The 69,233-nt window shown below is 42.2% G+C and overlaps 7 protein-coding genes across 8 annotated transcripts in view; 4 read left to right on the top strand and 3 right to left on the bottom strand.

The window, feature by feature from the left end:
* Positions 1 to 14,001: 14,001 nt before the first annotated feature.
* Positions 14,002 to 19,521, top strand: rbm22 (RNA binding motif protein 22). The gene is made up of 11 exons (XM_070913325.1): positions 14,002 to 14,055; positions 15,348 to 15,401; positions 15,508 to 15,537; positions 15,658 to 15,790; positions 15,910 to 16,010; positions 16,548 to 16,720; positions 16,958 to 17,158; positions 17,263 to 17,427; positions 18,260 to 18,348; positions 18,549 to 18,677; positions 18,849 to 19,521. Exons 1-11 carry the CDS (start codon positions 14,002 to 14,004, stop codon positions 19,001 to 19,003), a joined length of 1,284 nt encoding a protein of 427 aa, XP_070769426.1. The 3' UTR covers positions 19,004 to 19,521.
* On the bottom strand, positions 19,148 to 24,310 carry LOC139291324 (myozenin-2-like). Of its 2 annotated transcripts, none has more exons than XM_070913326.1 (6): positions 24,213 to 24,310; positions 23,620 to 23,714; positions 22,374 to 22,537; positions 21,700 to 21,853; positions 20,902 to 21,085; positions 19,148 to 20,090 (listed from the first exon to the last, which is right to left on the bottom strand). In XM_070913326.1, the coding sequence occupies exons 2-6, from the start codon at positions 23,705 to 23,707 to the stop codon at positions 19,907 to 19,909; spliced, it is 774 nt and encodes a 257-aa protein (XP_070769427.1). In that variant the 5' UTR covers positions 23,708 to 23,714; positions 24,213 to 24,310; the 3' UTR covers positions 19,148 to 19,906. The 2 variants fall into 2 exon arrangements, with proteins under 2 accessions (XP_070769427.1, XP_070769428.1); XM_070913327.1 differs by having other exon boundaries at positions 21,772 to 21,853.
* A 1,789-nt stretch (positions 24,311 to 26,099) lies between these two features.
* Positions 26,100 to 33,888, top strand: LOC139291697 (soluble guanylate cyclase 88E-like). The gene is made up of 18 exons (XM_070913802.1): positions 26,100 to 26,219; positions 26,433 to 26,573; positions 27,399 to 27,538; positions 27,634 to 27,768; positions 28,072 to 28,195; positions 28,287 to 28,406; positions 28,589 to 28,673; positions 29,057 to 29,143; positions 29,771 to 29,888; positions 30,428 to 30,557; positions 30,754 to 30,900; positions 31,730 to 31,876; positions 31,974 to 32,130; positions 32,217 to 32,326; positions 32,416 to 32,505; positions 33,140 to 33,298; positions 33,409 to 33,546; positions 33,736 to 33,888. The coding sequence occupies exons 1-18, from the start codon at positions 26,100 to 26,102 to the stop codon at positions 33,886 to 33,888; spliced, it is 2,301 nt and encodes a 766-aa protein (XP_070769903.1).
* Positions 33,889 to 37,842: 3,954 nt separating this feature from the next.
* Positions 37,843 to 41,325, bottom strand: arl3l1 (ADP ribosylation factor like GTPase 3, like 1). The gene is made up of 6 exons (XM_070913294.1): positions 41,308 to 41,325; positions 40,221 to 40,364; positions 38,917 to 39,033; positions 38,514 to 38,564; positions 38,170 to 38,355; positions 37,843 to 37,950 (listed from the first exon to the last, which is right to left on the bottom strand). The coding sequence occupies exons 1-6, from the start codon at positions 41,323 to 41,325 to the stop codon at positions 37,903 to 37,905; spliced, it is 564 nt and encodes a 187-aa protein (XP_070769395.1). The 3' UTR covers positions 37,843 to 37,902.
* Positions 41,326 to 42,312: 987 nt separating this feature from the next.
* Positions 42,313 to 48,000, bottom strand: LOC139291696 (uncharacterized). The gene is made up of 8 exons (XM_070913801.1): positions 47,934 to 48,000; positions 45,485 to 45,499; positions 44,996 to 45,064; positions 44,781 to 44,822; positions 44,400 to 44,423; positions 44,020 to 44,277; positions 43,659 to 43,757; positions 42,313 to 42,498 (listed from the first exon to the last, which is right to left on the bottom strand). Exons 1-8 carry the CDS (start codon positions 47,998 to 48,000, stop codon positions 42,398 to 42,400), a joined length of 675 nt encoding a protein of 224 aa, XP_070769902.1. The 3' UTR covers positions 42,313 to 42,397.
* A 169-nt stretch (positions 48,001 to 48,169) lies between these two features.
* On the top strand, positions 48,170 to 58,417 carry rgs14b (regulator of G protein signaling 14b). The gene is made up of 15 exons (XM_070913133.1): positions 48,170 to 48,258; positions 50,885 to 50,906; positions 51,069 to 51,220; positions 51,349 to 51,441; positions 52,388 to 52,531; positions 52,633 to 52,809; positions 52,927 to 53,002; positions 53,114 to 53,202; positions 53,410 to 53,622; positions 53,901 to 53,977; positions 54,373 to 54,499; positions 54,929 to 55,010; positions 55,825 to 55,871; positions 56,161 to 56,248; positions 57,324 to 58,417. The coding sequence occupies exons 1-15, from the start codon at positions 48,214 to 48,216 to the stop codon at positions 57,611 to 57,613; spliced, it is 1,722 nt and encodes a 573-aa protein (XP_070769234.1). The 5' UTR covers positions 48,170 to 48,213; the 3' UTR covers positions 57,614 to 58,417.
* Positions 58,418 to 68,386: 9,969 nt separating this feature from the next.
* Positions 68,387 to 69,233, top strand: part of slc34a1b (solute carrier family 34 member 1b) — a 9,972-nt gene continuing 9,125 nt past the window's right edge. Inside the window, exons 1-3 of the mRNA XM_070913024.1 lie at positions 68,387 to 68,447; positions 68,543 to 68,728; positions 69,168 to 69,233. The exon at positions 69,168 to 69,233 is cut by the window's right edge and continues 81 nt beyond it. Coding sequence (XP_070769125.1) covers positions 68,387 to 68,447; positions 68,543 to 68,728; positions 69,168 to 69,233 — 313 coding nt within the window. The remainder of the gene's footprint in view (positions 68,448 to 68,542; positions 68,729 to 69,167) is intronic.

Below are 69,233 nucleotides of genomic sequence, written 5' to 3'. Positions count from 1 at the left end.
GACTCCCAGGTCACATGAGGACAGCGCAGTGGAGTTGAGGTTAATATTACTGTCACCGGTAGCCAGAGGCAGAGAGACGGAGAAGCAGGGGAGTAAAAAAGGTGAGAAAATGAATAAGAAATCCAAAGCATTTCACTTGTGTTCCTTTAGAATTCAAATGACCTACTCTGCAAATTGCAAGGAAAAAAGCAGTCCTCCTCCTCCCGACATCCCCTCTAATGGTGTTGTCTTTAAAACCTTTATCACTAATTCATTACTTCGGATTTTTCCAGCAGCCAGGGTTGAAGCTTTGTCTTCTGTCTAATTGAGAGCCAGCGGCTTCAGGCGCTAATCAGTCAAACCTACTAACAGCTTTCCTCGGGGGGAGGGTGAAGTCAAAAACAGCATTATTGTACCAGTAGGTCATTCGCTCTGTGTGCAACTTCAAATTACTTTAATTTCAGACTCTCCAAGATGGTGATTTGTGAAGTGGGCAAAAAGTCAGGCTGTAATGAAGGTTGAAGTTTCCCCCAGTTGTCTCTCGTCAGAAAGTGGATGCTGTCATTAAGCACCACAACATTTAAAGAATATGCCACATATTCAAGACAGGTTTTTGAAGTAACTTTCAGTCCCTGTTCAATCAATTAAAAAAAACGTTCCAAAGGGGAAAAAAAGCCATTTTCTTTCTTGCACTCTCTCTCACTTCTCCCCCACCAAGCGTACACAGGTCTAATTAGCTGTGTCGTATCCCTTGATGACTCCGCCATTTCCCCTCACCGGGAAGATTAACCACCACAACACTAATATCTGCCTCCGCATCAACACAATTAGGTGAAGAGTGAAATGTGAGGCATGTCGTCACATCTCCCCGGCTTCATTAGGGCACACAAAAGACAACTTGACGACAGACAGGCCGCTGCGTCTGCAGGTTGGGGAGGCAACAGCAGGTGTATTTAGCAGCCCAGACTGTCGCCATGGGATGTGGTTAGAACTTGTCCTAGATAATACAATATGGCCAGGTTTATTGTTGGAAGTAGAGGTTATAAAGTTCAAAGGCCACTTCAAATTAAAGACAGACTCTAGTAGTTTTCACCCGGCTTATCTGTTTAAAGCAGAGCAGCGAGTGCCAGAACGACTGCCATTCAAAGAAAGGGATCATTTCTGTGCTCATCTGTGTTGTATTTAATTAATACATATTTTTCATTTACTTTTGCTAAGTTCTGAAGTCCTTTATAAGGGTATATGAATCTTTCAGATCAGGGTTTGGCCTTTATACTGTATGTATGGGATTAGATTAGATCAGTCAGTAAAAATCCAATATCATTAGGCCAATGTTACCCACAGCTGACATGACTGGAATGAGGATATGAGATTTTACTCTGTCAGGTTTCGGGCTGGGAGTCTACAAAATCATCAAAAAGCCTGCCTCAATGTTCTGCCAATATACCAAAAGTTTGAGTATGTACGAGGTTCAGTTATGAGTTTTAAGGTGAATACCAAATCAAAGAATGCCAAGTCAATCTTTCTGTCATCCAACTCCTACAAGTTGTCTCAGGAGGCTGAAATTCAAGAAACTCAGGAAAGAGAAGCATCTATAAAGTTTGACATGGTGCCTGCTGAAGACAATCCATTGTTTCAAATTGTTTCCAGATGCTCTGCACTTTAAACTGTTGCATTTTCTGGCCATGATTTGTCATTCTTTTCGTCAATCTTGGGGCTTCCTATTATTATTCCCGTCAGCCAAGCCACCACCCAAATTCATCCTCAGTGAGCAAATTCAACTCTGGGACCTTTGGGTGCGTTTGTCTTCTGTTCTGTTACGAGAAATCTTTTAACAACTAATTGTTTAACAACCAAATAATTGCTCAGATACACAACCTTAGAAAAACCCACAGTTCCCCACAGTCCACATGCTGTTAGATAAACAGCTTGTTTATGCCAAGAATACATTTCTAAAAGAACACAGAGTATTTGTCATTTCAAGGAATGTTTTTTTGGCAGGTTAACCATCAAAATTAGACGAGTCTTAGAGAGAAAAATCTAAAAAAGACAAAAAGGAACTTCAGTTGCATAATATTCCACCATAATCAACATGATATATTACAACATATAACCAGTTGTACTAATGATGTCATTCATTGAAGGCATCATTTGTCATCTAAATGTAAACCAAAGATCACAACACAGAAGTGGAAGCTATTAAGACTCATTAACTAACGAGACATACATGAACTACTCTTGACAGCAACCTATTAACCTATTTGCTGATGCCATTTTGTTTACATCATAAATTACATACTCCATATTGTGTTATACATAGCTGAAACGATCAGTTGATAACAGCAACTATTTTGATAATTGATTATTTGTTTGAGTCATTTCTCAAGCAAAACTGCCAAACATTAGCTAGTTCCAGTCCAGCTTCTTAAATGTGAAGATTTTCTGCTTTTCTTCACAGACGTCATTGAAGACATCAACTTGAGGTTTGGGAACATGTGATAGGCATTTTTATTCTTTGTCCATTACATTTTATAAACCAACAAATAATTCATTAATTGCAAAAATCATGATCAGATTAATCAATAATGAAAATAACTGTCAGTCGTTAATATTTTTCATCCAAATGTTAAAATTCAAATCAAATCCAAATGTTCCAATTGTGTACATTGTGAACATATCTGTATCTGTATATTTTCCAAAATAAAATACTCACTGGGTCTTTAGGAAAATTGCAGACTTAATATAAAGTTTGTTCCTAAAAGCACCAAATAGTTAAGTGTAAATATATGCAGCAAGGTGCTCCAAAATCAGATCAGATCATCTATGTATCTGTAGAGAGGATCTATGCTGTCTCTCATGTATTGTTTTTACGCAAAGTGACAGAAACAGAGGCCACCATGACAACATAAAGTCCTGCCATGTACTATGATGTCAACAAAAATATCTGGATCAGCCTTCAAAGTTGAGGTTACTAGATCCTTGCGTGATGTTTTCATTTAGGCCGTCAGACCACCTAAAGGTTTCCTGGCAGAGAAAACTTTTTTTCACTGGGTGAAGAATAGACACATCTCCGATCATAAGGATATCTCTGTCAGCTGACATTAGAGCACACAGCAGATATTTACAGCTTTCTGGAAACATCTGCAGGCTCACAGGAGACTGTCAGCCAGGCAGGGTAAACAACATGCTTACGAGCATCTCACACCCTCATGCTAACCAGGCCTGTCAATCAAATGAATCAAGCTAGTGGCTGCGAGTTAGATGTGGATGAAAGAAGGCTGCGTGAACGGATGGTACAACAGCCCGGCAAGTGGCTACACCACATGAGCAAAGATATGGCAATTAATTGCAAAAGTAGAGAGTTTAAGACTCAAAAAAACAAAAACACAACAACTGCTCAGCTAATTGAGATGTTTTTGCTCAAAGAACTGCAGCAGATTATTTAGTGATAGCTTGAGCAGCAAGTTCAAAAATATGTAACTGAAGAAAATAAAACAGATGAGAGATCTGCCACTGAACACAAGCACGCAGAGCAGAGAGGGAAACACGCAAAGGGGAAAACAAGAGAGCTGGAACAGAGGAAATCTAACAAAAGACAACAGAACATAGTCGGAACACAGTGGAGCTGAGCACAACACACCAGAACAGGCTGTAATTGTGTTGTGCGGGACTGACCCCAGCGCATCCCAGCAGGCATTGCATGATGAATGGGCCTGGCGATGACTACATCCCACATCCCTCCCCCTCCTCCTCCTCACATGCTCTTTTCTCTCCCTCTCTTCTCTGTCGCCACTATTAGCCCTCCTTCTGTCCCTCCCTTTGCTCCCCTCCGTTCCCCAAAACCACACTCTATTCAGCTGCTGCCATCCCACAAGATTAATTTGCATTCAGTGCACTTAGTCCTCGCATTGTGCTCTGACACAATGACATATTACAGTGCATAGCACACCTATTAACCATATAGTCTAGCTTGAGGGACGATGCTTTTTTTGCAAGATGGTTATGATAGAGTACAAATGTGCAGCGCAAGAAGCACGAGGGTACGGCTTGATCGGCTGCGAACGCAGAGAGGCTCTGACACACAAGTCACAGCGGAATCATTACAGGAACAGTTAGATAACCTCGATTAATGATTCACTAGACCCAAACTAATAAACTGGGTCAGATTGTGTTAGCAGTGGTAGCAAGAGCAGAGAGACCTTCAGGTTAGGCTGCGTGAGAAAGAACAGCAGCAGTGAGAGCAAGAAAAAGAAAATTAAAGAGAGGGGGGAAAAAACGATAGAGGTGTCGGTGTTACTCCGCTATAGACCCTGAGGAAAGAGACAGTACTGTATAGGAAATGGGCTTTTTCCTCCAGCTTTCTTTGCTCCTGTTCTCCTTCTACCGTTCCATCGCGCCCACGTCCACGGGGAGCAAATTTAATTTGAGACACCGTCTCTAGCCATCACCCCTTCTGCCTGGGGACGAAAGAAATGGAGTCTGGAATTTAAAAAGATGAGTGAAATAAAGGAATAAAGAAATAAAACAGGGCACTCAGGAGAAGGCATCAGAGACAATAGCACAGAGGGTGGCAGAAAGAAATGAGAGCAGAGTTTGAGGGGAGCGGATTGGGTTGGGGGGGGGCAGGAAGTGTTATGTGGGCCAGATATTAACTGTATGGTTATCATAAACCAGCTCAGAGGCCTGGCCATCTGGGGAGGCCACAGGGTTACTCAAACAATCAGGTCAGGGTGGTGATAGCAGCCACCGCTGACGGTATGACGTCCAGAAATGGAGGTGGCTGAGGGGTTAACAACCCATTACCTCACCCTTCTGCTCCCCCTGGGGAGACACAGTATGGGGTTGTGGTGGCGGTGTGTGTGTCTTTCTCAGCGCCCAAAGCGCACCTTTGGGCGGTTACTTGACAAAGGGGAACTCAGCAGAGAGTGACATCACCACAAAGACTAAGCCTGTGTGCGGGAGCCAAGTGGAAGACAAGGGCGTGAAGGATTGAGACTGGGACGGCTGTGGACTTTGTGGGAGTCACCTTACTCCCCTCCAGCTCTTCTCTACCTGTCACATAAGCACTTTGAGGACTCAACAGTAAAGCCAGAGTCTTGACAACTTCAAACGCCTGCTTTGCTGGGGTAGATCAGAGGCAACGGAGGGATAAATGGAAGAATAAAGGAAGAAAGAGGAATCTAAAAAGCACCAGGCCTGCTCAACGTCTAGCCTCAACATTGTGTTGTGGGATGTCTTGAATTTCATTATCAGATTCTTGACTCAAGTTCACCCACTGCTCAGTCCCACAGTAGAAGAAAAAAAAAAAAAAGAGGGGGCCTTCACCCTGGCCCATTGAGAGCCAATGAGCTCTGGTTGAGCTGCAGCAGAGAGTTGGGGGCCATTATGGAGAGAAAACAAACACAGACCTCTGGCCAGGCACACACAGCCCGGCCCCGACACCTGTGTCCCATTCACCAAACATATCCGGCCACTTAACACTTCACAGAAGGGGTAGGGTGGTGTTTGTGTTTGCAAGCTTGCACACCCCACTATGGTTCCTTTAGTTTAGCTTCTTTACCCAAACAACCTCTGAGCCTCTCTGTAAGGCCCAATGCTTGCGGCTGTAGCACGTCCCACTGAGAGCAGCCAGCCGTTACACCACCTGACCGTCACAACTGACCCCGTTCAAAGCTGCACTGTCTGAATAAAACTGTGCAAAACCTGGCAAAACAAAGCTCATTCATCGTGCTGTCATTTGCAGTCTCCAGCCGTCCCCCTGTCTAGGTGCCCGAGCTGCATCTGGACTGACCTCGGGCTTCCCAACACCTGTCTTGCACACACAGGGACAGGCACACACACACACACACACACACACACACACACACACACACACACACACACACACACACACACACACACACACACACACACACACACACACACCTCCCTACCACCCAGGATGGATGAGAGACAGCAGGCTGGGCAGACACGGCACCGCCTCGGATCAGTGGAGGGGTACACTCGGAGCTGCCAGCAGCTAAACCTCGGGTCGGCACCATTACAATTCTTTCCACCTCAGCAATTCAAAATGGAGAGGAGGTATGCCATCAGCTGTGGTCAGTTTGTTACGGTGGATTCTCAATGCCGCGATGCAATTTAATGAATTGAAATGGAGATGACCCATAACCCTGGCAATGCACTTATAGTTTCCACCCAAAGATTAAGCTAGATAGCTGGGCTGAGCTGTTTGGATGTAGCGGAGGCCGCTTGCATGCCGCAGTGCTTTGTTTGCAGCAAAGCCAAATGCACTCACAGATGGGAGCCGACTGGACACCAGATGACTTGCTGTGGTGTGGTGGCGTGGTCTGCTTTGGGGCTACGAGACGGGGAGAGAGGGAAAAGAGAGGAGAACAGGGGCGCTGGGCACCAGATGTCCTGCTAAGGTTTACTCAGGCCTGCTGTCCTGGTGGGATGCCATGATGCCCCACTCTGGTCTGATCTGATCTCAAGCATCAGGACAGTGGACAGAGAGGCCGTGTTTTTATGTTATACTGTAACAACAGTCTCTATCATCACAGGCTAAGTGAAACCTCTACGTGACCTTGTGTAGGTGTTCTCTCCTCACTTTCCTTACAATAACACTGTTTATCATGACAGCACTGTAAACACAAACTCAAGTTGGTAAATAAGCGAACATGGTCTTCCTGACAACATCGGGTCACAGCTGTGATCTTGTTTGAGCTTCAGGAAGAAAAGGTCAAAAGACATTTGTTAAGAAGAAAAGAACACTGGCTGTACACTTAGTTGGCAGTTCTTAAGAACACCTAACTAAAACGAATGCAATCTATTACAACAGCTCTGCAATGACTCCTATCTTCATGAAGGTTACAATGTTGTATACTATGTACAACAACATGACATACAACTTGAGGAGTGTGGACGTAAACACACAACAGTTCTTCAGTAGGTGAGAGTATGTGTGTGGTATCTGTGGTTCAGCCAGACCCAGCCGAGGCCACCAGACAACTGGGTAAACATGCATACCCCCCCCTCCCCTCCACCTGTCTGCCCTCCATGCTCACATTAGTGAGCTTTTAGCACAGAGTCATAGTTCCACTGATGTAAGGCTAAAGTCTAACATTTAAAAACAGACAAGTAACATGTACCAGAACATTATCACAGACTTCCTGTTCTCCTGTAATAGTACAAAACACAACATGCTCCAAGTTTCTCAATGTCAATGAACTGTACATCTCAAAGCAATGCCAAGGCAACACACACATATCCCGAACTCCGAGTCTGAAAAAGAGCCTTCAGAGTAAATGGCTAAATGGACAAAGGAGGAAAAAAATCTAATCATATCCGATGACTGATAGCACTTATGATGAGGACTGGGTTAGAATATCCCGCAGTGAAGTGGTACGTTCCCATTACTGCATCTCTCCATCTCTGAAAATGGCTTCATTAACAGGCCAGTGCCGAGAGCTCCCTTGCCGAGTGTATGAACGCGCTGTACCCCGAGGGTCCGCCGGAATGGCTGAGGTGAAGTCCATTAACACCCGACAGCTTGTTTTTTGACCACTAAATAAAACAGGGTATTTTTCTGTGTCTGCAGTATAAATAGCCTTTAGCTTAGGAGCTAGGAAGCACACGTCTGGGGTTGAAACTCCACTCCAAGAAGAAAATGAAGCCCATAGATTGGGTTGCCGATCTTGTATCATCACAGGTGTTGATCAGGACCCAGGTGAATTTCTAAAGTCCCATATGAAGAGTAATGTCACACAGCTCTCAGAAACCTGTGGACCTAGAATGGCTCCATGCCATAACTTGCCTAGAGTAGCCAAGCAGGATCTAATAACTTCTTGTTTACTTGTCAGAAGCCATTTAAGTGCCAATCCTTCAATCCTTTTTCAGTCTAACTGCCACTATGGGTCTAATCAGAATACAATGGAGTATAATGTACCAAAGACAATTGAGGGTCTTCCTTCCTTCCTCCTGCCGTTCATTGTAACCTGTTCTGGATCAGAGTGTCACCTAAACGCCTAAACTGATGTAAATGTCTGTATCTAAACGGCTGCGAGTGGGCAGGGGCGTGATAAGGAGCAGAGCTATAAAAACAACGGTGTCTTCTGCTGGGGATAAATCCATATCTCACATAACCCGTCCTGCTCTTCTGGCATACTTCCCGATCCCTCAGGCAACCAGAGCTTGCTACCTCTGAGCCCATGACACAGCTCTTACTTTCCCAGCACTTACGCTCCAATCATGTGTCGTCTGATGAAACGCTACACCCTAGTCACCATTATTCGTCTGGATACAGGAGCCTCTGGAATGTATCGGATTCCTGCCTCAGGGGGTAAGCACCTTGGAAACATGGTCCTACCTCCACCGGCTAACCTCTCCCACTTTTCCATTCCACTTTCCATTCAGCAAAATTCCACTAGAGGCCTGCTGGATTTACACTGCCTCATTGCCCATCTGACATGTGCTCACATTTTTGACGTCTCACAATAGAAAAACATGTGAGGGACAGTTTAGAGTTTCGGGACTGTTTTCCAGCTGTCTGCTGCCTCCTTTATGTTTCAGCCAAAGGGTAAACATCACAATGAACCCTTTGCCACAGTTGATGCTGGGTCATTCTTCCAAGCACCAGAGCTCAACTAGAAATTCAAATTAGAAAACTATTTTGTCCTCTAGTGTAACAATGGTACAACCACTCGCAACCTATCTCCCCTCTCCAGAGAGCAACAGTTCCGCCGTGCAGTACTCAGGCCTGTAGTATTGAGTATCTCTGAGTCACTGGCCTGCGTAATTCAGTCTAGGGAATTATGACAGTGGAAAATCATTTCCCTGGGCCGGGGATAGGAGGCCATGGCTAATCGTTCAGTAATCTGATCTGCCTGCATACTGTAGTCAGCCGCGCCGCTAGCCTAGCCAGCCAGTCACACATGTGGACACCCCCAGTGCCTGCCAACTATCTGATGGAGGCTAGCACTATTCAAAAACAACTCTCCAGGTTTTCCCGAGGATTACAGATGCTATCGGATCATTTGCTAATACGCGGTTGTGCTGTGCTGTTTGAAATGTATTTACTCTGCTCCTGCTCTCCAATACCCCTCACGATAGCACCGCCTAAGCCAAAAAATGCCGCAGCCACATTCCAGGCATAAAAGGGGGACTTTTCAATACAAACTACTTTACAGGCTACAATGGTACAATCTGCCTCTTGCATACTGGCATATTAATCCAAAAGCTTGACTTAATGAGGAAACATCTGAGTTTGTCTGTCAAACAGCAGGATATTTTGGGTACACTTCCAATTGTAGATTCCAGTATCTAGTGGAGCCAGTGGTGTTGTAGTAGTATATGAATAAGAACCATAGGGAGCAGTACTGTGGCACAAAGCAGTGCTTATACCCAGCAGAGAGGGTTGGGGGGACTTGAGTTTTGGAAAGACGCCTGGCTTCAGCCCCACTCTAAAGAGAGGTCTGCCTCCCACACACCAAGTGTGGATACAAGGGGCACTGACATGGAAAAATACACGTGCTAGCATGTAGTTGGGCACTGCAGTTCCCAACAGTTACCTTGTGTAGCATTATATGTGATGCAGTACAATTAAAATGTACAACCTCCTCTGTGTGGAGGTAAGTAGCAATAAAGCAGTCAAAGCTGTGATTGACAACAAGTAACATTCTTCTTACTATACCCCATTCAAGCCTAAAATCTACAATGACGAATCGTCTGTGATCATTCATCTCATCTCATTCTGTTAAACGGCCAAACGCCGCTTGATGACGTGATCTGTCACATACTGTCGTGCCCATACCTCCATGTGTAGGCATTGTAACCCAGTCGCAGCATTTCACAGGCATATCTAAGTGAAGAGATGCTGATATATGATCAAATGGCTGCGGCAGCAGTGGCAGCCTTCATCAAGTGAAAGCGCTAGATCACAGCATGTTTGGCAGCCAGTGGGAGCAGTCAGATGGAGGGTTAGAACAACCAGACAAACAGTTGGCACAGATAAATAGAACGCAACTGAAGATTCAGCTCTCCATAAATTTGACAAACAAATGACAGCAACAACACTTTTTTTAATCTAATCTGCAAATGGAATAAGCCCTACATTCTTCTTTTTTTATTTATTTATTTATTTTTTTTTACAAATGATGGGTAGAACGCCACCTGGCTTGAGAACAGCAAAAGTGTGAAGCATTGGTCAAATAAATCTCATGACACATAAGAGCAGAAGGACAGTACTTTTAAGGTGCAGGAATGTCTTCTGCAGCTGAGGCGAAATGCAGGGAAAGTCCTTATGACTTTGCCAAATGCATTCTGAGCGTGAGTCATTCTCCTTTAGTAATCTCTTACTCACATAGGTGTGCACGCTTGCACGCGCACACATCCCAAGGCAACAGATTTCAGGCAGGTCTGGACTACCCCTTTTGTTTTGCTACAGAGCGGAGTCAAGTGGTTATAGTATTTAATAGATGCAGCTATCTCGGTGGAGACAGACATTTGCTCCGTCTTACACAACAAAGAGTAGCCTAACAAAGCAGCCTCATACAGTAAAGACAGATCTTATTTAAGACACTGCATAACTGGTGCATTGTGCAACAGCCACTGTTACACATATAAACATCATGTTATAAAACACTTAAAACTGGATGTATACATTTGTTGACAGTGCAGTCCCCAAACGCCCTACTTTTTCATAAAACTCAAATGGAGAATGATATGGCACAGTCAGCATTATCCATTATGTTTCCCCCCAAAAACGAACAGAGATCAACATCAGGACAAAATAGTTTTTAAGTCTGTAAGTCTTACTAATCAACATTAGTAACAATCAGCCTGCAGATGATTCCTACAGGTAGCCACAAAACAGTCTGATGCATCATCTGTCACAACACAGAGCCTGCCATCGCTGCTGATAATTTCCCCAAGTTCCCCGAAATCATCTGGACACACTGAGTAATGTTAAAAGCGGTCGTTGCATTCCTCTGTCATGTGCAGTGCTATTCGATTAGGTGGCAGACAGTCGTATCGACCTTTAATCATTATTTGCGCTCAAAATCGGTTGGCCTTTTCATCGCAAGAGACACGTTAGAGTGTAACATTCGTGGGTAAATTGTTGCAACGTTGTTCAAGCTAACTTGAGGCGAGCATTTGATAAAAGTCTAAACATCGCAGCTGCTACAAAGTTACAAAAACAAGTTACTGGCTGGTCGCTGGTGCCGGGCTGCATCATGGTATCTGGCTGCATAAAGGAATTCCGATATTAAATCACGGAGTAGAGCAGCCGGACACAGCTCTATCCTGAGCACAAACTTCGCCCTGACCCGCTTATAATAACAACGTTAGCCTCCCTTCCCTGCTGCCGCACGGACGAGCTGAAAGCTACGCCGAGCCTCCACTATGTCGCCGGGGCTTTATGTTTCCAGCCGGGGGGGAAGAGTCAGGCCGAAAAACTGGCCTCATTCTCCGTCTGCGCCAGACAGCGTTCACTAGCCTGGCCTGGGAGACCGAGCGGCGGGGCTCTCGGTCATGTATACCAAACATGTGCGAAAACACCGCGACGAGACTTGTGTTGTGTCGATGTACTCACCTTGTCTGGGTCTAGATGGATTTGAGACAACACAGTCCGGCTGGGATGAATGCGGGACTGAAGCACGCTGGGCGCATGTCGTCGTCGTCGTCGTCTCGGTTTGCTGTCGGCCGTGATGTGGAAGCGGCACAGCGGACTCGGCTGGGAGAAATCGGGAAATCTGAGAATGCCCCTCTCTTTCTGCAGCTCTGTGCACCGGCAGTGACCCATAACTGTCGACAGGAGGCGCCAGCACGGCACATTTTTTGTGTCTGATATGCGCATACATGCATACTACACAACTCCTCAAAGAAATCACTGTACGATCATATTCCTGCAGGGGTTTATCTGCATCCGTGCTCTTCAGTAGGGAGATTATAGTGTCCTTGACGTAATTGCGCAGTGATACTGGGGTTACCCTGAAAGTTTTTAAGGTTCCTACTTCACAGGAACAGGAGCTCAGGGACAGTCGTGATGATTTTTTCATTAGTCACCGCACCATGCAGATTACACAACAAGCGCCCATGCAAAAAATAAAAAATTAAATTTGTATAATCAGTTTTGCATCAAAGGGCACTGGTTTTATAGATTAAATATCTGCTTTACTTATGAAAGAATCACTCCAGTATTCCTCTAATATTACTATAAGTACAATGTCATTGTACTCAGCCACAGTGACCTTATCATACTCAAACTGCTATGATTTCTAAGGAACTATATTTTCATTTTATATTTTCATTATTTTTTGAGTGGAATATCTCTACATGATATCAATATTTATGCCACTGATTATTGCAACAAACACCATTGATCCTGAATTACATAGAAAACTGATAAATGGCTTTTATCAAATATAGTTTCAGGACAACAAATAGACTATAAATTAATATGAAATATGATTCTAAATGAACAGGAATACAGAAACTGAGCATAAATGAGAACTAATGTCACATAGGAACATTTAACACCAACAGAACCTCCGAGACATGGAGCAGCTGGGAGGTTGTAGTACACCTACACGTCCTCTGACCTTGTGACTCATGATTACGGAGCAGCTAAATCCTAGACAAAGCCCCCCTTCAAAAAACGTAGCTTTGACTGTCTCATCCACATCACATGATAGAGGAGATAGGGTCACACGACTCATTAAGACAAAGAAGGCCATGCTCAGAGGGTTTTCTTTGGTGTCCCATTAAACACAGGGCAAGACACAGACTGTGCACCAGACTGTGCACCCAGCTATTCCAAACGCGACGAGAGAATAGAGATGATTTTCATTTGTAAGTAGCCGAAAAAGTACAGCAGACTTCCTTTTCTGACTTCCTGAACGGCAGCTGCACTATGAAAGAGTTGCCTGCTCTTTAGGCCCGTATCTAATCCCTGTCCCTTGACTCCACACCCTCACCCTGACCTTAAATAAACATTAGGGGCCTAATTCCCATCCGTAATCTCAAATATCCTTTGCCCACTAATTGGAGTTTCACACAACAAAGACACCCTGACCTGAACTGGAACAGGTGGATAGATAAACTGTAAGTGGACAACACAATTGGCTTATGCAAGCTCACACACAACATCCAATCAGTCTGTCAGTCTGTCTGTCTGTCTGTCTGTCTGTCTCACTCACACAAAGCAATGGAAAAAGTACTCACATCCTTTACTTAATTAAAAGTTGTACAACCCAAATGTAAAAATACTCTGTTCTCGAAATCTTACTGAAGTAAAAGTACAGAAGCATTATCAGCCAAATGTACTTGAGGTGTCAAAAGTACTAATTTTGCAGAATATCAGGGTGTTATGTTATTTATATTAATTAATCATATTATTAGGCCATTGGTTTTTATTACTGATGCATTACATAAACATTAACATTTTGACATTGTAGCTGGTAAGTGTGGAGCTGTGAGATTTAAGTACTTTATTACTCCTGGGTTGCATATTAAAGAACATTGCATCATAATTAAGCTGATCATATGTTTTGCATATAAAATCTTAATCTTCAAAGTAACTATAACTGTCAGATGAGTGTAATGGAATGAAAAGAAAATTATTTACTTCACAAATAGTGGAGTAGAAATATATTGTAGCATCAGATTCAAATGTTCAAACAAAGTACAAAAACAGTAATACTAGAATATATGTATTACATTCCTTACTTTCTGAAACACACACACACCTGTTCACCTAAACTGCAGATATTACAGTTACTTATGGTGCACAGCCAATATTGCTACTGTCCCTATATTTATAAATGACTCATATCCCTATATTTCGTATCCCTTGTTATATTTACTTCTTTTTCTTAACTATTATTATTATTATTATTATGTCTTAAAGTTTCTTGAAATAGGGCGACACCCTAAGGTGAAACGTGGCTCTCGGGCGCGGTGCATTGTGGTCTGACACCTCTTGTGTCGTTGGTTGTTTGGCCCGTTTGGCTCACACTCCGCAAAATGGCGACGTCCCTGGGATCCAACACCTATAATAGACAGAACTGGGAAGACGCGGTACGTTTTATAGGCATTGTAGTTTACAGGGCAGGGAGTATGACTAAAACACAATCATTTCCAGTTTAAATTCGAGGAATGAAATTGATCATAAAATCTGCCAGCTTGCTACTTGTTTGGCGGGTTTGCTTGATAGCTAGTTAGCCTAACGTTAGTAGTAGAAGCGTGGCTGCTACCTTCATAACACGCCATTGCATATCAAAGTCAGCTTCAATGTTAACGTTAATTCATAAAACATCAGTTTCATCTTGACCCAGCAATAGTGAGCTCCACGGGATGGACGATAATATCCGAGATTGGACTCAAAACTATCTCCGTTAGTTTAACCGTAACATGTTTTATGCTAAAGTTAGCTAACTAAGCTAACAATGCTAGCGCTAGCATGCTAACAACAATAAAATGAAGTTGCGTTTAGTAACGCTAACCAGCTCATAACTGGATTAGTTCCACTCATAACTGAGTTATACAGAACCGAGCCAGTCCGACACACCACGGTGCCTGTTGCTTTGGATTTGGTCCTCGGCAGTGTAAGGTCGAGTCATAAAGATGATCTGTAACGTTAGCTTAGCATGCGCTCATAGTAAAGGACCAAATCCGCTTGCCTGAGAGGCCAATCTTAACTTTATATTACGGCTCATGGAAATATCAGAAAAAACGGACTGTAACTGTGTTTTTAAACAGCTAGTATTCGAGCAATGCTTGTTTGTCCGTCATCATCTTACAGACAAGCCAGTCATTGTAGTGGAAAACTAACTGGTGTAACCTTGCATTTGAGGTAAATTGAACTTGTCATATGTCTACCAAATCTTAACTTTTCAATATAAGTTACTCTATTTGCGCGTTAAACAACTGTATTTTAATCCTACTATATACGGCAACAAATCAGTTTCCTCTCTTGAGCCATGACACAGCAGGGCCTTTGGCCAATGTTGGTTTTATCCAGACACCAGAATATAAACTTTGCAATCCTATACTATGTAGTTGATGTTTGAGCCACAAGAGCTGCTTATATTTAGGTGTTTGGCTGATGCTGTCAGTGGGATGGATTAAGGCGAGGTCATTTAAAGCAGCTTGCACTTGGATTGAAACAGCATCCTTCAACAGGTGGAAAAGTAGGAGTGAGCAAGTCCCATTGCACCTGCTGTATATTCCCATTTATAATCTTGTCATAGTGCCCACAGCAGAAAGTGAAACTGAGAATGTAGGGCAAGTTACTGCCTAAGATAACTGTTGGATGAATAACAGACAGGATGCCTGTTTTTTGCTAAATGAACATCTGTTTTGTCTTCTAGGATTTTCCAATTCTGTGTCAGACATGTTTAGGAGAAAACCCTTACATCCGTATGGTGAGTGAGCATTACTGTTTCATCGTAATGAATTGGAGGTTATTTTCTTGTAGTGTTGATACCAATAGGTCTGCGGATTCTAATTTGTTCATGCTTACTGTTACAGACCAAGGAGAAGTATGGGAAAGAATGCAAGGTATGATTTGCATGTTTTAAGGCTTGGTTATGCAGCACACAACACAGTTCAGCTTAAACTTGTAACACTATGGTCCATGTAAGAATACTTATTTATTATTTTTCATTCTTTGCCCATCAGATCTGTGCTCGACCATTTACCGTGTTCCGATGGTGTCCAGGGACACGGATGCGTTTCAAGAAGACGGAGGTCTGTCAGACCTGCAGTAAAATGAAGAATGTTTGTCAGACATGTCTGCTGGACTTGGAGTATGGTGAGTCTCTGTGGCTGACTACTTTTGTAATTTTAATTTGGCCTGTGTACAATGTCATGGCTCGATGAAGCGTACGGCTATGCAAGTTTAACCCTCTTATCGCACATTGTGTTTTACAGGTTTGCCTATTCAGGTCAGAGACACTGGGCTGTCAGTTAAAGATGAGGTTCCTAAGTCAGATGTGAACAAGGAATACTATACACAGAACATGGAGAGAGAGGTATAATTGCTTTCTGATGCAGACACAAAATGTTTGTTGTTTGTTTATTGTGATTCTCATACAGCTACAATAGGTGAAACTAGCTTGTAGGGATGTCCTAGGTACTTTTCTTTTTCCCCAATTTCAAGTCCTTGAATAATGAGTATCTGCTGAAACAGAGCCTGGTCCAAATTTTATTCAAAGTATTTATTTTTCCTACACAGTGTACTTGCATTAAAACTAGTAAAGGAATTTAGATATGTTTGATACCTGGATGTTTTTGCATTAAGTAAACATTACTTGCAATACAGCATTCCTTTACAAGTTTCCTACAATATTTTGTCCATGGAGAGTCATTGTGAAGTTGTTGTGGCAGCAAGGTTTGGACAGGCTTGTCTTTATTTACACAATGAATAAAATACTGAGAGTGAATTTAAGTGATATAGTTTTACAAAAATGGACACAAATGGGACATTCAAAGTAGTGCATGTTTCTTTCTAAGGTTGGGATTTTTCTGTCATTGATTGCTTGTGTCTGTTTGGACCTCTGTGTTCTTAGATAGCCAATTCTGATGGCACGCGGCCCGTGGGCCAGCTAGGTAAAGCGCCCAGCTCTAGTGATATGTTGCTGAAACTGGCCCGGACCACACCATATTACAAGAGGAACCGGCCGCACATCTGCTCCTTCTGGGTGAAGGGAGAGTGTAAGAGAGGGGAGGAGTGTCCCTACAGGTGAGTGACACTTCATAAAATAGGCTACAGTTGCAGTTCCTAAGGGGTCAAACTTGGTAGTGTGTGGTGGAGCTGATAGTGTCTTATCTTTATTTTTTTATGTATGCACTTTAATAATTGAGTGTTTATTACCAAAGGCAACATAGAAAATGTTTTTATGGTTCTTGACTGTAATTTCCTTATTTGTTACAGTTGTTGTGCTGTCAGCATTTTCTCATTTTGGTTCTTTTCACGCAGGCACGAGAAGCCCACAGATCCTGATGACCCTCTAGCCGACCAGAACATAAAGGACCGTTACTACGGCATCAATGACCCAGTTGCTGACAAGCTGCTGAAACGGGCCTCAACGATGCCCCGACTGGACCCACCAGAGGACAAGTCTATCAGCACCCTCTACATAGGGGGTTTGGGAGATACTGTCACTGATGGAGATCTCAAGTAAGGGTTTCCATTTCACAACAAGCTCTTGTACAACTACCTGTGGCCACTGAGAGCAGGTTTCACGTTTTAACGTTTTGGAAATCTCATCTGTTTTATTGCAGGAGTCACTTTTACCAGTTTGGCGAGATTCGCACCATTACCATAGTCCAGAGGCAGCAGTGTGCCTTCATCCAGTTTGCCACGCGGCAGGCAGCTGAAATGGCTGCTGAGAAGTCCTTCAACAAACTCATCATTAATGGACGGAGACTCACCGTCAAGTGGGGAAGGTAAGAAGCTAAGTTAAGCATTAGAGTGTGTAGGGTTTTCTTATATTGTGATTATAAAGAACACTGAACCCACTAGAGTCCAACCCATGATTTTATTGTCACGGCGGGAAGCAGATCAGTATGTAAAATATAGTCTCTTATAATATTCTGAAGCACACAATACACGTTTACACATTTATACTGCTACCCAAGTCTTATTATAGTCCTGTTCAGGCATACTCTGTAGGTTTTAATATACCCTCTTTCTTGTAGCCTTTTAGGTCATTCCAAGGGGCTTCTCAAGTAACATAAACCAAGAGGGGCCTCCTTTGTATGTGAGGGATTGCAAAGAGTCTGCTATAAGAACCACAAAGATACAGGACACTAATAAAAGTTTACATTTATCATATACAGTGTATCCATCAGGTGTCCATCACCAACCTGACCCCTGGACACTGAATCTATGCTCATGCAGTTGTGCATTGTGTGGATGCAACCCAAAAAACCTCTACCTGCCATCTGATAAAAATTCAGCCGCATTAAGCGGAGTCACTTGGGAGGAGATGTGAAGTTTTATAGTGATAATTTGCTCATTAAACGCTGTGTTCAAAGATTATGTGTGTTTGAAAGTAACAGCCTAGAGTGATGCTGCCATCACAGTCACAATTGAAAGTCAACTACTGCCTGCCATTCTTTTAAAATATTACTACAGACACAGTAAGAATTTACCACTGCAAAGAATCTGTGCAGGGCAGGACACTTGAAATGTTCCACCGCTGCACACAATTCAGTGGTGTTTAACAAAGTAAGTGATGTGATTTATATTCATAACTTATATGGTTTGTCTTTTTAGATCTCAGGCAGCTAGAGGGAAGGAGGGCATCAAAGATGGCGTCAATGAGATGGGTATCAGACTTGATCCTGTACCTGGACTGCCTGGAGGTGAGTCTGCAAACACAGGGAGAGTTGGGGGGGGGGGGGGGTGTGTTTGCATAGTGACATAGTCATGTGTAATTTTAAAGTTGTATTTTATGTCTACATTGTGTCATTGGATGTTGATTCCTTCTCTAGTTCGGAATTAGTGCTGAAATGAAATTGCTTGTCATGTTCTTTCTTTAATTCTGTTTCTCTTTGTGCTGTAGCTCTTCCTCCTCCACCAGCTTTAGACGAAGAGGCTCCTGCAAACTACTTCAACCTGGACCCTGGCACCTCTCCTGCTGTCATGAACATTGCTCTGCCTCCACCTCCGGGCATCAACCCACCTCCTCCAGGTAAAATCAAAACCTTAATCTCAAAAACAACATAAATTAAGAACAATCCTTTTAACTTTATACTACTTTTAACTTTGGTAACCAATTAATAAGCAATTGACTATTTAATAAACACAGAGAAAAGGCAGATGCTTAATGCTGCATTCTCTTTCTTTTCATCTGTCCAATCAGGTTTTGGCCCTCCAATGTTTCACCACATGGGTCCCATGGCTCCACCTATGCCCCCTCCAATGAGCATGAGACCTCCTGGTCAAATCCACTACCCCTCCCAGGATCCTCAGCGCATGGGTGCCCATGCTGCACATGGCTCACGTCATGGTGATTAGGTGCGAGAGTGAAATCATACTGCAATTGGGTGTCATTCTTTTCCTCACGTCAAACCTGCTCAGGTGCTTTTTTACTTCAGATGCTGTCAGTGGGCCTGAAACCAGCACGCTACTTCTGGGAGAAATACACTGCATAGAAAACAGTTGTTTCTTGCATCATAACATCTGATTTATTATGCCACCTGCAGTGCAGAGAATGAACTGAACGAAGCACCATCTGTGTCTGGAGAGACGACCACCAATGTGATCAGGACCATATGGTTTTTACTGGCTCCTGTGGTTGGAGCCACTGTACATATAAAAATGTATACAGTAGGTTAAACTTGTATTTGTAACATCGTGCTATGTATCACATGGTGGAGAAGCGTTTTTAAACCTTTTCATTTACATTGACTTTTCTTTTTTTATTTGACACAATCTTAATATTCCACAGCATAATGACTTAGTTTATTGTATGGCTTTCTTTGAATGTTGTTTTCACTTGTCATTAAAATGACGCAATTTTGTCATCGATCATCTCAGAGTGCGTATTATTTGTTAATACTCACGCTTTTCTAACTGAGTTATCTTCTACTCCTGTTCTTACACAATAGTAGGGGACAAAGATGTAAAGCCACAGTGTGAAGGTTAACAGATGGATCAGATACTGCTGAAGGTGCTAAAGGGAAGGGTGGGTAGAGTCGTTCAGCCTGTGGCGGTATTGTCCTAGTCTCTACTGTGGTAATGAACTGACTCCAGCATTCTGACTTTGCCTCAGCTGGTCAAACCACTCTGCAGTAGCAAACAAGGTTGTATGTCTCTCCCCTGCAGTGTTCACTGATTAGCGGGGGGGGGGGGGGTCAATGTAGGAGGAGAGGAGCAAGCGTAGGTCAGTGCGTCAGTCATGAGCTGATAAGCCCTTTTTCATAGTTCATTAGATTCAGGGGTGTTATCAATTCCCCATCCCCTGGGTGCTCTGTTGAAGTTGGGCCGTCGACACATGCGTTCCAGAGCGACGCTGGCCAGTTTCTGGGATTCCACTGCTTCGAAGCCAATCACTGGGATCACCCTCTTGCTGGCCATGGCTCCCCCGAATGGCATGGCAGATCTGAGAGAGAAGAGAGGCCTTACTAAGCAGGCTGAATGCATTGTGTTTCATGTTCCTGGCAGAACATGAGCCTATGTATCATATGGCTCAGACTCCTTCCCAGAAAGGGTAAACTTTTAGATGAGACATGGTACCCAGTCTGGTCATCTCTGATTTTAACTGGCTGTGTGAACAGAAGAAAACCTTCGGGATTCAGGATCACTCAAACTGTGTGTGTGGTGGACTCAACCTTTTCTACTTGTGTAGCTGTTGACTTCAGTTTTAATTAAGAATTAAGGCGTCACAATTTTATAGTAATCTTCAGGGTATAAACAGATCCGTCCACAGGGGGTACAGTTTCAGACTGGCTGGCAGAAACAGAGTGATTGACGGCCTTAATTGAGCAAAGTCTGAGTTTGTCTTTCATTTACGCTCAAATTCTCCATCTGCCCAAGCTTAACCTTTGTGCTGCCTCGCTGCTGTGATGCAATTCCTTGTGTGCCACAAGAAAGGTGATTCCTGCTCGTGCGTAATCTGTCTTGTGGGGGCATTAAAAGCTTGCGGCCCCAGTGGATCGTCTGTCAAGAGACAGGGTTCAAAATAACCATCACGTAGCCACACTCCAAGGAGGTGAAAGCCAGAGAGTGGATTCATTTTCAAACTGGAAACATGGAGTGGAGCCGAGGGAAGAGATGATTGTGATGGATAACGTGGTGAGGTCATCTGTGGGTCTATTTGAAGACGGGTGTGTCAACGCCTGTTCTTCCAACAGAACGGGATTTAACAGTTCATGATTTATTTGGGTGAGCAGTGACTGGAAAGGCAGACTTACCTGTTGAAGCACCTGTAGTTGGCAGGCTGTAGTCTCTGTGGGAGCTGGGGCAGCTGGGTATTGAGGGCGTTCAGGAGCTCTTCGTTGCCTCCCAAAGCTTCCCTCCATGGGGACCAGTAGGATTTGGGGATTACTGTTTTGTTGAACTTCTCATGAGGAACTTCCTTCAGAGGGCCAGAATATCCTGACAGAAACAAAAGTCTAATGTCAGTGGGTAAAAATCAATACCACTACGAGTAAAGTGAAAGCTGTGTTACTTTAATGATTTTGAGTAATTTCATCTTTTAAATTCAAAATAAGCTAAATAAGGTCCCCTGTGTTGAGAAAAATGAATTCATTGAGTTTAGAAACCAATTATAAAACCCATTAGATAACCTCCAAAAAGCAAGCCCCAACAAAGAACAAACACATCTAATATACGTATAAATCTCTTTGATGTCACTCCTGTCAACAATGGGAAGTACAGTAATTAGATCTCAGTGTGAATCCTCGATAATAAAACCGAGCTGAGCTCACTGTTAGTCAGACTGGAAGTAGAGCCTTCTGTCAGCCAAACACACAACAGCAGAGATGGTTACAGATAATTGCTTTCTGCAAACTGCTAACTCTCCTGGCACTGATAATAATAAAAGCCTATTTATTTGCTCGATATATTTCCACATGAAAAGTGAACACTCGCAGATCAGAGTGAGATTACAGTGTCCATATATTGCCCAAACTTTTAGCACTGCGGTGAGCTAGTCCTATGGTTTGTGACAGTCTGTAGCAATCCTTTCTTCACCATGCGTTACTATTCACCTGGAGCGAGGACGTCGGGACTGCCCTTCTTTGCTACAGTCTTCTGAAGGTTCATGACCAGGCTATGCTTACCAGGGATGGAGAAAGCCTGGTTCTCTTTTCCCCCCAGTGGCTCTGGGATGATCTGCTGGGGAGGAACGGCTTCTGGGTGGACCTGGATGATGATGTCACCAGGGTTATCTCAGCTTGGGTGTGAGACTTTTTTTTTCAACAGAAAGCCTGCATTACAAACTTGAATTACATTATAGGAAGGGTTGAACAAAAAGTTAGGATGTCTCAGCCTCTGCTGCTTCGACATCGTCCATTCTTTTACAAATGTGTCTCTCAAGTTTATGAAATTGTTACATCTTGTAACATTGTAACATCTCATCTTACAGGGGTTATTGTTCTTTAAGGATATTTTATTAAGATTAAGATTAAAATTAGTTTCACTCATTCATAAAGATGGAAACACCCCATTTTGCACATGCAGATATTGTGGTAAGATGTTAACTGCCTGTTGCTGTACTCAGTGAGACAGCAGATACAGAGAAAGGTCGTTAATTATAGCCATTTGATTAACTTGGCACACTAACAAGCTGTCATTAAGCATGAACTAATGTCAGAAACGTAGGTACATCATTTTTGAGTGTGTAGGTTGCGGTAAGTTCAGCGGATAGGGGTCAGTTCCTTACATTGTTGGCGTTGTAAGCACCATTGGCAGCATTCTCCAGCGTGAACATCTCGACCCTCCTCTGTCTCTCCTGAAACATGCGGGAGCCTCGATTAGAAGGGAGGTTGAGCTCCTCCATCATCACGTCCTTTGGGACGCTGATCTTCTTCCCCAGGTTCAGACCTTCTGGCAAAACATGACAGAGAAATGGAAGTTCTGTGCATTTTCAAAATGGCAGTATCAGAGTAGAGAAATCTATTTGTCGCAGGCTTTTATGCTGTGTGGCGGGGCATCAGGTGACTAGGTGACTCTAACCCTGCATAAATACAGTGTGACATTTAGTTGTGAGTGCAAAGGCAATGATGACAGCAACTTTTGGAGAGAGAAGGAAAGTAACACACTCATAAGGACCTTTGGGAAATTGTAACGTCTCCTCTGATCTTGTTGTTTCTGGGGACTGAGAGGCACTGATACAAAAAAGCCAAACCATATGCAGCATCACTAAGTTGGTATCTTCTAAGTTGGAGCTTTTGCTCAGGGTCTCTTCTCGTGTTATATCATGGCACAGTGGAGGGTCTGAAATAGCCTCGAGATGATGTCAAGGGGGTGTGTAATGTTTGTTGTGGTCCAGGGTTGCATGGGTAACCGGGCATATAAATAGGATCTTTGGATGAAAGACTCATGTAAGAGTGGATGGCCTTGTTTCTCACATATGAAAAGTGTTAGGAGAAGTCCGGGCATGTGCCACCCTTGAGGAGCTGCCTTTGAAAATTCAGTGGTGGGAGTCACATTTTGCTGAGTTTAGGGGACTTGGTTTCAAAGCCTAGCTGGCGGACAGTGCTGGAAAACAAACAGTGCATCTGGGATGGTCCCTGCTGGAATGTTTGGAGAATTTCAACAACACACTGGCACTCCTGGGATTTGGGTGTACCACACAGCATGTGTCCCCAGGCTGTGGGCTTACACACTTTGATGTTTGGCTCAATTACATCTGACAGCCCCGACTGTGATCACACACTATGACATTTTGAATATGGGCGCAAATACACACCAGAGCATACCAAGCTGTGGACGCAATATGTAAACTACTGTATGTAAAACTATATTAATTTACATACACATACTAATGTACGTGTATTAGTTTACATTAATATGTGTACTAGTTTACTTCCAAATATCATGTCTGTGTATGTCAGTTCTGTCTCAATATGTACCGACATAAACTGAAGCAAAATCAAATCAATGCATCTCCCCCCATCCAAACTCACCTCCCCTGGCCTCCTTAGACAGAGCCTTAGCCTGCAACATCCTCTGCTTCGTCATGCCATCCAGGCCTGACTGCATCATCATCATCATCGTCTTCCTTTGATGGACACACATTTGAATTAGGATGACAGATTTTTCTAAAGTTTAGTTTGTTTTATGATCTTTCTACTACTTGAGTATATCATTTACCACTGCAAACATGTTTTAGTAAGAAAAACACACTTCTATAGATTTCCTCTGTAAACTTAGATATATCACAAGTCCTGAATCATGTTATATAAAGGGCACCTCCATTTTGTTAGAAAATTTTTGTTGGCTAAATTACTCACAGTCATGTGTTTCTGCTTCGTGAGTCCAGGTTAAAATACTTATTTATTTACTTATGTGAACTGGTTTTTTTGCATTCATTTCATGTATAACTACAAAAATCTCAAGTGACCCATTTTAAAGCTGTCTCTCCAGCGTCATAGAAATGTAGTTCCATGTTAAAAGTTCATTAAAGGACCTGAGGCTTCAACAGTGAGACTGTAAGCAGTGCCTTCTGTCTTATTTTGACCATAATAAATGCCTACACTCCCCTCACCTCAGTCCTTACCTGTGTCGCTGGCCTGTCTGTGTGTCGGGTGCTGGAGCTGGTCTGGATTGTCGTGTGGTTTTTATCCTGTACTGGAGCTGAGATGCTTCCACTCTCCGCTCTCACACTCCTCAGCCGAGAAGGAACAGTCTGTATAAAACTCATCCCAGGATGCCTTGGGTGATTACCTCACCGGGTTATTTTAGCAGAGGGTTAAGAGAGTGAGGATGGATGGGGGGAGACGGGGGGGGGTATAAAAGGTAATTCAGGGGAAGGGGCAAGTATAAAGATTTACATCCCGACCTCGAGCCTCTTTGATAATGAAAATCTGATCCCCTCCGTGTATGTGTGTGTGTGTGTGTGTGCATGATAACAGCTGCTATCCAGGCAGTGAGGCCAAGCATCCAACCTCTCCACAGCTAACATAGACACACACAAACACAGTTTCTATTTTCTCTCTTTCTTCTCTTTCTGCGAAGTACTGTGAAGTAACTCTGCCATATATACTTAGTTGCTTACAAACACACCCACAATGAGTTTCCTATATACAGACAGTGTTACAGGAGCAGCTGTAAAACTGATGAGGTCGCTGCGATCAGAGGTTGTGATGCAGTTTTACAGTTTGGGGTCGAAGGTTAAACTCTGTGGCAGCTTGCTCTTCCATTTCTGATGGTGTGAAACATTTAACGTCCTTTTCTTCCACGCAGCTGTGAGTTGTGGGCATTCTACATAGCTCTCCGTTATTCAGTAGTGTAAAAGATTGTTTTCGCTGCTGTGTTCTCATTTATTCGCTGGCTTACCAACTGCTGAGAAACTCCAGTTGTGAATTCTGCAAAAACTCGCATTTTGTGTTACGCTAGAAGTGATGCCCTTTAACTTCATATTTGGTTGCCCTTTTTGAACTCAAGTTAGTCTTTATTGAGCAGATTTTTTCCCCACAAATTGATTCATTGAGCTCAGCAGGAGCCTGCAGGGAAAAAACATTTTCCTTATCCCTGTTGAGATTGGATATCGATTTTGCACCTGCCCTGTTCTACAATGCCACTATCCCCCAGTGGGGAGCCTCCCGGCCTCTGAAAGAAAATGTGAAGTCATCCTGAGTCACAGAAAATCATCTGCAGACACACAATTGAAGTGCATTAAAGAGTGTTTGTTTAGTAGAAGAAGCTATTTTGCTAAATAAAAAGCAACCAGAGTAGGTTATCAGCCTCCTTTTAACAAATACATTTCCAGCTTTTGTGTGACGCTGTATCACACTGAGCCTGTGATTACAATCAATCTGTCACCTGCAGTTTATTCAAACCTGCTGCTTATTATAATTCATTGTTCATTCATTCATCACACTACAATTGGAGTTATTATGACACATGCCTATTGATAATTCAGTGATTTAAAAAGTCATTTTCATGAAAACGACAATAACAAGATAATGAACGCAGGACAAATTCTCGTGACCGGTGACATCTGTGTTTGAGAGGTGGCTCCCGCAGTGTGTTCATGTCACATAGAGAGAGGTGCACAGCCACCCGGCGCTGACAGCTGACACAAGAACAATAGAGGCCCATTCAGACTCAAGGGCTTGTGCGATTAGGGTGCCTTTAAAACCATTAGCACTGTTGGCTTTCAGATGAAACCTTATTTGGCTGGCTAGTCTGAGGAAGTTCAAAACTCCACAGGTAGTGTTGAGAGCAAGATAAAACACAAGCAGCAACATTCAGTTTATGGCTTTTTTATAGCTTCACGCTGAAAGCTAAATGCATTAAAATTCAGCTTGCAGCCACTGAAAAAGTCATCATTCTGAACTTTTCTTATTCGCTTGCAGGTGCCTTTGGGAGGACTGTTGGAAGTCAATCAGTCGGGGAGCTGTCTTGACAGTGCTCAGTTTGAGCTTCGATACAGAGAGACATAATGTACGGGCTGCTGTGTGAGAGTCTTCACGACTTCATCAAGGAGTCGTACGGGGATGATGTGTGGAAGCTGGTCAGAGAAAGAGCAGACGTCAGGTTGCACTCCTTTGTCACCCACCAGGTACAGTGTCTGTTTTTCTGAAAGGAGTAATATGATTCTGAATGCACTGAATAGTAACATATTAGTGAGGCCTGTGTTGTCTGTGTGCATCTAACACAGTCAACCTGTCTGCTTTTGTCTGAAGCTTCATGGTCCTGATGTCAAAATACATATTTTTTCTCACTGATGATGAGGTCTATATATATATATATGTGTGTGTGTGTGTGTCTGCAGGTGTATAGCGAGAGTGTGATTCCCCGCATTGCAAAGGCAGCCAGTGGAGTGACAGGCACGCCCTACAATGAGCTGATGAACTCCTGGGGTGTCTACTTCCTTGGCTTTGTTGGGAAGTACGGCTATGACAGGATCCTCAAGGTGAAAAAAATATCTCAGACTCAAAACTGTCAGAACAGAACTGTTGTCTTTTGGTAGATGTGTGAGAAAATTATTAAATATTGTGTATCCTTAAAACTACTGTTGTTCAAGTGAAAAGTTAGGGTTTTCAAATTGTTGCTTTTCTTCCTGTCTCATATGTCTTATTGTGTCTTATTTGTTTAACAAAATCTGTCAATCCAGTCTAAAGAGATTATTGTGAGTGTTGCTGTGTTTTTAAACAGTGGGTTTTCCTCTTTATGTAGTCCTTAGACAGTTGAAGAATGTGTACAAATCAGTCAGTAGAAAAATAAGGGCATGTCACGTAAATGTACAACCTTTAGGATTTTGCACATCTGGAAAAATAAAGGGAAGATTACATGCACTCATACAAGCACTGCAGTTTGGTTGTGAAACAGAATTTACCATAATATAGTCATAGTCATTGCTGTAATATCATAAAATAATTTTCAGGCAAAGTAGGAGCAAAATATGAAACATTTTAAAGGGGTACCTCAGTGATTTAGTATTGCAATTTCATGAATGTGCGGGACTCACAAAAGACGGATTATAAAAAGAATCACAAGCAGCAAAGAGCAAGATATGCTGATTTGTAGTCACTTGTATGAGTCAAGCGCAATAACTCTGATGACATCATCAGGGAGTTATTTTCTCAGATTTAACTGGTTTTCCTCCAGAGCCACAGAGGACATTACAACTGCTTTTACAGGCTTTTTGTCTAAATCAGTGGAGTGTCACTTTAAAAGTACTACAATAAAAATGTAGAGCAATTATCTCAGACATGTCACCCTCTATCTCTGCCCTCAGGTGCTGGGCCGTCATGTACGTGACTTTGTCAATGGCCTCGATAATCTCCACGAGTACCTGCGCTTCAGCTACCCCAAAGTGCAGCCTCCAACCTTCTTCTGCCAGGAGGAGTCTGCCACTGGAGTCACACTCCACTACAGGTCTGAGGCGAGGAGGAGGGCAGAGGATCGGGTCAGAGGAGGGAGATTGATAGAAATTCTTTTGACTGATATTTTCTTTCTGCTGTGATCTGCAGGAGTAAGCGCAAAGGATACCTGCACTATGCCATGGGTCAGCTGAGGCAGATGGGGAAGCAGTTCTACGACACAGACATCCATGTGGAGGTGCTGTCTGAGCAGATGGTCGGAGACTACTCCCACGTCACCATGAGGTACACACACACACACACACACACACACATACGAAAAGCTTTTTTATACTGACTTAGAAGTAGCTGTACCTCGGCTAACCACAATAGTAAAATGCTACTGTTTTAATTTAAGTTCAATTTCCTGATAATACTTCTGTACTTTTACTTAAGTAAAATTTTGAATGCAGCAACTTTATTTGTAACAGTAAGAGTATTTTCATGGTGTTGTATTGGTACTTTTGATAGTATCTAAATACTTCTTCCACCAAAGTTTACACTTAACTTTAAACTGTAGAAAACATATTGATCTGTATGTCTTTGAAGGCTGAACTTTGACAACTCAGCCTACCGCTACATCATGAAGGAAGATGAGGAAGAACAGGAAATTTTGCCCATTACCTCAGACTTCTTCTTTGAGGTCTTCCCTTTTAACATCGTCTTCAGACAGGTACCCCTTTTGAGCTGCATTCCTAAATTCACCTTTAATGAAATAAGGTGTTAAATGAATGAACAGTCACTGCAGTTCTTTGACTCTTTAGGACATGGTGGTGCATAACGTTGGCTCAGGCCTGGCCACAGTCTTCCCTGATCTGGATGGGAAGAAGATCAATGATGCCTTCTTGCTGGCTCGCCCCCTGGTGGAGTTCACCTGGAACATGGTAAGGCATTATCATTTACATGTCCCTATTTCAGACAGGGACAAAATTTTAATGTTTCCAGCCAATTCAGGTCAAACTTTAGCTCCAGCATTTTGCAATGAACAGCAATGCATTTTAAAATATCAGCTTTAAACAGGGTGCTGATGAGTGCTGAGAATACTGATTTAGTAATCTGTACACAGATCATCTCCCATCCCAACAACCTGTTTGAGATCATGTCCAAGGAGCCCGTGAAGAGAGAGAGGAACCTTCACAACCGAGTCCAGAGTAAGAGTGGGAGCCATGCAAACACTCACAGGGGTGTGTGTCTGGTGGGCGAGGACTCGCTGGCTTGTGGACAGATCAATTTCACTGCAGTCAGTTGCAAAAGACACGCTCCATTTCAGTTTCATTAAATAAAAAAAAGAGCAGGTGTGCAGTAAAATGGATGTCTGTTCTTGTACGAGAGCTCGAACATAACATTTAACCATGAAACCCAGATGAATGAAAGTTTAAGAGGTCTTGCAGTTGCAGAAAGGGGATTGTTTGATGTCTTGATTCGACTAAAATTGATTGAATTTAGTGGAACTGATCCCAGCCCTGGTTGTCATGGGTGGAGGGTGTGAATATGAATGTTTATGGCTCTGATAGTTTACCCTGTTTTTCCACAGATTCAGACTATGAAAATGCCAATCGCTCTGCTGATGTGGATGTGGAGCTCATGGCTTTCCAGTCCATCATTGGAGATGATTACAAAGGTCATGATCTTTCTGTTATCTAAAACTACACATAGCAAAACCTGAGCATACAGAAACTGAAGTAGGCTGACTGACAATGACAAAATAAAGCCTGTTACAGACATAGACACATTAAAATACAAAAGAATCTCACTTTAAAGGAATAGTTTGATATTTTGGGAAATTTCGAGTTTGAGTCGACTCTCATTTTTGTATGTTTAACATGAAGCTGGAGCCAGCAGTGGGTTAGCTTAGCTTATCATTAAGATGGGAAAGAAGGGAAAACAGCTACCATAGCTCAGGCCAAAGGTAATAAAAACAGTGTGGCAGCCAGACAAACAGCGACACTCCTGTTTCCCCGTTTCCAGTCTTAATGCTAAGCTATGCTAATCGGCTGCTATCTCTAGCTTCATATTGAACATACAAATATGAGAGTGATATTGATCTTCTCATCTGTCAGCAAGAAAGGCAAATGAGCGTGTTTCCCAAAATTCCCAAAAAACTATTCATTCAAAATTTGCTAAAACTGCTAAATCCATTAGGATGACATTGTTAACACAGTGCAGTTATTATCTACTGCTGAAATTTAACCTTAAACACCTCTCTAAATGCTGCTCTTGTTGCCATTTCATCGTGCTGCTCTTTCAGATGGTAACAGCGCTAATGCGATGGAGAGCTGGGGTGATGGGAGTCGCTGCCTAAAACTAAAAGGACAAATGAGATACATGCCAGAGTGGGAGTCCATCATCTTCCTGGGAACCCCTGTGTAAGGCCACACACACACACAGATCTTTATTAAAACGCTGCAGCTGAAAAGTAAAACATTCTAAAAAGCAGCAAGAGCTAAACTGAATTACGAAGCGGAAATAAAAGCCTGGGCAGTGAATCAAATCAGGGGCCCATTCTAACAGCACTTACCATGCATGAAATGAGCTGCTAATTAGCTTGTAATCAGACAGTGCAGCTCTTGTGAGCCTAATGGGAACCCATTTGCAACTGAGAGTGTTTTTCCATTAACAAAACATCTCCCTCCTCTTCTAAAACATTTTGTTTGCAAGTAAATGCTCTTATGCCTGTATTGACAAAACTACTGAAATGTTAAATGCCATATCAAACTGCTTACATTATTTATTCGGTATGAAACTAAAAATAACATCTCTCCGAATTACTGTCTTTTAATTCCCCGATTTTTATAGATACTGATATTAGTGTTTCTAAATATATTTTGTAATTGTTTTAGTACATCATTGTTAATAATTTGTCTTTTATGTTTGTCTTTAACTGTCTGTGTGTGTGTGTGTCCAGGATGGAGAGTCTGAGTGCTATGTTTAAGACTGGCCTGTACATCAATGACCTGAGCATGCACGACTCCAGCAGAGACCTGGTGCTGGCGGGCACGCAGCAGTCAGAGGAGCTGAAGAGAGCTCTCATACAGGTTCCCCTCTGCCAAACTGCAGCTGCATTTTATATGTGTGATCAGCTCTCGTGTCACTCTGCATTATGCAAAGATGCTCTGAGGCCCTTCTTTCAGTCTAGCAGCCCCAGATCACTTACCACCCACAGACCTGAGATGAAAGAAATAGATACAAACTCACAGTATTATTCTGTCCTATTCCCCGTTGTGAGTGCAGGAGCAAAAGAAGTCCAGTAAGCTGGAGGAGAGCATGAAGATGTTGGACTACGAGATGAAGAAGACCGATGACCTTCTGTACAGGATGATTCCCAAGCCAGTGGCTAAAAGGCTGCGCAAAGGAGAGCCGGCTGTAAACACTTGTGAGGTCAGGATTGTATTGTTCTATCTATTTGCCACTGTTTGTCTATGATTTAACACCTCAAGCACCAAAAACAGTTTCAGTCTTTTAACATTTCCTGCTCTTTAAAACAATAGTTTAACATTGTGGGAAATGCACTCACTTCCTTGCAGAGAGTTAGATGAGAAGATTGATACCAGACTCGTGGTTTTACGGTAAATATGAAGCTACAGCAGTTAGCTTAGCTTGGCACAAAGAATGGAAATAGGGGGAAGCAGCTAGCCTCGCTCTGTCCAAAGGTAACACAATTCACCTACCAGCACCACTCAAGGCTACTAATTACAAACAAGACATAACATGTGTCAAGCAGATTTTGTTATCTTCAGACAGAGCCAGGCTAGTTGTTTAGAGGGGCTAGCTGTTTCCCCCAGTTTCCAGTCTTTATGCTAAGCTAAGCTGACCGGCTGCTGGCTATGGTTTTATATTTATCGTACAGACATGAGCGACACACAGACTTATCAGTGTTCTCATCTAACTCCCTTTAACTCACCAAAGAACTTTTGCACAGATAAACATCAAATTCACATAAACTTTTTTTCCTGCCCAATGTAGATAGTGACTGGGTACCTAAACACACACACACACACACACACACACACTCCTCTGAATTCTAGTGGAGACTTTTTGCTATATAAAATTCAGGTTGAGTGGCTTCCTGATGGTGCATAACAACACAGGCACAAAAATGGCCCATGAATGCCTCCCTCACCTGTGTGTGTGTGCGTGTGTGTGTGTGTGTGTGCGTGCACTATATCAACCTGCCTGCTCATCAACTCCCTTATCTCTCTTCTGCCAGGTGTTCCCAGATGTGACCATTCTTTTCAGTGACGTAGTGGGATTTACTCGCATTTGCAGCCACATTACTCCCATGCAGGTGGTCTCCATGCTCAACACCATGTACACACTGTTTGACACGCTCAGCGAGAAGCACCGCGTCTTCAAGGTTTGCGTGTTTGTTTTTCCCTCTGTTTAATACACTTCATCCATAAGTGCTGCGTGAGAGCTGCTGCGTGAGAGCTGCTTCTCCTGACTTTTTCCAGGTTGAGACTATTGGCGATGCCTACATGGTTGTAGCTGGGGCTCCAGAGAAGACAAAGTATCACGCTCATAACATCTGTGACATGGCCCTGGACATGGTGCGTTCCATAGATCACCTGAAAGACCCCTCTAATGGCAACAACATACAGATTCGTGTGGGTGGGTAGAGTGTGCATGGACCGATTTGTGTGATTTTATAACGTTAATGTTTGGCTGAGTGGACTAACCTGTTGTTCTGGTCGCAGGGATCCACTCTGGGATGGTTGTGGCAGGTGTGGTGGGACATAAAATGCCACGTTACGGTCTGCACGGCGACACAGTCCACACTGCATCTGCCATGGAGAGCAATGGAAAGGTAGGGAAAGAATAAGAAGTGAATATATATATATAAGTGACAGTTTTCTGATTTTGTATTAACTGCCTGTTTTTTCTTATCTCACTCAGGAGATGCACATTCAGCTCAGCAGCGCCACCTACGAGCACCTGAAAGGAAGTCACTTTATTTTTGAAAGAAGGGGTATCATTACCATCAAGGTTAGGGGTCAACCCGTGTAACCACAGCAACGACACTCACCACATTAATTTGCATTCACTCAGCCACTATAACAACATGTAATTAATATGGTAGAACATATGAGCAGCACACAGTGATGATGTGTGTGTGAGGGTACACCACCCTCCTGAAACTAAACATTGAGGCTGTAATCTATGTTCATGGAAGATTTTTGTAGCAGCAATCAGACATAGTAAACATCTCTGAATTTAAAAAATATATAAAATAATAATAACCCACAATGTTTTGGCTCTGAGGAGTCAACACACTTAGTATTCAGAGCTGGTTATTGCAGCTTGCTTGTTGATTTGCCAGTCTATTTTATCACCGGGTCTGACTGTCGGGCGGTACATCCAGTGATAATGGGAGCAAAGTGACTCCCAAAGGTTTCTGAGGCAGCTGATTACAGGTGCCAATCTCAAGAAAGCACCAGTGACTAATTTTTCATCAGGGGAATCTTAACTATTGAAAATCTGCCGCCTGCCATTTTACTACCCTCCACAGTAGAAATTATTCCTATGAGCGTATGTCTCTGAATATTTGTGCACATCAGGCACCTTTATGCCCAAACCTAATTCTCTGTTTTTCCTTTTTCTTCTCCGCATCCATTTTTAGGGGAATGTTGAAATTGAGACCTACTGGCTGAAAGGAAAGAGGGACAAAGATGGGAATGCTCAGGCAGCGTGTCCTCAGTTTGAGACCCAGACCATCAGTAAGGCCATCAGCAAGGCCACCATCTCAGGCCCTGAGGCCACAGGGGATGAGCAGGGACTGGTAAAAAAAATGAAACTAAGACATGCTTGAAGGGTATATACTCTTTTTTGCTTCATTGCCACCATCAGCATCTCTGATTCCTTGAGTCTCCTCCCGACTTTGCCCTGCAGGTTTTCCCACTGGTGGCAGGGGAGGACGAGGATGATGTCAAGTCTGTTCGCTCTCATCATATCAAGATGGAGATTTCAGGCCATTCTCTGGAGGAGTCGATGGATGAGTGCCGGGTGGAGGAGATGTCGGTTCATAAGGTGAGAGGGAAGATCTGGTGCCAGGATTTTTAGGCTGATGACTTGGATTTAACTATAACTTTTAATGATTTTTCTTTTCATCCATACCAGTCACCATGATTCCCTTTCTGGGTTATTATTGGCTGTTAATGCTGCTTTACACTTGCTGTTTCTTTATTGTTGTGGTAACATGTGCTGTTCGTTCCCCAGTCCCACTATAAGGACGCTTTGCAGGACGTCCTCCAGGACACTCACCTGGAACTGGACTCACCTGAGTCTGACGGTAGAGACTCCATCATGGAGTCCCGTAACAGCTCTTGTGACTCCCGCTGCTCCAAGAGCGCCATGTGCTCTGTGTCATGATAATTCATCTGTATCACTATTCTTCTAAAGTTTGTACAACTCACTCGAAGCACTGAATGTTAGGACATATACCAGATAGGAATGCAGTTTTTTCTGTTATTTTGCCTTTTTGGAAGAGTTCTTGTGGTGATGCCAAGTCAATCTCTAAGGACGTGTTGTTTGTACATGGACTAGTCTGTAATGCTTGAAATTTCTAGTGGCCTTGCGTAGTATTGCACAGCAGAAATCATCAGTGCTTATTTAGCTCTGACATACAGAAATCAGTCGCAGCTAGAACTTCACCAGCCCTACAAGTGAGCAGGCACTTCTCCAGTTAATACCTCAAAGCAGTTGCCACTAAAACATTGCTTTGTATCTGTGGTGTAACATGTTTTAGTACCAGAAAGTGTTCACTGCCACAGACACAAGCTCTGCAATTTCCTGCACTGTTTGTTCTGCAGCACCTTGTAGATTTGACATCTTCTTTCATCCCTCCGTCCCTCTCCCTCCTCTCTCCTTCATCTTGCATGTCTGACTTCATTGTTCTATATCAATCTCGTCAAAAACACACGGTCACGGCGTGATGTAAACGCCTGTCAGCTGAGTGAAAATAAAGCGAGATGACTGCTGAGCCGCGTGCATATCCGTTTGTTAATGTTTGTCTTGTCACTCAAAGGCATTGGCAGTCAGACTCACATTTACATTTACATATATTTTACACTTTTTCATTTAACACTATTCTCCATGGACATGGAAATATGGATATGTTTTTATTGTGTCTATGTGTGCTCACGTGGCTTGCATGCATCCTTAACTCCAGTGAACTCCAGGAAACCTACTACACAATCCTTTTAGCTTCAAAATGCATCATAACTGTATGTTTTGTGATTGACTGGTGTTCAGAATTCAAAAGCAAGACCACATCAATATCAAATCAAGATGGGAGTTAAACCAACATCTCAAATTCCATACTTTGGTTTAATGCTGTGACCCATCCATACATGCCACTAAAACAACAACAGTGTAATACTGACACAAATACATTGATAGACAGTCAAATATCAGTCGTCCTGGTCCAGTGTCCCAGTCAGACAACGTTCCCCACTGACTGGGTATCAGAGGAACTGCACTTATAGGTGGTGTCCTCGCGGTCTAAGTTGCACCTGTTGGCTGTGCGCGAGTCTTTAGGCGACGGGCCGATGGAGCAATGGAAGCAGAAGGCGTAGAAGAGGGCAAGCAGGAGCAGGAAGCAGACGACACAAAAGATGACGACAATCAGGATGGTGTGCACTTGCATGTGCACCTCCTCCCATGGGAGCAGGGTGGTGGTCAGGGTGCTGAAGGTCTTCGGTGTAGCATTGAAACTGGGTGGAGGAGTCGCTGTGGGTAAATGTGGCTTCACGGAGGCCAGGTGGGCGACTTCCGGCATGATGGCAGGATGTGTGCCCTCAGTGGTTTAGGGATACTTTGTTGCAGCTTTGAGGAGAAAGACTATATTTAGTTTGGTTTACCACATGCACAGATGAACACTTACACTACTAAAATGCAGAAGTAATTTTAATTCAAGTGGAGTTAAAGGTAATTATATCTCCCGATAAATCAACCTGCCAGAAAAAAAACAAATAAGAACAACAACATAAAACCTTTGTATGAGCTTAACACACTGTATTTCAATGTAATGATTAACCATGTTACAACATTCATTTTAACAACATCACTTCCACAGAACTAAAATCAGCAGGTTAATTATCTTCCTCACATGCAGCCAAACACAGACGAGACTTTTGTTCTTACCTGTGTTGTTGTCTCTCTGAGCAGGCTTTCTTTTGGTGAGCAGACCTTGGGAAAATGATAGAAATGGAGAACAAGAGAGGGAGGGCTGGACTGAAGAGGAGAGGTGGCTGATGGACCACGAATAACAGGGAGGGTTGCCGTGGCAACACTTGCTGATGGGCCACTCGCATGGAGGTGACATCATATCACCTTAAGATTATGACTGTTTTTTAAAGTACACCAATGGGGACACCAGATGACAGTGGAATTAGATAGAAATATGTATAAAACTAAAGCTACGATATGTTCACCCAGATCACCTGTAGCTTAATATTTACATCTATAATTTACTGGTTTCTTCTGAGGCTGTGCAGGAATAAAAGCCTTATCAAACCTGAGCTTTGGTACAGCAAACAAAATTAGTGAAATTAGAGTGTGTCAAATCACTTATTTGTGAAGAGCAAATCCTCCTCATCAGGCCTGAGATTGATCAGGCTCTCTAATACTGCCACCTGTTGGTAGGAGAAGCAGCACTGAACAACACACTGCAAACAGCGAGCTCATCTTGCCACCAGCCCAGCTCCAGTGCTGTCTTGTCTCCTTCAAACAGCCACAACGATCCTTTAGTACAAGTTGTAATTGGTCCCACCCCCTGTTGTGCTCCCTCAACAGGAGTTGATGCCTGAAAAATGTTTTAGGGCCTGCACCAAATTTTAGTTGCCATGGAGATGATTCGATATTCATTCATTTTGCAAGTAAATCAGAGAGATGTTTTTTTTTTTTCAGAACCACTCATAAATACCAGACAAAAGAAAAGAAAAGATATTCATTAGCATAATTTCATGTGGAAGAGGACGCAGAACAAAACTTGCAAGCTGATGTGATTTTAGAGTGCTTTCAGATGGTTAATTACAGCTCCAGACAATAGACACAAAAGATCCATTAAATCCAACTGCAGCTGAGTAGAGCCAAAATGGCTGAATGGAGGACTTAGCCTACACCAAGGTCAGACTAAAGGACAAATATGTGAAGAAAGACCACAGGGCTGTGCATGCCTGGGGCGGGTTTCTGACTGCTGTGCTGTCGTCCCAGTAGAGATGAACCATACGTGGGCAAAGACTGAGAAAGTCTTTTGAAATCAATGATCTGAACAGTGTTTTTTTGTGGGTCTCAGAACAGAAGGTGAAGAGGGATTTTACCTCAGAGTTGCTCACACAAAGCAGACTATTTGTATTTCTGCTGGGAGAGTACACAGTGTTCACAGCTGGACATTAGACGTGTCATATGGCCAACTACCTCTGTGAAAAGGGATCCAGACGAGCTCTAACAGACATGCTCATAGCTGCAAGAGAGACTGCACGCTACGTAATAGTTCCCGAATTAACATATAAAACAAACATTCTGAGAAAAAAGTCTCCCCGCTGCAAATTAGTCAGCCTCTCTGCGTGTAATTTCCTGCACTGTTGTTTGTGCTGTGCCTTGAAGATTTGATATCTTGTTCTGCCATGCGAGTGTATAATTGTGAACTCTCTTCTCTCTCACTCCTGCTTTTCAAATAGTCTCTCTCTCACTGTACAGTGTAAGTACTTGTCATCATGGTATGGAAATAAAGCAAGCTGACAGCTGAGCAGGAGTGGATCGGCTTGTTGTTGTTCCTCTTGTCACTCATGAAGCGTTGGCATTTACAGTCACACTCAAGTGTTTTCTGTCTTTCATTGGTTGGTTTTTAAATGATTTGACCATTAATGTGTTATTGTTTGTGCATGTATGTTTGCATTTTTTTTAGAATTCCATTACTACATAAGACCTGAAAACAAAAAAGCATAATAACAGAAATGACTAATTGTTTTATTGTCAAAAATCTCAAAACACACACATTACACTCACACTGAACTGAAGTCTGACTGACAAACCCCAACAGCTCTACATGGCTACACACTCAGCTTGGTTTTCTCGGTGTTGAAGAAAGCACACAGATTCACCAGACAAAGATCCTTGGGATAATGGGAACAAAAACATAATTTTTTTAGGACAATGATTAATAAGTGCCTAATGCACTTCTTGTAGCTTTCTTTAAATTACAACATATTCATGAAAATGACACAAAGTGTAAAAACAGAATTATTCAAATCTGTGAGGGGAGCAGGATCTCAGGTCATAGGTGAGGTGTGTTAATATTAAATGAAGTGACATGTGTTTTTAATCCCTCATGTGATGCTGGTTCTCTGTTTGATCCTGGTCAGTGTAGCTTGGGGCGCTGGTTCACTTCTTCTTATTCACAATGTTGTTGCAAATCCAGTTCATGCCATCCTGTCGGTGGAAATGCAAGTAAAATGGTCTAAATCAGTTTCATAGATGAAGATGGAAAACAGTCAAAAACAGTCAATGGAATTGTTGATGGAAATTAAGTCTCCATTAAAACACTGACAGACAATATTGTACAGCAGGAAAGTAGGGAGCACTTTTATATGTTTGATTAGGTTCCATCTTAGGGGAAATCAATAAATCAAAGTTGGGACTAGGACTGACCTGAACTCCCTCCCCAGACACAGCTGAGCAGGCCTGAATCTGCCACTCACGGTCCCGGTACGTATGCAGGTTGAGTCCCTCAGCGATCTCACTGGCCGGTGACGCTGTGGCCAGATCCTGCTTATTGGCAAAGATGAGCACCGGAACGCCCTTTAGGTTCTCCTCATCAATCAGCTCTGACAGCTCCTGCACATACACATACATACAGCTTTTTTAAGTTTATTAACTTAAGTAAGTAACATTACTTCCATATAGGTTGATTTAATTAACTTTAGGTAGTTTGGCTATGGTTCTGGTCAGAGTGTATTTGCATGCAAAAATGACACACTGTGCATCAAGCTCACCAGTCCCGTCTCCTCAAACCGCTTCTTGTCTGCACTGTCAATGACATAAATCTAAAAGAACAAATATGTAACGATAAAATTAAAAGTAAACACAGAAAATTCATCAACATTTTGCTGTCTGCATGTAAACTCCTCAAGGTGTCAGCTGCTCCTGTACAGCAGCCAAAAAGTCAGTGCTAATTGAGAATAGAAGATACAGCTGCCAACCTTACAAAAATGGTGCTCAATGAGTTTTACTAACATGTTCCCTCATCAAGATACAATTATGCTGCTTAATTTGTGCATATATGTGTTGTCTTATGTGTCACCTCTTTGTGCTGTGAGTGTTTATTATATTTAAATGTCATGGATTTATATTGCAGGGGAAAATGTAATTTGATTTGAATTAAATTAAGTCACTCACCAACAGGTCTGTGTTCTCCAGGTACTTTTTCCAGAACGGCCTGATCTTCCTCTGTCCTCCAATGTCCCAAACATTGAGCTTCATGCCGTGAGAGGCCACACTCTTTATGTTGAAGCCCTGAAGTGAAACACAAAGCTGGAGTCACTGTACTGCACATCACTGCCTTCAATTTAGCACAGTTCCAGTACGTGGCACCTGGAAAGCCTTGCAAATGGTTATGAAGCAATTCATTAAGCGGCAATGTACTAGAGCACAGGTGTGTGTATTAAATTAATCACTGTTTGGTTACTCTGCATTGTAACCTCGTTACGTATCAGCAGGAGTGCAACATGTGCTGTAAGTGTTTATGAGGAAATGGTCACGGTGTTAATCTGCAGCCGTTTTTCATAACGCAGCTCCTTTCTGTTTCAGTCGGCCAGGTTGTATAACATCTTTATCCTGAGGGCCAGCGGAGGAGCAAATCTGAGGATAAGACTGGAAGGATCAAGTGCAGTGTATGTCTTCATGTGTCAGGTCTGATTTAGCTTTGCGGTGACCATTGCCGTACTGGACTGCATCGCCTCTGCCTGGTGTCTGATGAGCCGTCACACTCGACCAGGATCCGGAAGTGCATCTGCTCTATGTCTTGTCTTGTGAGAGTAATGCAAGGGTGTTAGATAATCATATAAGAGGTTGGATAATCATGTTGCATGAGCATGCAAATCAGGAAGGTCTTGTGATGATGATGATCTGACATCCTGAAATCATTATATAACTGATTGGTAATTAAAGCATCTGCACTGTAAGACCAATCATTTCATAGTGTGTCAGAAAAAGCAAAGGTCATCTGAATCCCATTACTCTGAGCGAGAGCGTGCAGTGGTCCAGCTGGTCTCACAAGATTAGATACAATCCCCCTGCCTGTTACAATGCTGGGTTACTGTACCATGAAAATGTTAAATATCTTTTGAAAAGCCTCAACAAGGGAAATCCATCATCATAAAAAAGAAAAAATGGCACCTGTTTTTGCAAAAGGATACAGCGACAGCTGAGTCTTTAAAGAGTGGGAACTTGTTGGTTAACAAAATATTGACGGAATATTTCTGGCAGATGCACCCTGTTTGTCTGAAATATTCTTAATGACGAACATCAGGTAATGATGTTATGAAGTGGCTCAGCTGTTCATGGTAAGATGAATGAATTAAAATGAAGGACAAGAAAACATCATCTGCATGTGTGTCAGAGTCGTTCCTTGCCATATGCAGTAAGTGACTTTCCTTAAGGTCACGATGGATGCGTGTGTGTTATAACATATGACGCCTTACCTGTGTTGGTGTGATGGTGTTCACATCCTCAGAAGCGAGGCTCTTCAGTAGGGTGGTCTTGCCGGCGTTGTCCAACCCGAGAAGCACTATCCTGACCTCCTGCTCTGTGGATCCCTTCAGTTTCTCAATGACAGAGAGTAAGCCCTGCGTGTAGGGCGGAGGTGTGGAAGGAAAGAGCAGACCATAAACTTATTCCAGCATTCACAGCATCCTTTAGTATTTGTAGAATATGATTCTCTTCTTGACAGGGTATTTGTCATTGGACATTACAAATTGTATAATGTTTCTGTTTAGAATACAAAAGCATGTGAGGGGCTCAGCTATTTTTGACGTTACGTTCTTGGAAAACCAGAATATTACTATGAAAAAATATCTTCTTTCCTTTCCTTTCATCAGGTGTGCCATGTTTGATGTTCTCTGGAACATCCAAGATAATACAAAATAATAGTAAATACAAACATAGTTCTTAGACATACTTTACCCACTGACCTCTTTCTGATTTGAGGTCAAAGCTCCTCTTACATACAGCACCACTGAGCACACATGCGTGCCCATCTTGCTCCACCCACCCACCGATCTGCAACCCTCCTTCTCTGGAGCTACTCCACAGCTCCCACCCCCATTCTGTGAGAATTAATCTGTTGCTTCATTTAGAAAAAGCACTGGTGTTGATTAGAGCTCCATTCATATAATGGTGCTCTGTTTAATGTGATTAGTCTGAAGCAAGGTTGCACAACCACAGACTGCCACACTGCTGACAAAAGAGGCACTGTAGCTTTAAATATTTGATTCAAGGTGATAGATACTACAGTGTATGTGTGATTAACTGTACATCAAAGGGCATTACAGGCTCCATTTAGATGTATAATCATCATATCAGCACTATTTGACAAGCTGAGCAATTTAGGTAATCCACCCATCACACCAGAGAGCTGCTTCTAAACAGGAATACAGTAAAATGCTTATAAGGACACACTTGTGGAGTCATAACCACCTGTAAATAGTTCTTTGTGTCAAACAACACAACAAATACCGAAGGTTCACATTTGGCTTTATAAGTCCTGTTCCTCCAGATCAGGTCACTTACCTTTTGAGCTTCTCCCATGGTGGCGTGTTTCCTGTGGCTTGGCTGGAGGGCTGCAGCTACATTCTCCAGTGAAGCTCACACAGGTGTGTTAGCTATCCAGGTCACCCAGGTTAGCTGTCCAGAAAAAGGTACCAGCAGCCTCTCTCTTTTCCCTCTTCCTCCTCAGTAAACTCGGGTGGGTTAAGTGTTATGTGTGTATGTGATAGTAATGTCTACCTGGGCGTCAATTGGTCCTCACTGCCGCCGTGGAGTTAGCGAGCAGGAAGAGGGGGAGGGTGGATGGGTCTGGGATTAGGAGGCCAGAATTAGCCCTAGTCATCCATGCAAAGGCCACCCCATCCACCCTCCCCCTTCCTCTGTCCAACCCTCCATCTCCACTTTGCAGTGGCTTTACCTGGATTATCCCTTAGCCACCTGCTATAGGAGGAAGTTGAATAAACAGTTCTTCCTGACACACTCACACATGTGGATATTATGAGGAGAAAAAATAGGAAATAAAAGTTTGCCATATGGCTGAGAGGGAAAAATGCTGTTAATGCAGAAAAACAAAGACACTCTGGGCAGCATGAGGACTGACGATATGCATAGAGCTTAACACATAAACTTCAAAGGATTATATCATGTTGTTAAACCAGGGAACTTATTTCTGTGTTCATAAGTCAACTCTCAAATCCCACATCCATCCCTCTCTTAGAGAGGAGTGGATAGCATTATCATCCCATATTGTATATCCATTACATGCCAGCCGCTATAAAGCTGCTCTGTGTGGGTCGTCTGTCATGTGCGTTCCTGTGAGTAGAGCATTCAGCGGGATTAGTTTGAGCACGCCTCTCCCGTGTCTGGATTAAAACATTTCTAGGCTCTTTTCCTCAACTGAGCAGGCTTTCTGGTCAGTGGGCGTGGTTAACATGACTGCTGTGTTAAACAATGGATCCGCCCTGTTCTGAAAAGGCTATACATAAGCTTGTAACCTCACCTGATCACACACACAGACACCCTCAAAGACAGAGATTAAAGAGGTTTTATTTCTATGTCATATATTACAACAGCAAATGAGGAAACAATATCAGTGTGAGAGACGGGTTCTTATTTAGGACTCTCTTGGTGTGAGGTGGGGAGGTTGACCGTGAGGAGGTGGATTGCCTTTTTGCCCAGCCTGTGCCCTCTGCCTCATCCTCTCTTTGTGTTTAGCTGCACAGAGAGAGAGGGGAAGTGTCACACTTGTTAATGTGCATAGAGAGTCTAAAGTCAAATCTGTAACTATAAGATTAGCAGTATGCAAAAAAGGAAAGGAGTAGTTCGACAATTTGGGAAAGATGTTTATTTGCTTTCTTGTACAGTTAAATGAGAAGATAAGTACCACTCTCACGTCTGTATGGTAAATATGTAGCTGTAGTCAGCAGCCAGTTAGCTTAACTTAGTATAAAGACTGGAAACAGCTAGCTTTGCTCTGTCTAAAGGTAACAAATTCCACCTACCAACACCATTAAAGCTCACCCATTAACATGTTACAAAAAAATTGTGTTTTTACGGCTATTATGTGCCGTGTTACTGTGGCTGTGTCCGAAATCACTCCCTTGTCTGCTCATTCACTACTCCCTATATAATAAACACTATACACACTATAGTTTACTCACTGGTGAGGAGTGAATTGAGATTTTGCATCATCACTGACATCTGTAGAGTTGCACAATGGTCATTTTCGCATCTATAAAATGTAATGCATTGCGTTGTGGGATTGCGGGCAGAAAAAAGTGTACATGCCATGGAGACCTATATAGTGGATACATTTACACACTCAGAATTCAGACTGAGTACAATAAATATCTGCTGCAAGTAGTCTCTGCTGGTTGCTCCTGGCAAAGAAATGGTCCGGCAAAAAAAACCCCGTAAAACGTCAGCTTGTCATTTTTACTCTTCAGTTTTTGTACGGATTAAACAAACCAGATATAATGTGTTAATGAATGAGCTTTAGAAGTTCTGGTGGGTGGATTTTGTTAGCTTTTTGACAGAGCCAGGCTAGCTGTTTCCCCCTGTTTCCGGTCTTTGTGCTAAGCTAAGCTAACTGGCTGTTGGTTAAAGACAAATATGAAAGTGTTATTGATCTTCTCACTCTTTGCAAAAAAAGCCAAATATATTTCCCAAAATGTTGAAGTAGTTGAAGTATTTGAAATAAATTATTTGTGCACCGTGGAGTAACATACACCTACAGTATATGTATCACCATCATTTGCATTCAAGTGTATGCATTTGAGAAGGAAGAGGTGCTTTTTAAAATTGTTTTTTCATTCTCTAATCTATTAGGCCTCTGTGTGGTCTAACACCACAGACAACCTGAAGTGAGTTCTTACCATTGTCTCTTGTCAGCTTGACCTTCATAGCCAGCCCCATAGACAAGACCAAGACCAGAGCGGAAACACCACAGATCACCAGGAGCACCACATTGTTGTCTGGATGAGGACACAGTTACAAAGGCAGAAACACAGACAGACAGACAGTGAAGACAGATGCTATCAAGGGTCATTAAGGTGTGCATTTCATTATTCATATCTTAAAAGTCGTTAAATGTTTCTGCCATTTTATTTTCAATTCAGAAATTGTAAAATGCTCTATTTTCAGGCCTCTGGTTAATGAGTTAAAATGCACAATCTACATTACAAAGGCAAAGGTGATCTGTGGCTGTGTGAAATAAGCAGGGAGATGTCTATTTACCCTTTACAGTGACCTCGTGTGGCAAAGACTTGTAATTGTCACATGAGCTGTCCACATAGCAGATGTACTGGCCTTTATCACGTAAAGACACTCTTTTGAGAACCAGCTTGCTTTTATTTTGGCCTCTCAGGATTTCCTCCGGGACCTTCTTCCATCGAAACGTCAGGTTCAAATTGGGAAGGTTATGGACACATGTTAGAGTGATGTCATCACCCTCGTTGGCCTCGGATCCAGTGCTGTTGATTAAAACCTGAAAGTCTGATGGGCAGGGTAAATATTTAAGGGGAGGGAAGCAACAGTGATAGTGTTAGGTAATCAGATAGTTGTCGCTTTATGAGCTTCAGTGTACTGCCACAGATGAGGATATTGTTACAGGTTACCTCTTTTGCATTTTGGTGGAATATCTGGAGGTAGTAGAGAGAATAGTAAACAGTCACAGTCAACATTTAATTTACAACAGAGCATACGTGACACATCCCAGGTATTCATAAAGTTCATTTTAAGATAAAACATAACAGAGTTGAAAACATTTATGAATATAAATGCACCCACTCTAACTTATTCTACGCAGTAAAACCCTCAGCAACACATTAGCTAAGAAGAACAATCAAATTTATAAGCATTTAGATTTGTCAAGTCCTCCATGTTTGCCATGTTCAAGTCAACCTCTGTGTACTACCACGCCCCACCATCAATTACTGTATCGAATGTACCATATGTAAAATTCATAGGATTTATCTTCTAAGAAAGATGGCACTAACCTTTGATGCATGCTGTCTGGTTTGAGCAGAGTGCACAAGGATCTATAGGGAAAAACAGAGATGGAAGGAATAGCATTAAGAACATTCTTCCTTTGCATCTCACCTCGCATTTATTTAATGGCAGGCAATGTTCAGGTGCATTAGCTACTACATAAAGTTTCCAGATGTAGTCTATAAATAGAGAGAGAGGTTTCGGTTGATTTTCTTTTTTTTACCTTCCTGAGATTCTCCTGTGATGTTACATCTCAGACACTCGACAGGAATGCAGTCAGGTCTGGCGGCAGCTGAAATAAAGTAAAGAATAAATAAAAAAGTCAAAAATAAAATAAAATGTGTAGAGCTAAACAGGCATATTAATGGAGAAAAAAATATATAACTGTAATATTTATAGTGGCTCCCTACCTATGAGGAGATGACCAAGCAAAACATATAGGGATATCTCTCCCATAAGCATTCTCTGTTGGAAAAGACTCATTATATTATTATAAATATTTAAATTGCTTTAGCTTTAGAATAAGTTGAACAGTAGAATGAGACGTTCCTCATCAATACATATCAGAATCTCTAAGAATAAAAGCTAACAACATTTAAACAAGTGAGGAGTAGAACATGTTGTAGCACTGACACATGTAACATCTTGTGCATGAGGTATCGAATATAGCTAAAAAATAATATGATAATGCTCAAATGTTTTTCCTTTTTACCTGTGGTGGTGTTGTCTCCTCACACACAGAGTTGAATCATGACCTGCTCTGCTTTGCCTAACTTGGTGTTTGCAGCGGAAAGGGCAGAACTGATCATACACACTGATAACAATGCAAATACATACCTGGAACTAAGTATCACAAACAATAGTGCTATTTGTGTGTTTTGTAGGTGGGTGTCGTGGCAAAGATGACAGAAAGGCTGCTGTTGCTTTTGATGTTGTCGAGTAACACTCAGGTTAAAATCATGGGATTTTATACACTTGTTACACACACAGATAGACAGAGACGCAGACACATGAGTATAAAGACACAGAGGTATGCTGACGTGCAGCCTGTTATCAGCGAAACAGGGGTTTACTTATGCAAACTATCCACTGCCTGTGCACTCATTATATAATGTGACACATACTAGGGATAACTTTGCACAGAATGTTTGGAATTATCGCCAGATTGACTAAATTTGAATTGAAGATTGGAAATATGATGTTATCTTTCATTGAAGTCATCCATGGCTATCATACACAGTATTCATTTATGCAGTGGCCAGTAGAGAGTGCTGCTGATCATCCATCTATTTTCTTAACACTTAACTCGGCTCAGGCTCACAGGGAGCTGGAGGAGCTGGGTGGACATTGGACAGACACTATCACACCCCTAAACCTAAGAGCCAGTAGGCAAATTAGAGCTGTATTTAACCAAATCTGCATGTGTCTGGACTGAGGGAGGATAACAGAGCACCAGAAAAAAAAGCCCACACAGACACAAGGTGAACATGCAAACTCCTCATAAGCAAACTGGTTTATGGATTCAAATAGCCTCTGAGCCACCTAACCACTCTTTCATCAAAGATAACGTACTGTGAGGAAAATCAGGTTGAATGCACAAAGTAAGCCAGTATTGTTACCCCATCAATTTGTGATTCATGCTATCTTTACCTGGACCAAATCTTACCCTAACCCTGTGGTTCTCAAGCATTTTCTGTCATGCCCCCCATCAGAATAAATTCCCTGCATAAAACATGTTCATTCGACTTAGTTCCACTCCATATTTTTTATCCACACCCCGCCTGCAGTGGCTCAGGTGAGAATCAGTTTGAGAATCACTGCCCTAACCCCGAACCACATCAGCCATGCCAAACCATAACCCACCCTAAGGTAGTATCCCTGTTATGAAGGTCGATCCTAATCAATGGAGCTACTGAATAAGATCCCATTAACTATGATTCAGTCATTGATCCCCTGATGTTTCATCTAGTGTCACCAGCAGGTTCAATATTTCAACTTGTCTTGTCTAATGTTATGATTTACAAACTATCTGGACCAGATGGCGATACAAGACCTGCAAGTCTAACGGTTCCATCAGCCACAACGCCAAAAATGATGCAGAACAAAGTGCTGCTATTAGGATGTTTACTTGTAGCCAGATAACAGTATGACATTTCTTCTGACTCCACCTTTTCCCTCATGCTACATGCTTTATGCTTCATTCATGCTACAATTTTGTTTTCTCATGTTGTTAGTTTCCCTTTGCTGTTTGTAGGCTAGACTCTGTTGCTAGTAAAGAATGTGTTGCACATGTTTGCCATGCTAATTGACAATATTTTAAACGACAGTTTCAAAAGACAAAAAGATGCACTGTTAATTAAAATGCCCTGCGCCACCTGGGTCCTTAGCTTGTGCGCATGTCAGGACTCAGCTAATAGGTAAGATCAGAGTTGTTAATTAACTCCGAGCTGTAAACTTCCAGCGCTCTGCTGCATATTGTCGACTCTCTCGTCTTCACTGTTTCCCTGAAGATGGTCGCTTTCATAGGACTTTATCACAGGTTCTACCGCCTGGCAAAGGTTGCTGCTCAAAAGCAGTTCAGGAAATATGACAAATGCTGCACCATAGGCACTGGCATCATGGCGGACAAAAAGGTATGACCTTTTTACACACAAGATAATTGAAGAATATATGGGTGCTTAACACTGTTTGGCACTACTTACACACGCTACTTGGAATTTATCTACGTATATTTAATTTATTTCTATTTAATTTCTATTACTGCAGAATAATTCTCATATCATGATGAACTTCTTATGCTCTGTGTACCAAACCTGATAAATCTGTTGTTCTGAATTGTGTAAAGTGAGAGGTTGTGTTTTAATAGAGGAAGCCTATAACTGAGGGATGTAAAGTTGAAATGACTCCTGCATCTTGTAGAAGTTTAGTGATATTTGCACTTGTGGATAACAGGAGGATCATTGTTCTTTGTATTTTTAAAGACTACATCTCAGTGGCTTCCAAGTAAAAGGAAACTTCACTATGACTAAAAAGGAGAAGACAAATACAAAGTGCTCAGATGCAGCACAGGGGCTGTAAAATTGCTGTCTAGATTGTATAATGGTTGTAAGCTGTGTCAAGTAACTCCTACAGTGACTTTACATCAAAAGTAGACTGAGTACGTTTGTCTTGTCCGTGTTCCCACATCATAGTGTTTCTCAAGACGTAGGCTGAGAACGGTTTGATCATAGTAACCATACTTCCTCTTTTGTGGCTTGTTGCTATGGCAAGACTTCCCTTCCAGGCAGGAAGTGACAGGAAGACCAAAGTGATGAGTTTGTGACTGTGTGTGTGCGTGTATGAAGAGTGTGCATCATGTTTGGGTGGAGCACTTTACTGTGTCCCCTGACAGTGTGCACATCGCATTAAAACTTCAGCTTCTAGTCTGGTGTCTGGGCCACCATGGCGAAGAACTGCAATGCTCTAGGGATTCCTGTTGGCCACATGGTGAGTTGGCAACACTCTTGTTAGGTTTTGTTTGGCTGTCCTTTGGATCCAGTGGTTTGTTTATGCATTTATGACGTATAAATGAGGAGGCTTTATCAGCCCTTACATAGTGGAACTTTAAGACTGTGAGTGTACTTGCATTTAAGAGGAAGTGCAGTGTGTTGAATTCCTTGTTTAAGTTGTATCCTTGTAATTATTTGGTAAACAGGACTGTCTTTTAAAATTTTGGACTACTTTTTCGGTCTGCTTTTTAAAATGTATTCATTTAATTTTATTTTTTAACCGAGCTCACACTATTGAGTTGACATCAGAGTACCAAGAGTACGGTAGAGCAGTTTTTTGTGTTGGCTTGTATTGTCTGTCCCAACTCCTCAGCAGTGCCAGAACCAATCAGGCTGTGTGGCTACAGTTGGTTGCCACAGAAAACAGACCGGGCTTGACTGAGTCAGAAGCGGGAAACCAAGCCATGCCTGTTTGCCAATCTGTCATGTGTAGGCTGAGTTGGCTTTGGTGTACTCTGTGCGAGACTGATACGTTTCTTGAATTGGCTCTGCTCTGCAAAAGGTGTGAAAGTGTGTATATAAAGATGTGTTTCACAGAGGCAGAGAGGACCTGGATGTTTCTATGGTTTAAAAAAAAAAAAAAGGGGCTTTTTGCATTTTGTGTGATTTTGGAAATGTTCCAACACTCTTCCCTCACTTAGAGTATGTTTGCATATCTTGTCTCTCCTCGACAGGATTTGCAGAGAATCCTAATCCTTAAAATATTGTTCTCTGTTGCAGTGTATGAGAGTGAAAGGTGCGCAAGCAAGACGATGAATCTTTTGCTTTCATTACAGTTTGTGGAAAACTGTGGATTAAGTGTGTGTGTGTGTGTGTGTTGTCTTAATTGTGTCTCATTGGAAGTGTATTTGTAGGAACTGACATGTCGTGTTTTTGGAGCCAGAGTTTGAGCAGTAGAGCAAAAAAGTGAAGAGGTGGGGCCACTGTGGAGCTCACACCTGCAAAAACAGCCAGCCCATGTCAACCTTATATGGGCAAAGTTTATCAGTTGCCACGAGCTATTGACACTTTCTCTTTGCATGCACTAAAATTCAAACATACAGTATATCTTCTCACTGGATATTTGTTTAAGGAAAAATATTGTGGGTACATTTATCGTGTTATAGAGACTTTTTGAATATCTATTTTTACATAGGAGATGGGCCTTGGCCTCTTGGTTAATACTAACTTAGCTGAGTGGACTGTCAAATTCTCTCTCCCAGGACTTCTGTGTTCACTTCCTACACCTGAGCTAGTTTTACACCATGAAGAAGATATTAAATACCAAGTATGAAGAATGAAAATAATAGCAAGATTTAGGAAATATAAAAGCTACTGCAGCAAACAACTGGAAGTGATTTTAAAGTTAGCTTACTGGTATATGATTAAACATTAAACAACTTGTGAAGCAAGACATTTGTCATTGTCTACAATGTAAAAATATTCCTGTATAAGCACTCAGATTACTTGATAGGTGGCACATTATTCTCCGTTTGGTGGACATAAAACCCGTAAAACCGGCTGTTTGTCCATTTTCTTTTGTATTATCAGTAAAATCAGTAATCTTACCTTTACCCAAATGGCATTGAAGGTTGAGTGACTGTTAATGGTGACAATGCTACTTTCAAGTTTATGTTTATAAACTTTACATCCAGTGTACACTCTGGGCAGGTCTCCACTCACAGGACTAACCTACGACAGTCAAACACTCTCACATTCACACCTCTGGGCAATTTTAGGGTTGAAACCTGCATGTTTGTGAACTGTGGGAGGAAACCAGAGCACCCAGAGGAAACCCAGACAGACAAAATGAACTGCACACAGAAAGGCCTATGGACTAAAACCCAGGACCATTGTGCTGTGAGCCACTGTGCCACCCCTAAATAACATTTCAATATTACTGGATTCTTGAGCAGTAGCTTTTCTGTGTGAATGCAACATCCAGGATTATCAGTTTATGGATCAGTTAACGCAGATCCAGTTAACCTGCTGATGATCTTTCCTAAAATACCTCCCTGGGGGTGTTTTGATCAATATCGAGGAACCTTGATACCTGGGTAACCTGCTACATGAGTAACATGCAAATATGACTGTCAGCACAGGTTTGTGTGCAAAGAGTTTGAAGAAACAATTGGCAGTATTTATAACTGTGAAAGACCTTGAATTGAAACAGAAAGAACTCTTACAAGCTTACAAGATTTTGTGAGCTCTGAAAGCTGAATGAGAGCCATTGTCATCAGTGTCACAACCACTTCCTGTGAAAACAGCCTTGGCTGATTGCACTACATTGTGATATAGAGGGAAAAAAACAAAAAGCAAACATGTGCAGCTGGTGTTCACATTTCACTTCCTAAATGTATGCCTGTGTGAATATATGTGTCTAGCTTCTGTATTAATACTACGAGTGTAAAGCTGTTACTGTAACATTGAAATGTACTGAAAATCCCCACATTTTTCATCATCAGTGAATTTTTGTTCTATGGTTTACTTTTGATTGCCATACATTTTAAATACAATTTGCTCTTTGTTTTCACGGTGATTCAATCATGTGAATAATTTCTCTCTCTGTCTCTACCTCCTCACAGAGCCAGGCCGTGTCAGACGGAGGTAAGCATGAACTACCAACATGCACGCTGGCAATCTTGCACATCTCGCTTATCTTTGAACGGAAACATGTCTGTGCACGACAGAAGAAAATATCTGATTCAGTCTTGTTCTTGGCTATCCTTTGCTGATAAATGGGTGTGTTTGTGTCTGGATGTGTTGTAGAGTTGAACATGTCTGTGCGAGGGTGTGGAGGCAGCAGCACCAGCCTTCCAGGGACTCCGGGCGGAGAGGCCGGCCCAGCCAACAGTGTGCTGAGCTGGGCCGTCTCATTCGAGAAGCTGCTGGAGGACCCCTGTGGAGTCGGCCACTTTACGGTGAGACATGCTCGAAACACTCAACACACACACAGTGTTATGTTGTAATTGTCAAATGTTCAGGAATAATTCAAATGTGGATATATAAGACAGTATATATTAGACCTTATATGTGTCTCTCTCCACAGGCCTTCTTGAGGTCTGAGGTGAGTGCCGAGAACATTTTATTCTGGCAGGCGTGTGAAAAGTTCAGGAAGATCCCAGCCACCTCCTTGGATGAGGTATGAAGGCACTTTCACTTCTTTACATGTGGAATTATCTTATGTGATTCATTATACTGATGTGTGTTTTACTCTGTATAAGTTCACTTTTTACAGTTTTTATTAAATACTCTTCATGGTAATTTTCCTGAAATGTATTTTTGTCGATGTAGACAAGATGTTGAATGTTTAAAGTGAGGGCAACTTGGTTGCTATGTTGCTATAATTGTGTCTGTGTGGTGGTCTGCAGTTTTTTTTTTTTCACTTTGATATTACTTTTATTATGTTACAATGTTTTGATATTTAGTTAACCTTAGCCTTAAGCTGTTTTTCAACCATCCTGTTTGAGATGTTTGCCTTCTTTTATACATTTCCTTCAAACAAAAGTGTCCAGCTGGGAAGCTTTTAAAAGCTACAATCAACTTTTAATCAATTTTGTACCTTGCAGCCAGAAATATTGTTCAGTTAATTAAATTCTGTTGGTTATGAAACAAGAAGTGCAGAAATTGACAGGGTTATTGACTGTCCACACATCAGCCGAGTGTCTGTGGTTGCTCGGCTTTCTGGGAAATTAGTTGCCTTTTAGTGACTTCATTGTATGACTCTGTTTGGATTCTTGGGAAGGGTTGATTTGATTCTTGGTACAGTTAATAAGGAAAGACACCAAGCCACTGTGTGTGTATGTATGTATGTATGTATATATATATATATATACATACATACATACATACATACATACATACATACATACATACATACATACATACTGAGTGGCTTCTTAGATGGATATTGAAAGCTAAATACTCAGATGAAATCCAAAGGGAAATGGGATCATTGTGTCACTGGAGTTTGTATCTATTCTTGTTAAAAAGATCTCTCAGCTTAAGAAACTCTGAGTAGGAAACAAAGTTTAGTTCATATCTAATCTTCAGGAGGTTTCAGTCTGATGGGGCTGTTGTATTCCCAGCTGAAAGCAGCAGCTCGCTCCATCTACAACACCTACCTGTCTGACAGCGCTCCCTACTCAGTCAACATCGATGACACAGCCAAGACCGAGGAGAAGGGCCTGGAACAGCCGACACCTGACATGTTTAACAAGGCTCAAACGCAGGTCTGTTTGAAGCCCACATTCCCATTTTATCTCGATAATGTAGTGATACATTGTTGGTGCCCTGGCTGACTGTGTGGACCACTGTCTCTGCTTTGTGTCAGATATTTAAACTAATGAAGATGGACAGCTACAGGCGCTTTGTGCGCTCTCCTCTCTACCAGAGCTGCACCTTGGCAAGTGTAGAAGGAAAACCTCTACCTCAGCTGTCCACAGAGCCCGTCCGCATGGGATCCTGGGAGGACGTGGCCACCAGAAGCCCCTTGTTAAGTGACAAGAAGGTAGAGTGACAGGGAGGAAAGGGACTGAGGGGGCAGGGAAGGGAAAACATGTGAGTGATTCTTGTTTTAATTTTGCTGTTATGCCATCTTTTTCACCACTGTCTCAAACTGAACAAGACGTCAGACTCTAACAGCTTGCCAGGTGGAAAGAGTGCCTCGGAGAAACAGCGACGGAAAAGAGGATCCTGGGGAGGTAGTGCCTCTCAAATGGCAGGTTTTCTGTTACGCCTTGATGTCCATCCTGTGACTTTATTTCACAATGTCTCCTCTCTTTTTGTTCTTTTCTTCCCATCAATATCAATAGATCCATCCAACATCCATGGTTCAGTGTCCCATATGTCCGTCAAGTCAACTAGCAGTGTGGAGCTCGGCTCCCTCTACAGGCAGATAGAGGTCAGTGCATTTGTGACAATAGTGTTTGGAGCAGGAGCTGGTTTATGAAAAATCAATGTTAATTTAAAGTTTTATGATGACAGAGGCACACATGAAAGTCTTCAAGGTGACAAATCTCACAGTTTAGAGGAGAATCTGCCATAAACTCTATCGGTTTTGAAGTACATTTTCTTAAGTTCTTTCTTCTCTTCTCCATCTTTGATGTAGAATGGCAGATCGAGTCCCCGGTCTCCCGATCAGGGTGCTGGGAGTCGGATAGGGATGGAGGGGGGCTACTGCTGTGTCTACCTACCTGATGGCAGTGCCTCCCTGGCCCCCACACGTAATGGCCAACCTATCAAAGACATGCTGACTAGCCTGTGTGAGAAGAGGGGCTTCCCGCTGAAAGATGTCGTCATCTACCTTCAAGGCAAAGACAAGGTGAGCACTTGGCTGCTCTGTGTACAGCACCAGAAAAATCAAGAACCTGTTCAAAAATATCTACTGTACCACACTGCAAAGTTGTTTTGCAACAGGCAATATGAGAAAGAGGACTACCCTCTTCCTGTTCTAACATCCTCTCAGTCTCTTACTGCCTCATCTCACTCCCTCTTTTCGTGTTTGAAACTTTGTGAAACTTGAAGTATGCCCAGTTGTTGCTGACATCTCTGACAGTCACTTTAATTTCTCTGTCTGATACACCATTGCTCCCTCTACAGCAACCCTTATCGCTGGACCAGGACTGCTCCGTACTGAGAGATCAGCAGGTCTCTCTAGAGCTCAGGGTGACTTTTGCGTGAGTCAACTGTGTCACTTCCTTCATTTCTTTTTTTTTTTTTTTTTTTTTTTTCTGTTTTTGCCCTCCTAGCGGGCTTTCACACCCCCGTCCCCACTACAGCATGCCACTTCTCACCATATTAGAGGGAAGTCCTCGTGTTAACACTAGACACAGAGACACAGACACTGCACACTGCACAGTAATCATTTCAGCCACCAAATGATGGCAAAGTTGCCAAATGATCAAATTTTGATTTCCTGCTAAAATCAATATCATTGGGTGGCAGATTTTTCTGTGATACCGACTTTGCATGACTAGATGATGCTATACTGCTGTTCCACTGCATTTGACTCTTGTTTTACTGTTTGTGCTTTCGTTGTGAGGAAGGTTATTTGAATGCATGTGTGTTTCAGGCTGGATATTGCCTTCACTGGTAAGACAGTGGGGATCATGGTGAAGTCCAGTAAGACGCTGCAGGAAGCCCTCTCTGCGGTGCTGCAGAAACACAATCTCAAGCTGCAAGAGGCCCTGGTCACCATGGTGAGTGTCTGTATGTATGAATAAGACCATGGCATGTAACCAGCGCTTGAGTAGTTCCTCAGATAAAGTAAATGATACTTAATTACTTCCTCTCAATCATTTCTGAAACCTGTAAATGTTTATCAAAATGGAAAGTCATGGAGGGACACCAAATGACACAAGCAGCGTAGATTAAGTTGTCAGGTTTTTCTAACCCGGATAATGTGATAATGTGATCTCTGAAAATGGAATGTGTTACACTGTTTTGTTACTGGTATAAGCAGTGAGGACTACACCCTCTTTGTAATGCATTAATGTGTGTTTTCTCTGCGTTGTGCATCATTTTCTGTGGTTTCTTGATGCTTCATCCCCACAAAACTGCGCAGCTGATTGTGTGTCAGCCTCTGTCCGACTAGAATCCCTCATGTCTCATTTCCTTGTTGGTTTTAGGTTGGAAGCGACGAGCCCGTGAACATGACCGGCACTGTGTTCAGGCTGGCCAATAAGACGCTACGGCTTGACAAAACCAAAGGTTAATATACATGACGTTTTCCAAAACCCAATGTTTTACTTTAATGTCAACCAGAGAGAATCCTGTACATCATTTCATAATAACTACACTGCTCCCCCAAAGGCACACACAGCCACAGGATGAAAAGAAATCTATTTGGCCAATGAGTAAATGAAATGAATTCAATGAAATCAGATAAAGGCACATGCTAGCCCTCCATCTGCTGTTGGATGTCAATGATGTGGGTGATGCATAATGCTTTGTGTATTCTCTTCTGCAGCCTGAACCCTGGCTGTGCCTTCTTATTCATTCAGTTGTTTCTTAATGGGTCCTAGAAAGTGTTTCTGCATTTCTTTGCCCTCGCTTGCTCTTAGCTGGCGGCGAAGAGAGAGAGTATTTTCACTGTCCACTGTGCCCTGTTTTTTTCTGCGTCACTGTCTGCATGTTCCTTTTTCCCTACTCTGATTTCTTTGCTTGTCTTTCTCTGAGACTCTTCATTCTTTTCTGTGTAGTTAAAATGTCTATGTCCATTTGGTTTGTTGAGTGCTGTGTTCACTCACCTCATTTCCCTACTGCTGAGAGACCAGAACTAACTTCACTTTGGATCAGTGCTCCCCGCCTCAGCTCTACTCACTGCACCCAGGAAGCGAGAAATAGATTGGATTAGAGTGGCCAGGAGCAGTTTAATTCCTGTCAGGGATATTTTAGCTGGCTGATATCGGTTTTTAACACAATGGGGAAGTTAGGTTGTGTAGCATCATCAGCAGTCCACTGACTGCTTTTGTACTGGAAGTGGAAGTAGAAACTCATTTGTATCTCTGTTTGGTTTGAGTAGGAAGAGACCAAAGCAACACTTCCAGAGGCAGTGGTGCTGCTGCACAGGTGAGGCAATGTTAATACGCTGCTAAACATCAAACTAAAATGATGTTGCCATAAAGAAAGTTTGGCTTGCTCCTGTACGATACTGACAAAGCTGTACATACTTTTCTATACTGTTGTGTGTCATGAGTTTATTGACTTATTTCTTTGGAATAATAAATCAAATTTGAAAAGCTGTTTTGACTTAATTTTTTTTTTTTTTTAACAATTTATAGAATGGGATTACTGGGATTCAAAACCTGTGAAATGTTATTTCATATATTGCTAACGCTGGAATCTATTTTGGTCCCAGGCAGGAGCAGTGAGTACAGGTGGTCTGGAGGCCCCGAACATCCGAACCAAGACTCAGCCCAAGCCCAGTAAGAACCGCGACATGGATGGTAGGACATCTCAGCAGTATGTAGTAGGGCTAGGCGATATGGCAGTATATACCATGAGATGATAGAAATTTGACAATCTTTTTCTACATCTTTTATAACAGGGAATCTATGTAAATATTGAATTTACAGAATGTTTTAGTCAATGTGGTGAAATATCTTGATGTTTATCTATAAACATAGATAACAAGCTTGGAGGTTCATTTTTGACCCTGGAAACGGCAGTTTTACAAAAAATAAATTCTCAAGAGTAGGTTCAACACAAAGAAAGCGGACATTGTGACATTGTTTTTGTCATGTTTCTCAGTTCTTAAAACAATCAACATTATCTCCACAGGGCATTTAGAAGCTGCTCTGGAGCTTTCAATCAGAATCAGAATCAGAATCAGAAACTGTTTATTGCCAAGTAACATACATTACAAGGAATTTGCTGTGGTCTGAAGGTGCTATTGTTTTGATAACAAATAAGTAGAATATAAAAGCTAAAATAAGAATAAGAATAAAAATAAAAATAAGATAAGATAAATAACAACAGTGCAGTGACCAGAATAAAGTACAAAACAATGCGCTCCAACAGACCGAGGCAGCCATCCGCGGCGCCATCTTGGATCATATTAAACAGTCTCTTTCAGCAGATGAAATTACAATTACATCTGCTGAAGATTGTGTGATATGATCAAAAGCTCCAGAAAAGCTACTAAATGGACCCAGAGGGTGAGGCTGTTTTATCAACTAGTTTTTAAGGTCAAGAACTTTCAATCTCAAGTTTCTCAGTTGAACTTTCAGAATATGTACTACATTATGGTATAGATACTGTACAGTATATACCATGATAGAAGATTTTATCCATATCGCCCACCCCTAGTATCCTAGCCAGGACGGGTTTAAGGAATGACATAATCATTGTTATTACATATTTCTAAAACTTAGAAACTTAGGTTTTGCTTAGCTATACTCCCACCTATAAAATGTAAATACCTCAGGCAGATTAAAAATAGCAGTTTTATTTATTTATTTCTTTTATTTATTTGAAACGAATGTGAGAATTGGCATGATAGTGTGTGTGTTTGTGTGTCAGGGTTTCTGGACATGTTGACAAGGGCTCAGTGCAGCAGGGCTGACGACCAGCGAGGCCTTTTGACCAAAGATCAGCTGGAGGTCCCTCTGTTCCTGCAGCTGCCCTCAGACCAGGGACAGGACACGGAGCCAAACAAGGCCGGTACAACCAGCTCCTCCACTGCAGACTCCAAAGAGGAAGACGTCAAAGAAGACAGGACGTCATTAACGTCGAGTTCAGCTGGAGCAGCTGAGGAAACCCCAGACTCTGCTGAATCTCAACCCAAAGACCTAAGGGAAACAGAAGTTTGAAAGACTTTCGTTGGCGGGATGGACACAGACACGAAAAGCTACAACAAGCATCTGGCAGCATCATGTTGTGTCGAAAGACAGAAAGTCATTGTTGGGGAAAAATGGTCAAGCACTTTTTATAATTGTTTACAAATAAGCTCTGAGACAGCAGCGTGCTACCATCTCTGCTGCTGATAATTGGCCTCTTGAGGCAATATGTAAAGAAGAAAGATCATGGCAAGCATTTATAGTGTCGTTTCAAAACACTACACATTTGCTATGAATTGTTTAATGTATCCAAAAATGTTTTAGCTCAACATTCACCCTGACACCAGTGTGTTTGCTTTAGTGTCCCCTGATGTTTAATGTTGTACAGTTTGCAGTTTACATTGCTTTTATTTCTCCCATTCTCACATTGCAGTCATGCTTTTCTTTGAACTCTAAGCAAAAACATGTTTCTGCACAGGACTGTCCAGATGGGGGTTTGAAGTGTATTGCACAATAGTTTTTTCCTTATTTGAATTAAGATTATTGAATATTTTTACTGAGATGAGTTTTTAATATTTTAAATTACTATTTTTTCATTTTGTGTGCTTACTTGCTGTTTTCAAATGTATGTTTGCTTTGCTTAAATGCGTTTTGTTTGCTGTGATGGCACTTTGAAAAAGCCCTTGTCAAGTCCTGTTTTGCTGTCACCTCAGTCTATATCTCAGGGTCCAGGTCATGAATTCATAATGTGATGTTGTAGTGAATGAGTCGGATCATGTGATCATCCCAAATATCCCACAGGGTGTATCCAAAGAATTAAAGTGTGTTATGATGTAATTTGATCGTTTCTGTCTGTTTTGTTATTGCGGAAAGATGTCAAGTTTCAGCTTTCATCATCAGTGAGGGCTTTTTTTTGGAAGAATCACTGAGGTCAGTTTCTCTCTTGACACATGCTACGTGATTTGGGTGTATATCTAGTGCAGCCAGACCCCACTTCCCCAGTGGACTGGCTGTATGACTCATGCAGTATGTAACAAGTCTGATCTGTGTCAGTGTCAATTGTAACTAGTTTTGATTACCTTGTGTCTTCGGTGTGTCCTGGTAGTGAGACCTCCTTCTTATGCGCCATCATGTAATGATGTCATTTTTGCACAGTGACGGTGAGTCATTGCAGTGCTGTTATTGGCTTTTTATAAAGGGCTTGTAGCCAATGACCTGCTTCGTGTGTCTACAGACTTGTTGCTGGAATGTGTTTTCCAGTTGAGGAGCCTAGGAGGACTATTATGGGGTGTATTTGGCTATTGTATGGGTTACAAAACAAATTAGATGAGGATGATGTCAGCTGTATGTGTATTTCAGACTACCTGACAGTATGAGGTTTGGGAAGCATCTCATTTGCCCCCCTTGCCTATATCATCACCTTGTAGATGTGATTGTCACTGAAGTAATTAACAGTTGTGTAAGTAAGCATTAATGTGCAGTACATGATATGTTTGTTACACCCACAGCTTCCAACTGCCAGGCTGGAGACATTAGCACACTAGCATACACCACTGTGGTTGGCACACCTGGTATTTTTTGTATTTATATATATATATAAATATATATATATATATATATATATATATGTGTGTGTGTATGCATGACTGGTGTGTCAGCGGAGCTATGAATGGGCAGAGAGGGGTGTGCTCTCAGACACCATAGCAGCAGTGAGATGAGGAGTGCCATCTACTCCACTGCACGTCTGTACTGAGAGAAGAAAAGAGAAGGGAGAAAAGGAGGTGAGTGTCTGAATTTCCCCCGGGCATTACACTAATCTCTTTTTTTGGGGTGATCGCTGTGCTTTTTCACTCAGTAGATGCATTTACCTGCCCTTTCTGTCGCTGTTACTCCCATCATTCATTCTCTCCCTCCTGTCTGTCACTCACTGCATTTATATGCTTGATTAAATGTCTTATGCTGTTTTGAGATAAACCTCTTCATCTGCTCATTCATAGAAAAGCTCACATTTTCGTTCAGATTGAGCGTCAAAGCTTTCTCCTATCTCTGTTTTTGTTATTTACTGCTTTCTACATTGAGATAGATAACAAACAGGTTTTGAATGTCTGTTTATTTTCTGAACTCGATCCTCTGCTAATGGGAGCTCTGCCTGGTACTCACTGTGCCTTTGAGAGTCCTGCAGAGAATACATAAGTGGTGTAAAACAAAACCCATCCATCAGATCAATGCTTGCACATTACTGTGCATTGAAGGATTCTGCTGAGCCGGTGAAGGACGGTCTGTGCTCAGTGTGTTAAAAATGAAAATGATAGTGGTTTCATTAGCACTGGCTCAGTTATCAGGTGAGATGCACATGGTCGAGCTGTGATTCAGGCTGGGAGCAGCTGTGTCGGTGGACTACTGACTAAATTCATCCAACTGGGGGGAGTGTGTGTGTGTGTGTGTGTGTGTGTGTGTGTGTGTGTGTGTCACACCTGAGCGTGGAAGAACAGACAGCCCATCATCATCAATTACAGGACATAATGTCCTTGCCACTGTGAGCCGTCTTAATGTGCTCTCCACCCGGCTGTCGGTGAAGCTACTGTCCACATGCTCACCTTGGTGATCTGACCCCCTCTGTGAGCATGCATGTGCTATATCGACCTCTGTAATTATACACATCTTGAGCATGTGATCTTCTGTGTTGGGAGGCAGCAGTGTCAGACCAGGCTTCAATTTCATCTCCTGGACTGGAATTATGGGGATTAGTTGACCCAAAAGAGTGGAAACTATCTCCAAGGTGCTTATCACACTATTATTTTCTCTCATCGTTTCTAGATGAATGAATGATTGAACTTTGATGACCACCAGTTGTAAACACTGTCAGAAGTGATTGTGTCTTCAGCAGGTAGTCATTTGGCAGATGGGCAGACCTTTTTTTTTGGCAAAGTTCAGGAAGACAGCAGGAGTGATGATGGAGATGCAACTTGACTGTACTGTTTGATATCTTTTCTGTTCTTGTGAAACTCTCTCTCTCTCACACACACACACTGAAATGAAGCTTAAGCAGTTCTTGTCATGTTGTGCTTCTCAGTTGAGGAGTTAATTAGTGTTGACCCAACACTCAAAACTTAGAGCTTGGTCTCTGCCGCTGATATGGATTCAAATCTTCAGAACAGATTTTCTTCTTATTATGGACCGTAAAGGCTAAGTAGTCTTATTAAACTTTTCTACTTCAGATTTATCGTCTTCCTCTTGCAGTGTCTCACTCAAAGTGATGATGAAGGAAGGAAAAGGGTGGAAAATAGTGCAAGGCAAAATATTCTATTTGCCCATCCTTGCAGAAAGAGTTCCTGAGTAGCTTTTAAGGCAAAAGTCTCTGTGTTGCTTTTGTGTGTGTGTATATGCCCATGTCCATATAATAATGTATGAGCGTTTTGTGCATTTGTGCGTGTACACTTCTTTTTGTATGCATACCACAAAGAGGCGTAATGTTTTTGAATGTGTCACCTTGGCTGTTGTTAGCTTGCTCATGTGGATTAATCGATGGAGAAGTGTTTCTCAAAGCCACAGGGCTTTTCTACCTCGGCTACAAAGGAGATGCGCTTCAGCCCCGCTTCAGTTTCTAGCCTATGTGGTCCGTCATCCCTTTGCCAACGGACAGTGACGAAGGGAAGCAGGGGGAGAGACAGGGTGAGGCAAGCAGGCAAATCATTCTCATTTAGGTCATTTCCCTCAGTGAGCTGGTCAGAGAGAGCACTCAGGATTGACTGAATGCCTGCCCTGCCATCAAGGCCGAGATTATCCTCCTCTGCCCCTCAAAGGGCTCTAAAACACATTTCAGAATAAGTGAATGGAGAACAACAGCCTTGTATACCCCCGGGTGTGCCAACTGAACCAACATGTATGTGTTGTTTATACATTACATACAGGCCTGAATTTTAGACGTCTAAATGTTACATAACCATCTAGGCTAAAATAAAAAGTGATAACTTGCTTTAAAGCAAATAAACATATTTTCTCAATCGTCTCCTAACTATGAATGATGGAGTCGTACATATACACACAATTTTCTGCCCAAGTTAGAACAGTTTTTGTCATTTCACCTGAAAGATTTCCACATTTCTGTTTTTCTCTGAACTCGTTTCACTGGTCTGAAGTGGGCGGGGCTGAGTACGAAAAAGGTGATGTCTTTCTGCTGAGGAAGGCCAAAGGATGTAGCTGAAAGCTTAATGTAAGTTGACCTTAAGTTGAGAAATGTTTTTTTTTTTTTTGCCAAACTTCTGTTTCCAAGGTCAAGAATGAACCTTCAAACTCTTTTTGTCTTCATACATTACTGCTATATAATGAGCAACATCAGTGAACCACATTTTCAAAACTCTATATCTCAACAATATCTCACCCTCATCTGTGTCTCCACCATGTAAAGGCCCAGCAGAATAGGAAACCAGTAAACCACCCATTCACTCTGAAATGCCAGGAAGCATTTTGAGCTGATCTATCTGGTCAGATGTCAGACAGAAGAAGCAGACATTGACAGGCAGCGCTGAGATCGTTGGAGAATAAAAAACGGTCTCCTGCTAATTGACCCAGACCCAGAGGTGTTTTGTCTGTGGCCACCAGGGCTCCTGACACCAGCTGTGGATCAGGCTCTGACTGTTGGCTCGTCTTCACTGTGGCCTTTCAGTTGTGCAGAAATCTTTTTTTTGTCCTGCATGGCTCCATGTGAATGAGGGTGTAGATATCTTTCGTTCTATCCCCTTTCAAAGTGGATTCTTCTTCTTCTTCCCTTTTCATACACTTATGATGTCTCTCAAAAGCATTTAATCTGCATCTCTGGTTGTTGGAAGAACTATTTATTTTTGTTAATCTCAGTTTTATTTAATATGTTAATCTTCTTTCTATCAGCTCAGTCTGGAAATGTGTTCCTGCTGGGTCTAAAATTTCAGCATCTCTGCTGTTAGGACTCACATAAGCCTTCATTTTATAATATTCAGTCAAGACGTCATTTTGATTTTAATTTTATTAACAGTTTCTGTGATGATTTCTGGCCGTAGCCTGAAAACAAAAAAGCCAAAGTCAAATCAACGTGCAGTCAGGAGAAACAGGTGTGTTTTTCCTTCTGTCTTTACTAATCAAAATGAGAAGCAATAATGGGAGCAGCAGTGTGTACAATTAGTTCCAAACTCCAGGGTAAATCCCCTGAGGAAAACCACCCAGAAAAGAATATTCATTTCAGATTAGTGGGGTGGTTGCAACGGTGGGTCCCTGAGTCAGAGTCGCCATCTAGTGAAAAGAGGCCATAACTGCAGATTTGTCAGCTTGCCTGGGATCTCTCATCGACTGGTGCACCCCGGGCCTCTCAGGAGAGCAAGAAGGGTCAGGGATCAGTTTAGACCTCTTGTAAAAGGTCTTGTATTTAACCACTGTTGTTGCACATGACTGCATGGCTGTTATGTGTCTCTTTTCCTTTCTCCTTTCTTTATAGTTGTACAACCGCAGTATTCCACAGGATCCATCCTAAACTTGAACCAACACCGAGCTTCACCTGAGAAAAATCTTCAGCCATGGAACAGAAGGCGAATGAGGTGCGTGAAAGCCTAATACACAAAATATTGGAGTCATTCTGGACCTGTCTAATAGGATCTTCCCTTTCTTTTGTCTCTCTAGTGTCCCACCACCACCTCCCCTCAGAAGCACATGAAGAACAGGTCCAAATCCACAGAGGAGATGCAACAGACAAAGAAGGTCAGCAGCAGTCTGACAGAAACCTCCTAGTTTTTCATACTTACAAGATTTCATGCTTCTCAGATCTAATGTGACTTCCTTGTCTTACCTTACAGGCCTTTTCCTCACAAAAATCCCTCCCAGGTAGACCCGAGCTGGACAAAGTGAAGGTGAGATGTGCGCATGTGTTCCTGTTCAACAAAGAGTGTACGTGAATGCAACGTTCTTACTGGGTGTTTTTAGGCACATTTCTAAATGTTATGTTATGCATTTATCAGTCTTGTGCACTTCATGTAGAATCATTTGAGTAAGTAATGGTAACATGGAAATGCAAATTGACTTGGAGCTGTATTTTTCCCTATGTCTCCCTGTTTATCAGGAGTGTCCAGACGGCTCTGACACGCCTTCGTCCTCCACGGAGGAACTAAAGTGATAAATGGATGGACCGACAGGACATTAGAGCCGCCATCAAGCTACAAGATCATCATAAACACAACATGCATAAAAATGTACATATGTACACAGGGAAACATACAAAATATTGAGGATAGTGAACTAGATAATAAAACGTGTAAGCAGTGCATTTATGACTGGTTGAAGGGATCTGTATAACACACACAAAGTCACGCACACTGAAACAATCGCATGTAAACAAAAGGACACCCGTGATGATGCTGTTTCATTGTACTGTGAGTGTCGTATATACATACCAAACTCCATGTGTATTGACAATAAAGTGATGCTGTTGAGTGACTCTGTCGTTACTCGTCTCGCATTTACATCAAACATCTGACATTTGATGCTGTACCGAAATACTATGTTTAAAACATTATTGAATATCTTGATGTGATGAAAGAAAAGAGTAAAACCTGTGAGAGGTGAAAAGATATGTTGTAAAACTGCAAACTCACATCTGCTATGATGTTTGTGTATTAGCATGTGTGTGTATAACCATACTTCAATCAAGAAACATGAGCAAAAAATGCAGCTGCTTTAATAGGAGCTTTGACTTTGACCGCAAGTCTCTTTTAGATCACTTTGTACTTCATTTGGAGATATGTTGCCCTTTGGAACCGCAGACTGGGCCATGACACTGGTGGTGGAAGGTGGAGAGAGACGAAACAGGTAGGTAGTTTAAACATCCTTCAGGTAAGATGATCACTGGCTGACAGGAAATTCCACAAACAAATCCCAGGAGAGCCATTGGAGAGCTTAACTGAGAGGTTACACCCTAGTAATGATGAAATTAGAGCAGAATACAATACAACTTCATGACTTTATGCCCACCAGAGTGGGAAATTGTCTTCAGGTCACTAAAGCAGCACAAAGACACATAACATAAAAAACAAATAGAACATCAGGAAAGGTATAAAACAGCACACTAGTGAAAAGAATATATAAAATATGTAAAACAAAGCATAAAACATTAAAAGATACAGTAGAGTGAGAATTGCAGTTGGAATAAAAGACTTCTCAAAAAAAGTTTTAGTTGCCAAAGGCCCTTTATAACGCCTCCCAGAGGTCAGAGTCTCAAACTGAGGAAGGAAAGGACGAGAAATGTCTGTCAGGATGCTTCTGGCTTTATCTTTTGTTCTGACAGTACACAAGTCACTTAGCTTCGTCTGGGGTTTCCCAACAGACCCTTTTCACAGCAGACATGTTGACATGTCACTGTAGGAAAAGCACAGGTGTAAACATTAACATTAATGAGGGCTGAATTCCATTTAGCTGCTTCAGGGTCTTGGTGTTGTGCATGCTGGTTCACTGTGAGACACTTCAATAGAAAACGTTTAATTCTAAGACTGATTCAGAGACTAATCTTCTTCAGAGATGGAGGTCCAGAATTGTACCAAGATATTTCAAACTTTCAACAGTTTTAACAAGTTGGCTGTTAAATACAACAGACCCTGTTATGAAATCCAGCTCAGCACAAATAAAAATATATTTATTTTACATTTATCTCCAAATTAGGGCATTTTCAGTATAAAATCATCTGCTAATTATTTTAATTGATGAATCGTTTTGATCTATAAAATGTCAGAAAATAGGGAAAAATCCCCATCACAATGTCCAAGGTGACGCCTTCACATATCATACATGATCAACAGTCAAAAACTACAGATAAAGATATTCAATTTAAACAGTAAATATTCACATTTGAACAGTCAGAACCAGTGAATTTCTTGCACTTTTTCCTTTTAAAAGTACAATTAATTAATAATAATAATCAAATTAGTTGCCAATTACTTCTCTGTTGACTAATGGATTAATTAACTAATTGTTTAAGTTGTTATCCAATCTGCAACTTTTGCACCATGTCATACCACCAGAATACTTAAACAAAAACTTGTGCTAAAAATGTCATTACATCTTTAGTCTACGTGACAGCAGTGTGAAAGACTGTATTAACTTTTATTTCTTTATGAAGAGCTTGAATTGTTGCTACAGTTACAGTACGTCACCTTGCCACAACACTGATGATAATAAAAATGGTCAAAGTGAAAAATATCTTCAAAATCAGACACATGGATGTCCATGTATCATCCGCCATATGTCCAGAGATAATTAACTTGACATGTTTCTATGACTCCCGTCACTCAAATAACAGACTGGGAGCTTATTGAAAGCATCATATGGTGTGGGATTAACAGGATAACACAGCCGACTGAGGAGCAGAAGAGGGTTAACAGTGTGCACCTACAGCTCATTGATTGGATGGTGTTTTAAGAGGCAGGATGGTGTATGATGACCCTCCCTGTGGCCTTTTTGGTTTATCCCCAAGCTGAGCGGTGGCCGCAACCTCCCCATGCCTTGCACATCTGGAGAGGGGATTAACAGCATCATGGAGGGTTTTTTTTTTTCAAAGAGCTCTGGAACCACGCCAGAGATTTAGCCATGTGTGTCCATATGTGCGTGTACGTGTCTGTTTCTCTTTTCTGCTGCTTAATGCTGCACCAAACCTCAAGGATTTCTCCCGCACTCGCCACCATTGACAAGCAGCAGTCTTGGCTCCAGTCCAGCTGCCTGCACAACAACAGAGCCGTTATCTCTCTCTGGCTCCCAGCACTCATAACAGTTTGGAAAGTAACAGCTCAGTCGAGGGGGTTATTAAGTTCTCTGAGTTTGTGGATGCAAGTCTGAGGTCAGCAGGTTTGGCAGATTTGGTTGAGAGCACTGCTGATATGACAGAACCGTAGCTGGAATAATTATTAACAATTACCCTGTTACTCAGGCCATCACGGTGTTCTCCCATGGTGGGGAGGACATTGCCTGTGGGTAGTGGGGTGTGTAAGTAAATGTGTGTACGTGTGTTAAGAGGATCTCAGATAATCTAGCCCATTTCCAATCACAACATGCTTGATCTTGAGTCCTGGCAAAGTAACTATAAGTACCCGAACATTCTGCACAAGTCAAGCAGATTACACTGAACGTGTTTGAAATACTTCCACTGACTTTATCTCTTGGAAGAAATGATCATTTAATACCCTGACTTTAATCTTTGCCGGCCACAGTGCGTGAGGAAAACAGCTGCGAGAGAACATGAACACACTTGATGCTTTTCTTCCAGCATTTACCACTAGATGTCAGATTTCTCCTGCTCTTACATGAGAAACCTCAACAACAGGGATCATCAATCACATCAAGCAGTCTCTGTTCTTTTTAGGATCTTTATCTGGCCCAAAAAATCAGGTGAAAAACAGCTGGTTGAGGAAGCATCATTCATCACCTAATACACAATGTGTTTTCCCAACTTGTGCATCACTGAGTTAAGGCTTTGTGTTACTGATTAACAATGAGGTCTCTGATGATGGAGCAAGTTAATGGACAAGAGATGAGGGGTTCCTCCTGACACCTACAGACCTGGTTGCGTATTTAAAGATGATTAACACTTCACTTTGATACTTTCCTTTCCAGGGGGTCATACACATCACCTGAGGCTGTTTCAGGCAAGGTAAGATACTTTACTGCATATGTCAATATCAAATATTTCTAATAAGTAATATTTTCATACTAATATCATATGTTTTTGTTATTATTTGAAATGACTCATTTATTCTAAATTGAATTCTGGCCTTTTATGTCAAGCTGTGGGACCCAAAGCTCGTACATCCTTTTGAAAATGTTTGCACGTCAGCCGTAACTCACTAACAGTTACTAAATGTTTCATTAATCCTTTTATTTTTCTACTTCCAGTAAAACTCAATTAGAAAAATGTTGGTGAAACACACAAACAGCATAGGGATATACACGAGAGTGACAGATAGTACAGAAACAGAGAGAGTGACAGACTGGCAAACAGATGAGCGTGGGGCGGATAGATTAGAGGATTCAGTACACACACACAAAATATACACAAGTGGTTTCAGAGTTTATTCAGTTGCAATCTATGGAACTCTCCCACGTACAGATAGACGTACATATGCTAACCCGGGCCTCTCTGCACATCAGAACCTGCAAGAGGATGCCACACAGAATGAGAGCGATGCAGCGGCTGTAATTACTGTAATTTCGGCTGCTGTAATTACTGAACTCACTTCCATCCTCTTCTCTTTTAAGAGACACATTAGTACTCCCTCCTCCACTGGGGTCCCCAAAATATGGCAAAGTGGCTGACATGAAAAGGGGGAAAATGGTCTCTTTAAGCCGAGAGCGTGAAAACCTTTGAAGGGAGTCGCTGCTCTATAGACAGTGGAGAGTCCCTTTAAGAGCTGACTCGCAGCTGCAGGAAGTGGAGGACAAGACAAGCTACATGGATGCTGATGTTTCCTTATTGATTCTGACAAGGCGTTCATTTGTTGAGAGGTGAAACGATGCCTCACGGTGTATGTGGTCCATGTTTGTGATTTGACCTGGAATCAAGGACAGCTGCCAATTACAAACAATGTGGGCTGCCTTTGTTCTCTTCTAATTGCTTGTTGATCTCAGTGGCTGGTGAGAGATGGGCTCATATACTGTGCAGACATGTTGGCCTCCTTTGGCTTCCTTTTTACTGCTGCAGGTGGCTGATAAATGCATTTACTCTCACATTTGTTCCCTCTACAATGGTGTCATCCTGTGATTTTAATAACCTCCATGTCTCCACACAGCATTCAAAGCACCATGTCCTCTCGATCTATAACTATAGTGTCCTCTGGACGGAGCACAGGGCTCGACTACAATGGTAACTTCTCCCATCTTTCTGGTTTTTTATGTCTTTGAAATGCCTCAAAGCTGATCTTCTCCACCTGAGCGTGTCCTCTTGTTCTTTGTTATCAGGGTTGAAGATGCACGGCACTCAGCTCTCCTCACAGCCCAAACTCCCGCTGGAGGAGGACAGGGAGTCTGGCCTCGGCTCTACCCTTGACCTCAGAAGCAGCTTTGAGGGCTACAACCAACATACCAATCACCCCTCAAAAACACCATCACTCCGGGAGGCAGGCAGACTGAGAGAGACAGAGAAAGGTACAAGAGTGGCATGAGGGGGAGAATCACACATTCGTCTCCTGAGTTTGGCAGCAGGTCTGATCTCTTTAAAAAAGCAAATAACAACAGCAGAAGCTGAACCACATGCTCATTAGACAAGGACATGTTCAAAAGACACACAGGGCCAGTGGGATCACGCAGTCTGGGCAACAAAGGCAAAATCCTGCTGTCTCACAGCAGTATTTGGCTTCATATGGGTAATGTAGTATATCAGATGGCTTTGCTCTCTACATGTGAGATTGCTTACTGTGGCTATCTCTCTCATCCAGAACTAAGAAAGAACGAGGAGAAACGGAGTGTGATGTCGTGGCCAGGAACACATTTTTGTGAAAACAGGTCAACTTTGCACTCCAGATTTAGGGCACATTGTGACGCTAACCATCTTTCTGGTTGTTGTTGTTGTTGTTGTTTTGAACAGACAGCTCTTCACAGGCCGCAGCAGTGAGTCCGAACAAGATCAAGCAGCTCCTTATAAATCTATCCA

The sequence above is a fragment of the Enoplosus armatus genome, chromosome 10, assembly GCF_043641665.1.
Source record: "Enoplosus armatus isolate fEnoArm2 chromosome 10, fEnoArm2.hap1, whole genome shotgun sequence".
Lineage (NCBI taxonomy): Eukaryota > Metazoa > Chordata > Actinopteri > Centrarchiformes > Enoplosidae > Enoplosus > Enoplosus armatus.
Note: the sequence above shows the minus strand (reverse complement) of the source record. Positions and strands in the feature narration are given on the sequence as shown.

What these genes read in the sequence shown, in the direction of transcription:
- rgs14b (XM_070913133.1), top strand. Translation starts at nt 48,214, where the DNA reads ATGGCGAAGAACTGCAATGCTCTAGGGATTCCTGTTGGCCACATG. An exon ending in GAGCTCAGGGTGACTTTTGC is followed by an intron (nt 53,978 to 54,372) that starts GTGAGTCAACTG and finishes TGTGTGTTTCAG; the next exon opens with GCTGGATATTGCCTTCACTG. An exon ending in AAGAGGCCCTGGTCACCATG is followed by an intron (nt 54,500 to 54,928) that starts GTGAGTGTCTGT and finishes TGTTGGTTTTAG; the next exon opens with GTTGGAAGCGACGAGCCCGT.
- rbm22 (XM_070913325.1), top strand. Translation starts at nt 14,002, where the DNA reads ATGGCGACGTCCCTGGGATCCAACACCTATAATAGACAGAACTGGGAA. An exon ending in TCTGCTGGACTTGGAGTATG is followed by an intron (nt 15,791 to 15,909) that starts GTGAGTCTCTGT and finishes TGTGTTTTACAG; the next exon opens with GTTTGCCTATTCAGGTCAGA. An exon ending in GTCACTGATGGAGATCTCAA is followed by an intron (nt 17,159 to 17,262) that starts GTAAGGGTTTCC and finishes GTTTTATTGCAG; the next exon opens with GAGTCACTTTTACCAGTTTG.
- LOC139291324 (XM_070913326.1), bottom strand. Translation starts at nt 23,707, where the DNA reads ATGATGATGATGATGCAGTCAGGCCTGGATGGCATGACGAAGCAGAGG. An exon ending in GTGCTTACAACGCCAACAAT is followed by an intron (nt 21,854 to 22,373) that starts GTAAGGAACTGA and finishes ATCATCATCCAG; the next exon opens with GTCCACCCAGAAGCCGTTCC. An exon ending in TCCCGACGTCCTCGCTCCAG is followed by an intron (nt 21,086 to 21,699) that starts GTGAATAGTAAC and finishes TGTTTCTGTCAG; the next exon opens with GATATTCTGGCCCTCTGAAG.
- LOC139291696 (XM_070913801.1), bottom strand. Translation starts at nt 48,000, where the DNA reads ATGATCAAACCGTTCTCAGCCTACGTCTTGAGAAACACTATGATGTGG. An exon ending in TCCACCAAAATGCAAAAGAG is followed by an intron (nt 44,278 to 44,399) that starts GTAACCTGTAAC and finishes CCTGCCCATCAG; the next exon opens with ACTTTCAGGTTTTAATCAAC. An exon ending in CAAGCTGACAAGAGACAATG is followed by an intron (nt 42,499 to 43,658) that starts GTAAGAACTCAC and finishes CTCTCTGTGCAG; the next exon opens with CTAAACACAAAGAGAGGATG.
- arl3l1 (XM_070913294.1), bottom strand. An exon ending in ACACCATCACACCAACACAG is followed by an intron (nt 39,034 to 40,220) that starts GTAAGGCGTCAT and finishes GTTTCACTTCAG; the next exon opens with GGCTTCAACATAAAGAGTGT. An exon ending in TGGAGAACACAGACCTGTTG is followed by an intron (nt 38,565 to 38,916) that starts GTGAGTGACTTA and finishes TTGTTCTTTTAG; the next exon opens with ATTTATGTCATTGACAGTGC.
- LOC139291697 (XM_070913802.1), top strand. Translation starts at nt 26,100, where the DNA reads ATGTACGGGCTGCTGTGTGAGAGTCTTCACGACTTCATCAAGGAGTCG. An exon ending in TTAACATCGTCTTCAGACAG is followed by an intron (nt 28,196 to 28,286) that starts GTACCCCTTTTG and finishes TTGACTCTTTAG; the next exon opens with GACATGGTGGTGCATAACGT. An exon ending in CAACATACAGATTCGTGTGG is followed by an intron (nt 32,131 to 32,216) that starts GTGGGTAGAGTG and finishes TTCTGGTCGCAG; the next exon opens with GGATCCACTCTGGGATGGTT.